The sequence below is a fragment of the Triticum urartu genome, chromosome 6 (genome assembly GCF_003073215.2).
Source record: "Triticum urartu cultivar G1812 chromosome 6, Tu2.1, whole genome shotgun sequence".
Lineage (NCBI taxonomy): Eukaryota > Viridiplantae > Streptophyta > Magnoliopsida > Poales > Poaceae > Triticum > Triticum urartu.
This window is the reverse complement of record NC_053027.1, coordinates 394,746,546-394,816,559: the sequence shown is the minus strand read 5'-3', so window position 1 is coordinate 394,816,559 and position 70,014 is coordinate 394,746,546. Positions and strand designations below refer to the sequence as shown.

At 45.4% G+C, this 70,014-nt stretch overlaps 6 protein-coding genes across 22 annotated transcripts in view; 3 read left to right on the top strand and 3 right to left on the bottom strand.

Annotated features, from left to right (window-relative positions):
- The window catches only part of LOC125513720, a 4,592-nt gene extending 1,940 nt beyond the window's left edge, over nucleotides 1-2,652 (top strand). For 5 of the 9 annotated variants that reach the window (XM_048678890.1, XM_048678894.1, XM_048678895.1 and 2 more), the window contains exons 3-5: nucleotides 1-1,189; nucleotides 1,299-1,395; nucleotides 2,332-2,652. The exon at nucleotides 1-1,189 is cut by the window's left edge and continues 363 nt beyond it. In XM_048678890.1, the coding sequence (XP_048534847.1) occupies nucleotides 1-1,189; nucleotides 1,299-1,395; nucleotides 2,332-2,464 (1,419 nt within the window). In that variant the 3' untranslated portion in view covers nucleotides 2,465-2,652. Of the gene's footprint in view, nucleotides 1,190-1,298; nucleotides 1,396-1,489; nucleotides 1,552-2,069; nucleotides 2,145-2,331 lie in introns of those variants that run through there. The other 4 variants (XR_007286100.1, XM_048678893.1, XM_048678892.1 and 1 more) reach the window with 4 other exon arrangements.
- A 30,303-nt stretch (nucleotides 2,653-32,955) lies between these two features.
- On the bottom strand, nucleotides 32,956-37,603 carry LOC125513719 (protein LUC7-like). 5 transcript variants are annotated; one of them, XM_048678887.1, is made up of 13 exons: nucleotides 37,274-37,590; nucleotides 37,120-37,172; nucleotides 36,041-36,209; nucleotides 35,876-35,939; nucleotides 35,404-35,483; nucleotides 35,143-35,290; nucleotides 34,960-35,021; nucleotides 34,772-34,831; nucleotides 34,507-34,565; nucleotides 34,131-34,212; nucleotides 33,902-33,951; nucleotides 33,567-33,809; nucleotides 32,956-33,186 (listed from the first exon to the last, which is right to left on the bottom strand). In XM_048678887.1, the coding sequence occupies exons 1-13, from the start codon at nucleotides 37,418-37,420 to the stop codon at nucleotides 33,171-33,173; spliced, it is 1,233 nt and encodes a 410-aa protein (XP_048534844.1). In that variant the 5' UTR covers nucleotides 37,421-37,590; the 3' UTR covers nucleotides 32,956-33,170. The 5 variants fall into 5 exon arrangements, 3 of the variants coding, with proteins under 3 accessions (XP_048534844.1, XP_048534845.1, XP_048534846.1); XR_007286098.1 differs by lacking the exon at nucleotides 32,956-33,186 and adding an exon at nucleotides 34,338-34,386 and having other exon boundaries at nucleotides 33,783-33,809; nucleotides 37,274-37,603; XR_007286099.1 differs by lacking the exon at nucleotides 32,956-33,186 and adding an exon at nucleotides 34,338-34,383 and having other exon boundaries at nucleotides 33,784-33,809; nucleotides 37,274-37,602.
- A 1,202-nt stretch (nucleotides 37,604-38,805) lies between these two features.
- Nucleotides 38,806-41,082, top strand: LOC125513717. Its single transcript, XM_048678886.1, has 2 exons — nucleotides 38,806-39,713; nucleotides 40,722-41,082. Exons 1-2 carry the CDS (start codon nucleotides 38,808-38,810, stop codon nucleotides 40,878-40,880), a joined length of 1,065 nt encoding a protein of 354 aa, XP_048534843.1. The 5' UTR covers nucleotides 38,806-38,807; the 3' UTR covers nucleotides 40,881-41,082.
- LOC125513715 (BAG-associated GRAM protein 1-like) lies at nucleotides 40,936-47,087 on the bottom strand. 5 transcript variants are annotated; one of them, XM_048678884.1, is made up of 18 exons: nucleotides 46,794-47,087; nucleotides 46,637-46,693; nucleotides 46,428-46,525; nucleotides 46,215-46,290; nucleotides 44,962-45,090; nucleotides 44,806-44,852; nucleotides 44,604-44,724; nucleotides 44,406-44,522; nucleotides 44,105-44,134; nucleotides 43,917-44,016; nucleotides 43,386-43,492; nucleotides 43,160-43,306; nucleotides 42,970-43,074; nucleotides 42,706-42,852; nucleotides 42,566-42,619; nucleotides 42,150-42,213; nucleotides 41,983-42,044; nucleotides 40,936-41,549 (listed from the first exon to the last, which is right to left on the bottom strand). In XM_048678884.1, exons 1-18 carry the CDS (start codon nucleotides 47,046-47,048, stop codon nucleotides 41,442-41,444), a joined length of 1,824 nt encoding a protein of 607 aa, XP_048534841.1. In that variant the 5' UTR covers nucleotides 47,049-47,087; the 3' UTR covers nucleotides 40,936-41,441. The 5 variants fall into 5 exon arrangements, with proteins under 5 accessions (XP_048534841.1, XP_048534842.1, XP_048534838.1 ...); XM_048678885.1 differs by having other exon boundaries at nucleotides 42,754-42,852; XM_048678881.1 differs by having other exon boundaries at nucleotides 42,706-43,074.
- Nucleotides 47,088-47,119: 32 nt separating this feature from the next.
- On the top strand, nucleotides 47,120-50,993 carry LOC125513714 (pre-mRNA-splicing factor ISY1 homolog). The gene is made up of 2 exons (XM_048678880.1): nucleotides 47,120-48,250; nucleotides 50,626-50,993. The coding sequence occupies exon 1, from the start codon at nucleotides 47,308-47,310 to the stop codon at nucleotides 48,241-48,243; it is 936 nt and encodes a 311-aa protein (XP_048534837.1). The 5' UTR covers nucleotides 47,120-47,307; the 3' UTR covers nucleotides 48,244-48,250; nucleotides 50,626-50,993.
- Nucleotides 50,994-51,569: 576 nt separating this feature from the next.
- On the bottom strand, nucleotides 51,570-54,236 carry LOC125513713 (transcription termination factor MTERF5, chloroplastic-like). The gene is made up of 4 exons (XM_048678879.1): nucleotides 54,025-54,236; nucleotides 53,475-53,524; nucleotides 53,156-53,377; nucleotides 51,570-53,077 (listed from the first exon to the last, which is right to left on the bottom strand). Exons 1-4 carry the CDS (start codon nucleotides 54,132-54,134, stop codon nucleotides 52,005-52,007), a joined length of 1,455 nt encoding a protein of 484 aa, XP_048534836.1. The 5' UTR covers nucleotides 54,135-54,236; the 3' UTR covers nucleotides 51,570-52,004.
- Nucleotides 54,237-70,014: the final 15,778 nt, after the last annotated feature.

The following is a 70,014-nucleotide window of genomic DNA, read 5'->3' as shown; positions in this document are numbered from 1 at the left end:
GATTCGTTGAGCCTTGTCACACCTGTGTCACCACTGCTTCTGTCATCTATCAACCAAGCTTTGGATAGACTTGATGGGATTCCTGACCAAGCTCTTGTTGCAGTGAACAGGAAGCTCATAGGAAAAACATGTATGCCGAAATTCTGGCATGTGCCTCGGTCTTCCAGTAGAGGGCATCTTATTGAAATAGTGAGGAAAAGATGCAAAATGATTATAGCGCGTATTGAGGAAGGTTACATGCCAAAGAGATTAGCAAAGGCCATGTCAGTGGTGAACCTATACTGGAAGCAGAAGTTGAGATCCATGGATATTTCTCAGTTAGAGTACTTCCCCTTTTCAAAAGAAACAGTGTCTTTGCAAAATGATATCCTGAATGCTCTTTGGTTGCTTCCAAAACTCCAGCATGATGACCTAAAATTGCTGCGTCCCATATTGGACCCAGATCCTAAATTTCGAAAGATGCAATTTAGAGTATCTTTGAGGAAGTACTTGTTAGAATGCTTGTTTGAATCTGATGAAGGTGATTTGCCAGATGAGGCCCATCAAGCCATAGCCTTTATAAATCGGATTTCTCAATGTGAAAGTGCCTGTCTGACAGAACGAAGGAAGAATGCTGAAGTAGATTCTGTATTGAATGTAAGCAGTCAACTCAGAGCTTTGGCATATTATGATACCGATGACTGTTCAGACGCGGACAAGTTGATGAGCTTAGGGAGTGTCAACTGCACTGGGGATAATGATTTCGTACTCCCTGAGACCAACTATTTCCACTATAAATTTGAGCAGCATATGGATGAGCCTTGTTCTTCGAATAGTACACCCAAAGTTGTTGATATGGACGAGTGTTGTTCGGCTGAATCTACCAGAGCTGCACATCATGTTCAAGAAGCTGAACATCTAGGTTCCAAATTAGAGGAGGTTTTCAGGAAACCATGTGAAGGAACTGAAAACTCTGGAGCCACTCCACATTACAGAGACAACCTTGCTTTGGAGGAGGCTGTTGATACCAATCATTTGAAGACGCCAGTGCACTCTAAGGATCTCTCCGAGATCTGTGATGAAACTTCAACAGCAGCCTACATGCTCATTGGACAAATTTTGGATAAATGGCTACTTGTAGAGAACGGCGAAGTGGAAGAGCTCACCAGACATTATCTTGGAGGGGGCTTGGTTTCTGAAGGTCCACAAGGTACGTTGCGGGGTATCATTGTAGCTTCTCTGTTGTCCTACTCTTCTCAGGTATATGTTGCATGTGTGAAGTCGAGAGTAAGCTGATTGGCTTCTTGTTCCTTTGCTAGACACTAGAGAATTGCTGAATGTAACAGATAATAAGAACCTGAAGGGTGACATTCTAGTGCATGCCGTGGAACGCATCTTGCCCAATTTGCCGAGAAGGTTGTCTACTTTCCTGCCCTCCCGTCCTTGCATGTACAGTATGATTCTCTTTGAGTTGCACATAATAATATATTTAATTCCTTGCATTCCGCAGTTGCATTGACCAAGTTAAGAGGCTAATGACCTAGCAGGTGCATTGCGACAACGCTCTGCAGGTGCATTACAGATAGGGACTTGGTGACTTGTTTCTGCATTTTTTTTCTACCGGGAATCCTGCCTACGCTAATCTGCGAGTTTGTGATTAGTTCGTCTCCAAATACTTGTATCTCGTGATATACTGGCCATCGTTTTTTTTTCTTTCTGAAATGTGCTGATTTAAATAGAAACTATTAATACATTGTGAAAGCGTATCTCATGAGATCTATCAGTATCAGTTTGGTGTTATCAGTATTCTTTATACATTGATAGTGAACCTAAAAATGTTTGACGGGCCTAAATTTAGAAAACACGTATTTGCCATGGGTTGCATGTCAGCCCCAGTACATATTGTTAAGATATACATTTTGGTACGGAGGGAGTAGTAAATAAGTGCAGGCCACCGGACAGGCAGCGTTGTTGTTCTTTTCAGTGCTCTCCGCTGTGTCCGTGAGTAGATTTGTGTGCATAAAGAAGTGCATTAACCTATAACATGTGTTAATCACATAAGATCATCATAACAACCTTCCTTTTGGCAGGAGAGGGGCTATTTTAGTTGCAACCTGAGGGACAACAAGCAGGAGGAATTGGTCAACTGGAGTGCTAGATTCAGGGCAAGTTTGCCGAAGCACTTTCATTAGTTCCATCGATAATACCAGGACTGGAGAACTAAAAGCCCTTGTAGATGCAAGTTGTGTGCTATTAAACCAAAAAATTTAAGTGCACAACATAGTACTGTTAAAAGTTCGCATGGTCAATTTTCACACGATTTCTAACTTCTTAAATCGGAATTTTTTGCAGGAACAAGATTGACAGCGGCCTCTTGGATTGCACTCTTAATAAAGCTTCAAACTCAAGGCCTTCGATATTTGTAAAGTTTTCCAGGAAGAAGATTGCCTGTAGCATCTTGGAGTGCACTAATATTAATAAATAAACCCTTCAATATTTGTGTCGCCCAAAGGCTACAAATTCTGTAATTTACACAAATACTTAGTATTTTCTCTACCTAAATATGAGTGTGATGTTTCAGATCATATATATTCCCAGTATTATTAAGACATCATGTATGTGAAGTTATTTGTGCCGTTCCAATACTACTTTTTGTGAATCTTTGAATCTGCCCTTCCTTTTGTGATGCACTCGTAAGTATTTGGCAGATTTGAACATGCACTCATCTAAAAGCTCACTCGTTTCATTTATGTTTTCACTATAACAATTCAGGGACCTTGATTCTGATTTGTCAAATGTAATGTTACATGAGAATAAGCATGCTTCATTAGGAAAAAATAAAGTTGATTCAAGCAATAGAACCATGTCGCCTCTGGGAGGGACACGGGGATCGGGGGAGGTTGGTGAAAAGAGGTTCCTATGTATTGCCTCTTTGGATTGATCCCAAGGGGAAAAGATGAACAAGTATTGATCCTTTGTCTTCCAGTGGTAAAGGAGTATACAAACCAATGTTGTTGGAAAAATGAGCAAATTACTATGAGATTTAATCCGAATAAATAGGAAATAGATCATGACAGCAATAGCAGAGATTAAACTAATCATGAGAACTAGCATAGTAGATGAACAGGTCACATCTAGGGTACATACTAGAAACAAGAATTCTACCACGATCTCGAACAAGAAGGATAGAATAACATACGGTGTAGCGGGTGCAGCACCGCCGGCGTTGATGTTGTCGCCCATGTCGTCGAGGATGAGGTTGCCGAGGTCGGGGAAGAAGTCGTCGTTCGCGAAGTCGTCACTGCCAGCAGTCGCGCGAGTGCGCTCCCCAAAAACCTGATCGCCCCTCTCCCGTACAGCATCCGGAGGCCTACTGTCCCTTCTCCCGGTGCACGTCGAAAGGAGGGATGGAGAAGACTTGCTTGGCTGCGTAATGATCTGGAACGGTGGTGAGAAACCATACGAAGCAGCGTCGGCTAGGGTAGACGTCTGCCTGACTATATAGTGTGGGCCGAGTAGGTCGTGGGAGTAAACCCCACGTCCGAGTCGTCACGATCCAAAAGAATCGGAAACTGTTCAGTAATTAATGCGCCCGTTAATTAAATTAATGAGTGACTCATTAATTTTTCCCGAGTAGCAAAAATATATAGACAACGTGCATAGCTCTGTCCTCGGCTCGGCTCAATCCCGCAACCCGTGGCGTGGCGCGGCGTGGCGCGTCGTGACGAGGTGAGCGAGGAGGAGGAGCGCACGTGTAGGTCTCCTCTTCTCATGCTCATACAAGTGATAGAAGAGCTCACCTTATAAAGAGGTGCAACTCTCTCTCAACTTCCGGGGTGGGACTAAACTTTAGTCTCACTCACTCCACTCACATGTGTGCATGAATGGGCCAAGAGAATTTTAAAATTTTAGTTGGGCTTTGGGCCAAATGCCTACTAGCAAAATTCCAACAATCCCCCACAAAGTCTCATTGGCACATCTCATCATTTAGTTCCAAAACATTGTTTATATACCGGTGCTTAGTGGAGACTGTGAAGTTGAACTTCCACTTAGAGATTTATGCTACACTAGATCACAACTTGAATAGTGGACTATGCCTTGAACTACAAGTTTTCTGCGAGACTAGTTTTACACAAATTCTTGACCGATACTGGGCTGCCGCAAGGCTTCCCCGTGGGTGGAGCGTATACGTCATACTCCAGGGCCTTTTCATGAATTTATTAGAGAACACCCAATTCTCACAGACTGCGACGTTAACAGTCAAATTCATATAGGTGTGTTCCTCAGAAGATGTTCTGCAGGACAACATCTCTGCTTACCCGAATAAGCCACTTGGAACACATTAAGATAAGTATCAACCTGCCATGCAGATCAGGAGAGTATTGCATCTTCATGGAGTGAGATAGGTAATATAGGGATACTCTCCTCCCAGCTGACCAACAACTTGTCTCCCACTTCTACTTCACGGGATCTCCGATCACATAGAGTGGGTTACCACTATGGACAAATCATGCGGTGGGTCTCAGACCCATCTCCATCGATGCATTATCTATCACATTACGTGATAGACCCTTTGTGAAGGGGTCTGCCAAATTTTTCGACGTTTGGATATAATCCAACGTAATAACTCCGGAGTTCCTCAATTTTCTGACAGATTTCAGTCTCCTCTTCACATGCATTGAGGACTTCATATTGTCCTTAGAACCGTTTATCTTGACGATCACAGTTTGATTATCACAGTTCATCAGGATAGGGGGGATTGGTTTTTCAACTATAGGTAAGTCCATCAAGAGCTCACGAAGCCACTCTGCTTCAACAGTGGCAGTGTCTAATGCTGTGAGTTCTGCTTCCATAGTTGACCTCGTTAAGATGGTCTGCTTGCAAGACTTCCAAGAAACAGGGCCATCACCAAGTGTAAAAACATAACCACTTGTGACCTTAATCTCATCAGCATCAGATATCCAGTTTGAGTCACTATAACCCTCCAGTACCCTTGGATACCCGGTGTAGTAAATCCCATAGCTCGCGGTGCCTTTCAAATAGCGCATAACTCTCTCAAGCGCATGCCAATGATCATCTCCCGGTTTTGACACAAACCGACTCAGCTTGCTAACAGCAAACGAGATGTCAGGCCTGGTGGCACTCGCCAAATACATAAGCGAGCCAATAATCTGAGAATACTGTTACGCCCTCGATGCGGCTATAGCTCCCACGTGTCGAGGCACGACTTAGAGACATAACCGCATTGAAAGCAATGTCGCAAGTTAGGCAATCATCACAACATCCCATGTAATGTATAATAAAAGGGGGAGATACATAGTTGGCTTACACTCGCCACGTCACATCAAAGTACATAAATAACATCCATCATTCAAACACTCATGGCCCGACTACGGCGCCAAACTAGAAAAGAACCCAACATGCGACAAGGCTCCGAATCAAACCCCAACTAGGCACCACTACTAATCCTCAGGAAAAGACACATAGTAACGCTGAGAGTCTTCGTCGAACTCCCACTTGAGCTCGTACTCGTCACCTGGAGCGGAATCACCTGGACCTGCATCTGGAGTTATAGTATCTGTGAGCCACAGGGACTCAGCAATCTCGCACCCTCGCGATCAAGACTATTTAAGCTTATAGGAAGGGTAAGGAAAATATATATGTGGAGCTCCAGCAAGCGACTAGCATATATAGTGGCTATCTTATTCGCAAAAGAGAGCGAGAAGAGGAGGCAAAGCACGAGTGAGGAACTAAAGAGCAACCTGCGCAAACATTACTCCAACACCGTGTCCACTTCCCGGACTCCGCCGAGAAGAGGCCATCACGGTAACACACTCAGTGGATTCATTTTAATTAATTAAGGTTCAAGTTATCTACAACCGGTCATTAACAAATTCCCATCTGCCCATAACCGCGGGCACGGCTTTCGAAAGTTCAATCCCTGCAGGGGAGTCCCAACTTAGCTCATGACAAGCTCTCACGGTCAACGAAGGAGTAGACCTCCACCCGAGACACACCGATCAGACTCGGTAACCTGGTACAACAAGACAATTTGACAGGTTAAAATAAGACTAGCAACACCGCCCGAATGTGCCGACAAATCCCGATAGGAGCTGCACATATCTCGTTCTCAGGGCACACTCAGATGAGACTAGCTACGAGTAAAACCAGCCCTCAAGTTTCCCCGAGGTGGCCCCGCAGGCAGCTCAGTTCGGACCAACACTCAGAGGGAGCACTGGCCCGGGGGGGGGGGTTAAAATAAGATGACCCTCGGGCTCCGGAAACCCAAGGGAAAAAGGCTAGGTGGCAAATGGTAAAACCAAGGTTGGGCATTGCTGGAAAAGCTTTAATCAAGGCGAACTATCAAGGTTCCCATTATAACCCAACCGCGTAAGGAACGCAAAATCCGGGAACATAACACCGATATGACGGAAACTAGGGCGGCAAGAGTGGAACAAAACACTAGGCGAGAGGCCGAGCCTTCCACCCTTTACCAAGTATATAGATGCATTAAGATAACAGCATATATGGATATCCCAACAAGTAAATAAATGTTCCAACAAGGAACGGCCTCCAATCTTCACCTGCAACTAGCAACGCTATAAGAGGGGCTGAGCAAAGCGGTAACATAGCCAATCAACGGTTTGCTAGGACAAGGTGGGTTAGAGGTTGACATGGCAATTGGGAGGCTGACAAGCAAAAGGTAGGCATCGTAGCATTGGCATAGCAAGAGCGAGCAAACTAGCATAACAAAGATAGTAGTGATTTCGGGGGTATGATCATCTTGCCTGCACAGTTGTCAGAGTTGACTGGATCCTCACAAGCAAACTCAACGGGCTCCTCGGTAGCAAACTCGCCTCCCGGCTCTACCCAAACAAGACAAACAAGCAACAAGGATACAATCAACCACGTGCAAGAACAAGCAATATGACCAAATGATGATATGCTATGCGGGATGCGATGCGGGATGCAAAATGCAAGATATGACAGGGAATGCATGAACCTGGCCTCAACTTGGAATTCCAAGGGTTCCACTGGAAAGATGAGATGAAATCGCTTGAAAACGATATAAAGATCATCGGAATCGGAGTTACGGTTTGGAAATGGCAAGCGTTTTAAGAATGACACCGGTCTGCAATTTACAGCAAGTAGGCATCTAAACGCAACGAAACGAACATGCTACAGCCACCAAACATGACAACAAAATATATGGCAGGTATGCACACAAGATGATTAACAAAAGACTAGCACTGAGCCACGGCCAATTCATCCATTATGAGGTTCAAACAAGCGTGTCAAAAACGCGAATGCAAAACAGATTTCAGACTTAGTGAAATTAACACTAGTCTGAAATTTCAGATCACGAAGCCCTCTTCGGAGCAGCAAAACAATATGATACATGACCTGATTATGACAAGAAAGTACATGGCATGGAGCTACTCAACAAGCTTAACAAAAGTCCCAAAGTGACCTGGGGCCAAAAGGGTTTACAAAATATACTAACGGACACACGAACATAGCTAAAACACAAACAGTTTTCAGACTTAGTGAAAACTGAGACATGCTGAAATATAACTCACGAAGGCATGTAAACAGCTCGATGCACTCACTACGGTGCAAGTCATGGCAAGGAAAGCATACATCCATTAAGAAGGCACAAAATTCTAAGCTATACATGGCAAGAACAATGGCATAGCATGCACGGATCAACTACAATAACATCGGCAAAATCGCAAACGAGTTGACGATCTGCCCAGATTCACCACGAAGCAAAAGTAGAGCTCGATTGACTCAATCTAGGGTACTCCAAAATTGCAAACAAATACATGGATGGATAGAGCATAACATGATTAACAACACTCCTTTACTGATCATCCTCAAAAGAGGCACGGATCACTAGGAAACAAGCTGAACATATGGCATCATGAACTAAATAATCCCAGACTTAGTGAAAACAACTAAGTCCCTGAAAACAGATTTCCCGGGTGCCTCACTTTGCAAGCTTGCACAAGTCACCACACACATCCTAAAAATGCATGGGTTGCACCTCTGGAAATAAGACAAAATCCTTAACAAAACATATGAAGGACTCACAGGCATAGCATGCACACAATAATCATGGCAAAAATGTCAAAAGTCTAAGATGAACTAGCAGATCTGACAATTAACTCACGAAGCCTCCTTCTAACAGAATTTTGGGCATCAAGATGAGCTCAAATGAAAATGATGCAATGGAATGAAATGATGTACTCATCGAGGCGAACATTTTGATGCTATATATGCCCAAATCGGAGCTACGATGCGGAGATACGACCGGTCAAAGTTTGCATAAAATTAGGGTTTCGGGAGGAGAAAGTCAACCGAGATGCTCAGATCTAGATCCAGATCGGGGCTGCACTGTTCATCGGGCGTTCTTCGAGGTTGGCCGGCGCCGGAGTCGAGGGAGGAGGCCGGAGCAGCGGGGAAGAGGCCGGTGAGGGGGCGGCCGGATCCGGTGGTGGCCGAGGCGGCGAGCTCCGGCTCGGGCGGCGGTGTGGCCCGCGGCGGCGGCGTGGTGGGGCGGCGTCAGAGCCAGAGAGGCGGCCCGCGGCGGTGCCGGTCGCCGGAGGTGGAGCTTCGGGCGGCGGCGGCGGAGACGAAGGCGCGGGGGCGCGCGGCGGCTACGGGCTCGCGGGGGCCCGGCTTGGGCCTCCCGGGCCTCGGCGGCGGCTGGCGGCGGGAGCGCCACATGGCGGCGCGGGATTTGGCGGCGGCGATGTCGCGGCGGACAGGTGTCCGGCCGGCGCCGGAGATCTTTTTTTTTGGCTAGGGTTTCAGAGAGGGAGAGATCCGAAATGGAGGGGGGTGTATTTATAGGCATAAGTGGAGCTAGGAGAGTCCAAATGAGGTGCGGTTTTCGGCCACGCGATCGTGATCGAACGCTCTAGGACATGGAGCAGAGTTTGGTGGGTTTTTGGGCCAAATTGGAGGGGTGTTGGGCTGCAACACACACGAGGCCTTTTCGGTCCCTCGGTTAACCGTTGGAGTATCAAACGAAGTCCAAATGACACGAAACTTGACAGGCGGTCTACCGGTAGTAAACCAAGGCCGCTTAGCAAGTCTCATTCCAATCCGAAAATGTTTAATCCCCACACACGAAAGAAAGCTAGAAAAGACTACCGGAGGAGAACGGAGCGCCGGAATGCAAAACGGACAACGGGGAAAAAGCTCGAATGCATGAGACGAACACGTATGCAAATGCAATGCACATGATGACATGATATGAGATGCAAGACAACGAAAAACAACACACGGAGACAAAGACCCGAACCCGAGAAATAAATATAACTTAACGCCGGAAACGGCAAGAGTTGGAGTACAAATTGGGAAAGTTACATCCGGGGTGTTACAAATACCTCAGTTGATCTCTAGCAATCTGTCGATTCTTTCGAAACAACACACTAGCATCATATGAAGTTGGAGAAGGTGTGCAGTCGCTATACCCAAAACGACTCAAGACCTTTTCCACATAGTGAGACTGAAGCAGTGTGATCCCACCATTCTCATCTCTCAACAGCTTGATGTTTAAGATAACATCAGCTACTCCTAGATCCTTCATCTCAAAACAGCGAGATAAGAAATCCTTAACCTCCTTGATTAAATCAAGTTTGGTTCCAAAGATCAATATGTCGTCGACATACAGACAAAGAATAACTCCTTCGCCCCCACCATAGCGATAGTACACGCACTTGTCACCATCGTTTACTACAAAGCCGGCAGCAGTTAATGTTCTTCCGAACTTCTCATGCCACTCTTTAGGAGCTTGTTTAAGGCCATATAAAGACTTTAATAGCTTGCGCACCTTTCCTTCCTGACCAGGTACTACAAAACCATCTAGCTGATCCATGTAAATTTCCTCCTTCAACTCTCCATTGAGGAAAGCTGTCTTAACGTCCATTTGATGAACGAGAAGACCATGTGAGGCAGCCAGTGATAGTAGCACCCGAATTGTGGTCAGTCTAGCCACTGGTGAGTAAGTATCAAAGAAGTCTTCACCTTCTTTCTGGGTATAACCCTTGGACACAAGTCGCGCCTTGTACTTTTCAATCATAACATCAGGTCTAAGCTTCTTCTTGAACACCCACTTACATCCTACATGTTTGTTGGGTTTCGTAGTAATTTCAAAAAAATTCCTACGCACACGTAAGATCATGGTGATGCATAGCAACGAGAGGGGGAGAGTGTGATCTACGTACCCTTGTAGATCGACAACGGAAGCGTTAACTTGGTTGATGTAGTCGTACGTCTCCACGGCTTGACCGATCAAGTACCGAAACTACGGCACCTCCGAGTTCTAGCACACGTTCAGCTCGATGACGATCCCCGGACTCCGATCCAGCAAAGTGTCGGGGAAGAGTTCCGTCAGCACGACAGCGTGGTGACGATCTTGATGTACTACCGTCGCAGGGCTTCGCCTAAGCACTGCTACAATATTATCGAGGATTATGGTGGAAGGGGGCACCGCACACGGCTAAGAATATGATCACGTGGATCAACTTGTGTCTCTAGGGGTGCCCCTTGCCTCCGTATATAAAGGCTCAAAGGGGGGGCCGGCCGGCCAAGAGGAGGTGCGCCAGGAGGAGTCCTACTCCCTCCGGGAGTAGGACTCCCCCCTTTCCTAGCTGGAATAGGATTCGCGGAGGGGGGAAAGAGGAGAGAGAGGAGGAAGGGGGGCCGGCCCCCTCTCCTTGTCCTATTCGGACCAAGGGGGGGGGAGGGGCGCGCGGCCCATCTCTGGCCACCTCTCCTATCTCCCACTAAGGCCTACTAAGGCCCATATACCTCCCGGGGGGTTCCGGTAACCTCCCGGTACTCCGGTAAAATCCCGATTTCACCCGGAACACTTCCGATATCCAAACATAGGCTTCCAATATATCAATCTTTATGTCTCGATCATTTTGAGACTCCTCGTCATGTCTGTGATCACATCCGGGACTCCGAACAAACTTCGGTACATAAAAAATGCATAAACTCATAATATAACTGTCATCGTAACCTTAAGCGTGCGGACCCTACGAGTTCGAGAACAATGTAGACATGACCGAGACACGTCTCCGGTCAATAACCAATAGCGGAACCTGGATGCTCATATTGGCTCCTACATATTCTACAAAGATCTTTTATCGGCCAGACCGCATAAAAACATATGTTGTTCCCTTTGTCATCGGTATGTTACTTGCCCGAGATTCGATCGTCGGTATCCCATACCTAGTTCAATCTCGTTACCGGCAAGTCTCTTTACTCGTTCCGTAATACATCATCCCGCAACTAACTCATTAGTTGCAATGCTTGCAAGGCTTCAGTGATGTGCATTACCGAGAGGGCCCAGAGATACCTCTCCGACAATCGGAGTGACAAATCCTAATCTCGAAATACGCCAACCCAACATGTACCTTTGGAGACACCTGTAGAGCTCCTTTATAATCACCCAGTTACGTTGTGACGTTTGGTAGCACACAAAGTGTTCCTCCAGCAAACGGGAGTTGCATAATCTCATAGTCATAGGAACATGTATAAGTCATGAAGAAAGCAATAGCAACATACTAAACGATCGGGTGCTAAGCTAACGGAATGGGTCATGTCAATCAGATCATTCAACTAATGATGTGATCCCGTTAATCAAATAACAACTCTTTGTTCATGGTTAGGAAACATAACCATCTTTGATTAACGAGCTAGTCAAGTAGAGGCATACTAGTGACACTCTATTTGTCTATGTATTCACACATGTATTATGTTTCCAGTTAATACAATTCTAGCATGAATAATAAACATTTATCATGATATAAGGAAATAAATAATAACTTTATTATTGCCTCTAGGGCATATTTCCTTCAGTCTCCCACTTGCACTAGAGTCAATAATCTAGTTCACATCACCATGTGATTTAACACCAATAGTTCACATCTTTATGTGATTGGTTCACATCTCCATGTGACTAGCACCCAAAGGGTTTACTAGATTCAATAATCTAGTTCACATCGCTATGTGATTAACACCCAAAGAATGATCATGTTTTGCTTGTGAGAGAAATTTAGTCAATGGGTCTGCCACATTCAGATCCGAATGTATTTTGCAAATTTCTATGTCAACAATGCTCTACACAGAGCTACTCACTTTCAATATGTATCCAGATTGAGACTTAGAGTCATCTGGATCAGTGTCAAAACTTGCATCGACGTAACCTTTTACGACGAACCCTTTTTGTCATGTCCATAATCGAGAAACATATCCTTATTCCACTAAGGATAATTTTGACTGCTGTCCAGTGATCTACTCCTAGATCACTATTGTACTCCCTTGCCAAAATCAGTGTAGGGTATACAATAGATCTGGTACATAGCATGGCATACTTTATAGAACCTATGGCCAAGGCATAGGGAATGACTTTCATTCTCTTTCTATCTTCTACCGTGGTCGGGCTTTGAGTCTTACTCAATTTCACACCTTGTAACACAGGCAAGAACCCTTTCTTTGCTTGATCCATTTTGAACTTCTTCAAAACTTTGTCAAGGTATGTGCTTTGTGAAAGTCCAATTAAGCGTCTTGATCTATCTCTATAGATCTTAATGCCTAATATGTAAGCAGCTTCACCGAGGTCTTTCATTGAAAAACTCTTATTCAAGTATCCCTTTATGCTATCCAGAAATTCTATATCATTTCCAATTAGTAATATGTCATCCACATATAATATCAGAAATGCTACAGAGCTCCCACTCACTTTCTTGTAAATACAGGCTTCTCCAAAAGTCTGTATAAAACCAAATGCTTTGATCACACTATCAAAGCGTTTATTCCAACTCCGAGAGGCTTGCACCAGTCCATAAATGGATCGCTGGAGCTTGCACACTTTGTTAGCTCCCTTTGGATCGACAAAACCTTCTGGTTGCATCATATACAACTCTTCTTCCAGAAATCCATTCAGGAATGCAGTTTTGACATCCATCTGCCAAATTTCATAATCATAAAATGCGGCAATTGCTAACATGATTCGGACAGACTTAAGCATCGCTACGGGTGAGAAGGTCTCATCGTAGTCAATCCCTTGAACTTGCCGAAAAACCTTTTGCGACAAGTCGAGCTTTGTAGACAGTAATACTACCATCAGCGTCAGTCTTCTTCTTGAAGATCCATTTATTCTCAATTGTTTGCCGATCATTGGGCAAGTCAACCAAAGTCCATACTTTGTTCTCATACATGGATCCCATCTCAGATTTCATGGCTTCAAGCCATTTTGCGGAATCTGGGCTCACCATCGCTTCTTCATAGTTCGTAGGTTCATCATGATCTAGTAGCATGACTTCCAGAACAGGATTACCGTACCACTCTGGCGCGGATCTCACTCTGGTTGATCTACGAGGTTCAGTAGTATCTTGTTCTGAAGTTTCATGATCATTATCATTAGCTTCCTCACTAATTGGTGCAGGAGTCACAGGAACAGATTTCTGTGATGAACTACTTTCCAATTATGGAGCAGGTACAGTTACCTCATCAAGTTCTACTTTCCTCCCACTCACTTCTTTCGAGAGAAACTCCTTCTCTAGAAAGGATCCATTCTTAGCAACAAAAGTCTTGCCTTCGGATATGTGATAGAAGGTGTACCCAACTGTCTCCTTTGGGTATCCTATGAAGACATATTTCTTCGATTTGGGTTCGAGCTTATCAAGATGAAACTTTTTCACATAAGCATCGCAACCCCAAACTTTAAGAAACGACAAATTTGGTTTCTTGCCAAACCACAGTTCATAAGGCGTCGTCTCAACGGATTTTGATGGTGCCCTATTTAACGTGAATGCAGCTGTCTCTAATGCATAACCCCAAAACGATAGTGGTAAATCGGTAAGAAACATCATAGATCGCACCATATCTAGTAAAGTACGATTACGACGTTCGGACACACCATTACGCTGTGGTGTTCCAGGTGGCGTGAGTTGCGAAACTATTCCGCATTGTTTCAAATGTACACCAAACTCGTAACTCAAATATTCTCCTCCACGATCAGATCGTAGGAATTTTATTTTCTTGTTATGATGATTTTCAACTTCGCTCTGAAATTCTTTGAACTTTTCAAACGTTTCAGACTTATGTTTCATTAAGTAGATATACCCATATCTGCTTAAGTCATCTGTGAAGGTGAGAAAATAACGATATCCGCCACGAGCCTCAACATTCATCGGACCACATACATCTGTATGTATGATTTCCAACAAATCTGCTGCTCTCTCCATAGTACCGGAGAACGGTGTTTTTGTCATCTTACCCATAAGGCATGGTTCGCAAGTACCAAGTGATTCATAATCAAGTGGTTCCAAAAGCCCATCAGTATGGAGTTTCTTCATGCGCTTTATACCGATATGACCTCAAACGGCAGTGCCACAAATAAGTTGCACTATCATTATCAACTCTGCATCTTTTGGCTTCAACACTATGAATATGTGTGTCACTACTATCGAGATTTAATAAGAATAGACCACTCCTTAAGGGTGCATGACCATAAAAGATATTACTCATGTAAATAGAACAACCATTATTCTCCGATTTAAATGAATAACCATCTCGCATCAAACAAGATCCAAATATAATGTTCATGCTTAACGCTGGCACCAAATAACAATTATTTAGGTCTAATACTAATCCCGAAGGTAGATGTAGAGGTAGCGTGCCGACTGCGATCACATCGACTTTGGAACCATTTCCCACGCGCATCGTCACCTCGTCCTTAGCCAATCTTCGCTTAATCCGTAGTCCCTGTTTCGAGTTGCAAATATTAGCAATAGAACCAGTATCAAATACCCAGGTGCTACTGCGAGCATTAGTAAAGTACACATCAATAACATGTATATCACATATACCTTTGTTCACTTTGCCATCCTTCTTATCCGCCAAATACTTGGGGAAGTTCCGCTTCCACTGACCAGTCTGCTTGCAGTAGAAGCACTCAGTTTCAGGCTTAGGTCCAGGTTTGGGTTTCTTCTCTTGAGTAGCAACTTGCTTGCTGTTCTTTCTGAAGTTCCCCTTCTTCTTCCCTTTGCCCTTTTTCTTGAAACTAGTGGTCTTGTTGACCATCAACACTTGATGCTCCTTCTTGATTTCTACCTCCGCAGCTTTCAGCATTGCAAAGAGCTCGGGAATAGTCTTATTCATCCCTTGCATATTATAGTTCATCACGAAGCTCTTGTAGCTTCGTGGCAGTGATTGGAGAATTCTGTCAATGACACAATCATCTAGAAGATTAACTCCCACTTGATTCAAGCGATTGTAGTACCCAGACAATCTGAGCACATGCTCACTGCTTGAGCGATTCTCCTCCATCTTTTAGCTATAGAACTTGTTGGAGACTTCATATCTCTCAACTCGGGTATTTGCTTGAAATATTAACTTCAACTCCTGGAACATCTCATATGGTCCATGACGTTCAAAACGTCTTTGAAGTCCCGATTCTAAGCCGTAAAGCATGGCACACTGAACTATCGAGTAGTCATCAGCTTTGCTTTGCCAGATGTTCATAACATCTGGTGTTGCTCCAGCAGCAGGCCTGGCACCCAGCGGTGCTTCCAGGACGTAATTCTTCTGTGCAGCAATGAGGATAATCCTCAAGTTACGGATCCAATCCGCATCATTGCTACTAACATCTTTCAACACAATTTTCTCTAGGAACATATCAAAATAAACACAGGGAAGCAACAACGCGAGCTATTGATCTACAACATGATTTGCAAAATACTACCAGGACTAAGTTCATGGTAAATTTAAGTTCAATTTAATCATATTACTTAAGAACTCCCACTTAGATAGACATCCCTCTAATCCTCTAAGTGATCACGTGATCCAAATCAACTAAACCATGTCCGATCATCACGTGAGATGGAGTAGTTTCATTGGTGAACATCACTATGTTGATCATATCTACTATATGATTCACGCTCGACCTTTCGGTCTCCGTGTTCCGAGGCCATATCTGTATATGCTTGGCTCGTCAAGTATAACCTGAGTATTCTGCGTGTGCAACTGTTTTGCACCCGTTGTATTTGAACGTAGAGCCTATCACACCCGATCATCACGTGGTGTCTCAGCACGAAGAACTTTCGCAACGGTGCATACTCAGGGAGAACACATCTTGATAATTAGTGAGAGATCATCTTAAAATGCTACCGTCAATCAAAGCAAGATAAGATGCATAAAAGATAAACATCACGTGCAATCAATATAAGTGATATGATATGGCCATCATCATCTTGTGCTTGTGATCTCCATCTCCGAAGCACCGTCGTGATCACCATCGTCACCGGCGCGACACCTTGATCTCCATCGTAGCATCGTTGTCGTCTCACCAATTGCTTCCACGACTATCGCTACCGCTTAGTGATAAAGTAAAGCATTACAGCGCGATTGCATTGCATACAATAAAGCGACAACCATATGGCTCCTGCCAGTTGCCGATAACTCGGTTACAAAACATGATCATCTCATACAATAAAATTTAGCATCATGTCTTAACCATATCACATCACAACATGCCCTGCAAAAACAAGTTAGACGTCCTCTACTTTGTTGTTGCAAGTTTTACGTGGCTGCTACGGGCTTAAGCAAGAACCAATCTTACCTACGCATCAAAACCACAACGATAGTTTGTCAAGTTGGTGCTGTTTTAACCTTCGCAAGGACCGGGCGTAGCCACACTCGGTTCAACTAAAGTTGGAGAAACTGTCACCCGCTAGCCACCTTTGTGCAAAGCACGTCGGGAGAACCGGTCTCGCGTAAGCGTACGCGTAATGTCGGTCCGGGCCGCTTCGTCCAACAATACCGCCGAACCAAAGTATGACATGCTGGTAAGCAGTATGACTTATATCGCCCACAACTCACTTGTGTTCTACTCGTGCATATAACATCAACACATAAAACCTAGGCTCGGATGCCACTGTTGGGGAACGTAGTAATTTCAAAAAAATTCCTACGCACACGCAAGATCATGGTGATGCATAGCAACGAGAGGGGAGAGTGTGATCTACGTACCCTTGTAGACCGACAGCGGAAGCGTTAGCACAACGCGGTTGATGTAGTCGTACGTCTTCACGGCCCGACCGATCAAGCACCGAAACTACAGCACCTCTGAGTTCTAGCACACGTTCAGCTTGATGACGATCCCCGGACTCCGATCCAGCAAAGTGTCGGGGCAGAGTTCCGTCAGCACGACGGCATGGTGACAATCTTGATGAACTACCGTCGTAGGGCTTCGCCTAAGCACCGCTATAATATTATTGAGGACTATGGTGGAAGGGGGCACCGCACACGGTTAAGAATATGATCACGTGGATCAACTTGCGTGTCTAGGGGTGCCCCCTGCCCCCGTATATAAAGGATCAAGGGGGGGTGCGGCCGGCCAGGAGGAGGGCGCGCCAGGAGGAGTCCTACTCCCACCGGGAGTAGGATTCCCCCCCTTTCCTAGTTGGAATAGGATTCGGGAGGGGGAAAGAGGAGAGAGAGAAGGAAGGGGGGCGCCGCCCCCCTCTCCATGTCCTATTCGGACTAAGGGGGGAGGGGCGCGCAGCCCAGCCCTGGCCACCTCTCCTCTCTTCCACTAAAGCCCACTAAGGCCCATATACCTCCCGGGGGGTTCCGGTAACCTCCCGGTACTCCGGTAAAATCCCGATTTCATCCGGAACACTTCCGATATCCAAATATAGCTTCCAATATATCAATCTTTATGTCTCGACCATTTCGAGACTCCTCGTCATGTCCGTGATCACATCCGGGACTCCGAACAAACTTCGGTACATCAAAATGCATAAACTCATAATATAACTGTCATCGAAACCTTAAGCGTGCGGACCCTACGGGTTCGAGAACAATGTAGACATGACCGAGACACGTCTCCGGTCAATAACCAATAGCGGAACCTGGATGCTCATATTGGCTCCTACATATTCTACAAAGATCTTTTATCGGTCAGACCGCATAACAACATACGTTGTTCCCTTTGTCATCGGTATGTTACTTGCCCGAGATTCGATCATCGGTATCTCAATACCTAGTTAAATCTTGTTACCGGCAAGTCTCTTTACTCGTTCCGTAATACATCATCTCACAACTAACTCATTAGTTGCAATGCTTGCAAGGCTTATGTGATGTGCATTACCGAGAGGGCCCAGAGATACCTCCCCGACAATCGGAGTGACAAATCCTAATCTCGAAATACGCCAACCCAACATGTACCTTTGGAGACACCTGTAGAGCACCTTTATAATCACCCAGTTACGTTGTGACGTTTGGTAGCACACAAAGTGTTCCTCCGGCAAACGGGGGTTGCATAATCTCATAGTCATAGGAACATGTATAAGTCATGAAGAAAGCAATAGCAACATACTAAACGATCGGGTGCTAAGCTAATGAAATGGGTCATGTGAATTAGATCATTCATCTAATGATGTGATCCCGTTAATCAAATAACAACTCTTTGTCCATGGTTAGGAAACATAACCATCTTTGATTAACGAGCTAGTCAAGTAGAGGCATACTAGTGACACTTTGTTTGTCTATGTATTCACACATGTATTATGTTTCCGGTTAATACAATTCTAGCATGAATAATAAACATTTATCATGATATAAGGAAATAAATAATAACTTTATTATTGCCTCTAGGGCATATTTCCTTCACCTTTATAGTCACCCGGTTACGTTGTGACGTTTGGCACACCCAAAGCACTCCTACGGTATCCGGGAGTTGCACAATCTCATGGTCTAAGGAAATGATACTTGACATTCGGAAAAGCTATAGCAAACGAACTACACGATCTTAGAGCTATGCTTAGGGTTGGGTCTTGTCCATCACATCATTCTCCTAATGATGTGATCCCGTTATCAATGACATCCAATGTCCATAGTCAGGAAACCATGACTATCTTTTGATCAACGAGCTAGTCAACTAGAGGCTCACTAGGGAGTGTTGTAGTCTATGTATTCACACATGTATTACGATTTCCAGATAACACAATTATAGCATGAACAATAGACAATTATCATGAACAAAGAAATATAATAATAACCATTTTATTATTGCCTCTAGGGCATATTTCCAACAGTCTTCCACTTGCACTAGAGTCAATAGTCTAGTTACATTGTGATGAATCGAACACCCATGCAGTTCTGGTGTTGATCATGTTTTGCTCTAGGGAGAGGTTTAGTCAACGGATCTGCCACATTCAGGTCCGTATGTACTTTACAAATATCTATGTCTCCATTTTGAACACTTTCACGAATGGAGTTGAAGCGACGCTTGATATGCCTGGTCTTCCTATGAAACCTGGGCTCCTTGGCAAGGGCAATAGCTCCAGTGTTGTCACAAAAGAGAGTCATCGGACCCGACGCATTGGGTATGACTCCTAGGTCGGTAATGAACTCCTTCACCCAGACTGCTTCTTGTGCTGCCTCCGAGGCTGCCATGTACTCCGCTTCACATGTAGATCCCGCCATAACGCTTTGCTTGCAACTGCACCAGCTTATTGCCCCACCATTCAAAATATACACATATCCGGTTTGTGACTTAGAGTCATCCAGATCTGTGTCGAAGCTAGCATCGACGTAACCCTTTACGACAAGCTCTTCGTCACCTCCATAAACGAGAAACATATCCTTAGTCCTCTTCAGGTACTTCAGGAAATTATTGACCGATGTCCAGTGTTCCATGCCGGGATTACTTTGGTACCTTCCCACCAAACTTACGGCAAGGTTTACATCAGGCCTGGTACACAACATAGCATACATGATAGACCCTATGGCCGAGGCATAGGGGACGACACTCATCTTTTCTCTATCTTCTGCCGTGGTCGGGCATTGAGCCGTGCTCAATCTCGTACCTTGCAACACAGGCAAGAACCCCTTCTTTGACTGATCCATTTTGAACTTTTTCAATATCTTGTCAAGGTACGTACTCTGTGAAAGACCAATGAGGCATCTCGATCTATCTCTATAGATCTTGATGCCTAATATATAAGCAGCTTCTCCAAGATCCTTCATTGAAAAACACTTGTTCAAGTAGGCCTTTATGCTTTCCAAGAATTCTATATCATTTCCCATCAGCAGTATGTCATCCACATAAAATATGAGAAATGATACAGAACTCCCACTCACTTTCTTGTAAATGCAGGCTTCTCCATAAGTCTGCGTAAACCCAAACGCTTTGATCATCTCATCAAAACAAATGTTCCAACTCCGAGATGCTTGCACCAGCCCATAGATCGAGCGTTGGAGCTTGCACACCTTGTCAGCATTCTTAGGATCGACAAAACCTTCCGGTTGCATCATATACAATGCTTCCTTAAGGAAACCATTAAGGAATGCTGTTTTGACGTCCATTTGCCATATCTCATAATCATAGAATGCGGCAATTGCTAACATGATTTGAACGGACTTCAGCTTCGCTACGGGTGAGAAAGTCTCATCGTAGTCAACCCCTTGAACTTGTCGATAACCCTTAGCGACAAGCCGAGCTTTATAGATAGTTACGTTACCATCCGCGTCTGTCTTCTTCTTAAAGATCCATTTATTTTCTATGGCTCGCCGATCATCGGGCAAGTCAGTCAAAGTCCATACTTCATTTTCATACATGGATCCTATCTCGGATTTCATGGCTTCCAGCCATTTGTCGGAATCTGGGCCCGCCATCGCTTCTTCATAGTTCGAAGGTTCACCGTTGTCTAACAACATGATTTCCAAGACAGGGTTGCCGTACCACTCTGGTGCGGAATGTGTCCTTGTGGACGTACGAAGTTGAGTAGCAACTTGATCTGAAGTTTCATGATCATCATCATTAACTTCCTCTCTAGTCGGTGCAGGCACCTCAGGAACAATTTCTTGAGTTGCGCCACTTACCGGTTCAAGAGGTAATACTTCATCGAGTTCTACTTTCCTCCCACTTATTTCTTTCGAGAGAAACTCTTTCTCTAGAAAGGACCCATTCTTGGCAACAAAGATCTTGCCTTCGGATCTGAGGTAGCAGGTATACCCAATAGTTTCTTTAGGGTATCCTATGAAGACGCATCTTTCTGATTTGGGTTCAAGCTTTTCAGGTTGAAGTTTCTTGACATAAGCATCGCATCCCCAAACTTTTAGAAATGACAGCTTAGGTTTCTTCCCAAACCATAATTCATACGGTGTCGTCTCAACGGATTTCGACGGAGCCCTATTTAAAGTGAATGCGGCAGTCTCTAAAGTATAGCCCCAAAATGATAGCGGTAGATCGGTAAGATACATCATAGATCGCACCATATCCAATAGAGTGCGATTACGATGTTCGGACACACCATTACGCTGAGGTGTTCCAGGCGGCGTGAGTTGTGAAACTATTCCACATTTTCTTAAGTGTGTGACAAATTTGTGACTCAAGTATTCTCCCCCACGATCTGATCGCAAGAACTTGATTTTCCTGTCACGTTGATTCTCAACCTCACTCTGAAATTCCTTGAACTTTTCAAAGGTCTCAGACTTGTGTTTCATTAAGTAGACATGCCCATATCTACTCAAGTCATCAGTGAGGGTGAGAACATAACGATAGCCACCGCGAGCCTCAACACTCATTGGACCGCACACATCAGTATGTATGATTTCCAATAAGTTGGTTGCTCGCTCCATTGTTCCTGAGAACGGAGTCTTGGTCATTTTACCCATGAGGCATGGTTCGCACGTGTCAAATGATTCATAATCAAGAGACTCCAAAAGTCCATCTGCATGGAGCTTCTTCATGCGTTTGACACCTATGTGACCAAGGCGGCAGTGCCACAAGTATGTGGGACTATCATTATCAACCTTACATATTTTGGTATTCACACTATGAATATGTGTAACATTACGCTCGAGATTCATTAAGAATAAACCATTCACCAACGGAGCATGACCATAAAACATATCTCTCATATAAATAGAACAACCATTATTCTCGGATTTAAATGAGTAGCCATCTCGAATTAAACAAGATCCTGATACAATGTTCATGCTCAAAGCTGGCACTAAGTAACAATTATTGAGGTTTAAAACTAATCCCATAGGTAAATGTAGAGGCAGCGTGCCGACGGTGATCACATCGACCTTGGAACCATTCCTGACGTGCATCGTCACCTCGTCCTTCGCCAGTCTCCGCTTATTCCGCAGCTCCTGCTTTGAGTTACAAATGTGAGAAACCGCACCGGTATCAAATACCCAGGAGCTACTACGAGTACTGGTAAGGTACACATCAATTACATGTATATCACATATACCTTTAGTGTTGCCGGCCTTCTTGTCCGCTAAGTATTTGGGGCAGTTCCGCTTCCAGTGACCACTTCCCTTGCAATAAAAACACTCAGTCTCGGGCTTGGGTCCATTCTTTGGCTTCTTCCCGGCAGCTTGCTTACCGGGCGCGGCAACTCCCTTGCCGTCCTTCTTGAAGTTCTTCTTACCCTTGCCATTATTGAACTTAGTGGTTTTATTCACCATCAACACTTGATGTTCCTTTTTGATTTCCACCTTTGCTGATTTCAGCATTGAATATACCTCAGGAATGGTCTTTTCCATTCCTTGCATATTGAAGTTCATCACAAAGCTCTTGTAGCTCGGTGGAAGCGACTGGAGGATTCTGTCAATGACCGCATCATCCGGGAGATTAACTCCCAGCTGAGTCAAGCAGTTATGCAACCCAGCCATTTTGAGTATGTGCTCACTGACAGAACTATTTTCCTCCATCTTACAACTGAAGAACTTGTCGGAGACTTCATATCTCTCGACCCGGGCATGAGCTTGGAAAACCATTTTCAGCTCTTCGAACATCTCATATGCTCCGTGTCTCTCAAAATGCTTTTGGAGCCCCGGTTCTAAGCTGTAAAGCATGCCGCACTGAACGAGGGAGTAATCATCAGCACGTGACTGCCAAGCGTTCATAACGTCTTGGTTCTCTGGGATGGGTGCATCACCTAGCGGTGCTTCTAGGACATAATCTTTCTTGGCAGCTATGAGGATAATCCTCAGGTTCCGGACCTAGTCCGTATAGTTGATGCCATCGTCTTTCAGCTTGGTTTTCTCTAGGAACGCGTTGAAGTTGAGGACAACGTGGGCCATTTGATCTACAAGACATATTGTAAAGATTTTAGACTAAGTTCATGATAATTAAGTTCATCTAATCAAATTACTCAATGAACTCCCACTCAGATAGACATCCCTCCAGTCATCTAAGTGAAACATGATCCGAGTTAACTAGGCCGTGTCCGATCATCACGTGAGACGGACTAGTCAACATCGGTGAACATCTTCATGTTGATCGTATCTTCTATACGACTCATGCTCGACCTTTTGGTCTTCCGTGTTCCGAGGCCATGTCTGTACATGCTAGGCTCGTCAAGTCAACCTAAGTGTATTGCGTGTGTAAATCTGGCTTACACCCGTTGTATTCGAACGTTAGAATCTATCACACCCGATCATCACGTGGTGCTTCGAAACAACGAACCTTCGCAACTGTGCACAGTTAGGGGGAACACTTTCTTGAAATTATTACGAGGGATCATCTTATTTAAGCTACCGTCGTTCTAAGCAAATAAGATGTAAAACATGATAAACATCACATGCAATCAAATAGTGACATGATATGGCCAATATCATTTGCTCCTTTTGATCTCCATCTTCGGGGCTCCATGATCATCGTTGTCACCGGCATGACACCATGATCTCCATCATCGTGTCTTCTTGAAGTTGTCTCGTCATCTATTTACTTCTACTACTATGGCTAACGCTTTAGCAATAAAGTAAAGTAATTACATGACGTTTATGTTGACACGCAGGTCATAAATAAATAAAGACAACTCCTATGGCTCCTGCCGGTTGTCATACTCATCGACATGCAAGTCGTGATTCCTATTACAAGAACATGATCAATCTCATACATCACATATATCATTCATCACATCCTTTTGGCCATATCACGTCACACGGCACATGCCGCAAAAACAAGTTAGACGTCCTCTAATTGTTGTTGCAAGTTTTTACGTGGCTGCTATAGGTTTCTAGCAAGAACGTTTCTTACCTACGCCAAAACCACAACGTGATATGCCAATTTCTATTTACCCTTCATAAGGACCCTTTTCATCGAATCCGATCCGACTAAAGTGGGAGAGACAGACACCCGCCAGCCACCTTATGCAACTAGTGCATGTCAATCGGTGGAACCAGTCTCACGTAAGCGTACGTGTAAGGTCGGTCCGGTCCGCTTCATCCCACGATGCCACCGAATCAAGATAAGACTAGTAACGGCAAGCAAATTGACAATATCCACGCCTACGCATCACCAAGATCAATCTATGCTTTGTGTTCTACTCATGCATAGAAACTACACATAGACCTAGCTCATGATGCCACTATTGGGGAACGTAGCAGAATTTTAAAATTTTCTACGCATCACCAAGATTAATCTATGGAGTCATCTAGCAACGAGGGAGAGGGGAGTGCATCTACATACCCTTGTAGATCATGCGCGGAAGCGTTCAAGAGAACGGGTTGATGGAGTCGTACTCGTCGTGGTCCAAATCACCGATGACCTAGCGCCGAACGGACGGCACCTCCGCGTTCAACACATGTACGGTTGGGAAGACGTCTCCTCCAACTTGATCCAGCAAGGGGAAAGGAGAGGTTGATGAAGATCCAGCAGCACGACGGCGTGGTGGTGGAAGCAACGGTTATCTCGGCAGGGCTTCGCCAAGCACAGGGAGAGGGAGGAGTGTCATGGGAGGGAGAGGGAGAGGACAGGGGCTAGGGTGCGGCTGCCCTCCCTCCCCCCCACTATTTATAGGACCCCTAGGGGGGCGGCCCTAGGAGATCCCATCTCCAAGGGGGGGCGGCGGCCAAGGGGGGTGGAGTGCCCCCCAAGCCAAGTGGGGCGCCCCCACCACTAGGGTTTCCAACCCTAGGCGCATGGGAGGCCCATGGGGGGCGCACCAGCCCACTAGGGGCTGGTTCCCCTCCCACTTCAGCCCATGGGGCCCTCCAGGATAGGTGGCCCCACCCGGTGGACCCCCGGGACCCTTCCGGTGGTCCCGATACAATACCGATTACCCCCGAAACTTTCCCGATGGCCGAAACTTGACTTCCTATATATAAATCTTCACCTCCGGACCATTCCGGAACTCCTCGTGACGTCCAGGATCTCATCCGGGACTCCGAACAACTTTCGGGTTACCGTATACTAATATCTCAACAACCCTAGCGTCACCGAACCTTAAGTGTGTAGACCCTACGGGTTCGGGAGACACGCAGACATGACCGAGACGACTCTCCAGTCAATAACCAAAAGCGGGATATGGATACCCATGTTGGCTCCCACATGCTCCTCGATGATCTCATTGGATGAACCACGATGTCGAGGATTCAATCAATCCGTATACAATTCCCTTTGTCAATCGGTACGTTACTTGCCCGAGACTCGATCGTCGGTATCCCAATACCTTGTTCAATCTCGTTACCGGCAAGTCACTTTACTCGTACCGTAATGCATGATCCCGTGATCAACCACTTGGTCACATTGAGCTCATTATGATGATGCATTACCGAGTGGGCCCAGAGATACCTCTCCGTCATACGGAGTGACAATTCCCAGTCTCGATTCGTGCTAACCCAACAGACACTTTCGGAGATACCTATAGTGTACCTTTATAGTCACCCAGTTACGTTGTGATGTTTGGCACACCCAAAGCACTCCTACGGTATCCGGGAGTTGCACAATCTCATGGTCTAAGGAAATGATACTTGACATTCGGAAAAGCTATAGCAAACGAACTACACGATCTTAGAGCTATGCTTAGGATTGGGTCTTGTCCATCACATCATTCTCCTAATGATGTGATCCCGTTATCAATGACATCCAATGTCCATAGTTAGGAAACCATGACTATCTTTTGATCAACGAGCTAGTCAACTAGAGGCTCACTAGGGATGTGTTGTGGTCTATGTATTCACACATGTATTACGATTTACGGATAACACAATTATAGCATGAATAATAGACAATTATCATGAACAAAGAAATATAATAATAACCATTTTATTATTGCCTCTAGGGCATATTTCCAACAGTTCTACCGACGCAGGGCTTCGCCTAAGCACCGCTACGATATGACCGAGGTGGAATATGGTGGAAGGGGGCACCGCACACGGCTAAGGAACGATCATGAAGATCAACTTGTGTGTCCTGGGGTGCCCCCTTGCCCCCGTATATAAAGGAGGGAGAGGGGGAGGTGCGGCCGGCCCAAGGGGTGCGCCTGGAGGAGTCCTACTCCCACCGGGAGTAGGACTCCCCCCTCTTGCCTTGTTGGAAAAGGAAGGGGGAAGGGAGAAAGAGGAAAGCCCCCCCTTTCTTGTCCTATTCGGACTAGGGGGGAGGGGCGCGCGGCCTGCCCTGCCCGGCCCTCCTCTTTCTCCCTTAGGGCCCATGTAGGCCCAATAACCCCCGGGGGGGAGGGTTCCGGTAACCCCCCGGTACTCCGGTAAAATCCTGATTTCACCCGGAACATTTCCGATATCCAAATATAGGCTTCCAATATATCAATCTTTATGACTTGACCATTTCGAGACTCCTCGTCATGTCCGTGATCACATCCGGGACACCGAACAACCTTCGGTACATCAAAACACAAAAACCCTAATTACAATCGTCACCAAACTTTAAGCATGCGGACCCTACGGGTTCGAGAACTATGTAGACATGACCGAGACATGTCTCTGGTCAATAACCAATAGCGGAACTTGGATGCTCATATTGGCTCCTACATATTGTACGAAGATCTTTATCGGTCAGACCGCATAACAATATACGTTGTTCCCTTTGTCATCGGTATGTTACTTGCCCGAGATTCGATCGTCGGTATCTCAATACCTAGTTCAATCTCGTTACCGGCAAGTCTCTTTACTCGTTCCGTAATACATCATCCCGCAACTAACTTATTAGTTGCAATGCTTGCAAGGCTTGAGTGATGTGCATTACCTAGAGGGCCCAGAGGTACCTCTCCGACAATCGGAGTGACAAATCCTAATCTTGAAATACGCCGAGACACCTGTAGAGCACCTTTATAATTACCCAGTTACGTTGTGACGTTTGGTAGCACACAAAGTGTTCCTCCAGTAAACGGGAGTTGCATAATCTCATAGTCATAGGAACATATATAAGTTATGAAGAAAGCAATAGCAACAAACTAAACGATCAAGTGCTAAGCTAATGAAATGGGTCAAGTCAATCACATCATTCTCCTAATGATGTGATCCCGTTTAACCAAATGACAACTCATGTCTATGGTTAGGAAACATAACCATCTTTGATCAACGAGCTAGTCAAGTAGAGGCATACTAGTGACACTCTGTTTGTCTATGTATTCACACATGTATTATGTTTCCGGTTTAATACAATTCTAACATGAATAATAAACATTTATCATGATACAAGGAAATAAATAATAACTTTATTATTGCCTCTAGGGCATATTTCCTTCATATACCATGTTCCGCAACAAATCGAATTCATTGGAAAAATACTCTCCACAACGATCGGACCTAATCCGTTTAATTTTTCGATCAAGTTGGTTCTCTGTCTCAGCTTTATAGTTTTTGAAGAAAGTCAAAGCCTCATCTTTTGATTTCAGAAGATACACATAACAATATCTAGTGGAGTCATCAATCAACGTCATGAAGTATCTCTTTCCATCTTTTGTCAACACGCCATTCATCTCACAAAGATCAGAATGTATAAGTTCTACTAGCGCCAAGTCTCTTGCCTCTGCAGTCTTATGGGACTTGCGAGGTTGCTTAGCTTGCACACATACTTGGCACTTAGAGCCTTTGACAGTAGAGATTTTCAGAATTAAATTCATATTGGCTAGCCGCCTCATGCAACCAAAGTTAATGTGACAAAGTCGTGAATGCTAAATATCAGACTCATTGTTGTGGCAAACATTATTAATAACTTTAGTGCAAATGTCTGACAAAGACAGACGGAACAAGCCTCCGCTCTCATAGCCTTTTCCAACAAATTTTCCATACTTAGAAATTACAACTTTATTTGATTCGAAAACCAACTTAAAACCATCTCGACATAAATGGGAACCGCTAACGAGATTTTTATTGATGGACAACACATGATGAACGTTCTTCAAACGCACGGTCTTCCTCGAAGTAAACTTCAGATCGACCGTACCAACACCTCGAACGATGGCATGTGACCCGTTCCCCATCAGCACGGGAGAAGTCCCAGTGGCCTGGTAAGAAGAAAACATGGAGGCGTCAGCACAAACATGTACATTGGCATCGGTGTCAATTAACCAATCAGGGGTTTGGAATACTGAAAGGATGGTAGGAAAAATACCGTACCCTGATTCCTTCATATCAGTATCACCGATGCCAACATTAGCGGACTTGCCGCTCTTCTCATTTTCGCGCTCCTCAAAGCGGTTAGGACACTTCGGAGCCCAGTGATTAGGATCACCGCAGACATGGCAAAGTCCCTTCCCCTTCTTATGAGAATTCTTCTTGAAGTTGGTAGAATGTGATGGCTTGTTCTTTGTATCAAACTTGCCTTTGCCCTGAGTTTTGTTCTTATTGTTTTTGAACTTGTTGGGCTAAAAGTTCTTCTGTACCATGTGGGCACTAGAACCTCCCTCAGCAACTCGAGCACGTGTGTCCTTTGCTCTCGCCTTCTCTTCAACATCAAGAGTACCAATGAGATCCGCAACGGAAAACTCCTGTCTCTTATGTTTCAGGGAAGTAACAAAATTGTTCCACGAAGGTGGAAGCTTGGCATTGATGCCTCCGGCAACAAATTTGTCCGGCAACACACACTTAAAGTACTCAAATTCTTTTGCGAGCGATTGTATCTCATGAGCCTGCTGTACAATAGGGCGCTCATCAGTCATCTTGTGGTCATAGAATTGCTCCATGACATACAACTCGCTGCCGGCGTCCGAGGCACCAAACTTGGCCTCGAGCGCAGCCCACATGTCCTTGCCGTTGTCAAACGACATATACGAATTCACAATGGAGTCATCAAAAACACTCAGAAGAGCACCTTTAAAGAGGTTATCAATCTTCTCAAAAGCTTCCAGCTGTGCTGGATTAAGATCGCCCTCAGGCTTGCCCTTGGTGGCGTCATAGCAGCCCATGGTCTGAAACCAGTAGACTGCTCTCGTGCGCCACCTCTTATATTGCACCCCCTTAAAGGCAGGCGGCTTCAGATGCGCAGCAAAACCACTCGGAGTAAATTGCCTATAATCAGGTTTTTGGATTGTTGGAAAAATGAGCAAATTACTACGAGATTTAATCCGAATAAATAGGAAATAGATCATAACAGCAATAGCAGAGATTAAACTAATCATGAGAACTAGCATAGTAGATGAACAGGTCACATCTAGGGCACATACTAGAAACATGAATTCTACCACGATCTCGAACAAGAAGGATGGAATAACATACGGTGCAGCGGGTGCAGCACCGCCGGCGTTGACGTTGTCGCCCATGTCATCGAGGATGAGGTTGCTGAGGTCGGGGAAGAAGTCGTCGTTCGCGAAGTCGTCGCTGCCAGCAGTCGCGCAAATGCGCTCCCCAAAAACCTGATCGCCCCTCTTCAGTACAGGATCATGAGAGGCGGGGTTCCGGAGGCCTGCTGTCCCTTCTCCCGGTGCATGCCGAAAGAAGGGATGGAGAGACTTGCTTGGCGGCGCAATGATCTGGAACGGTGATGAGAAACCATACGAAGCGGCGGCGGCGACTAAGGTAGACGTCTTCCTGACTATATAGTGCGGGCCGGGTAGGTCGTAGGAGTAAACCCCACGTCTGAGTCGTCATGATCCAAAAGAATCAGAAACGGTTCAGTAATTAACGCATCCGTTAATTATTAATTAATAACTCATTAATTTTTCCCGAACAGCAAAAATATAGACAACGTGCATAGCTCTGTCCTCAGCTCGGCTCAATCTCGCAACCCGCAACCCGCGGCGCGGCGCGGTGCGGCGGGACGAGGAGCGCGCGTGTAGGTCTCCTCTTCTCATGCTCATACAAGTGGTAGAAGAGCTCACCTTATAAAGAGATACAACTCTCTCTCAACTTCCGGAGTGAGACTAAACTTTAGTCTCATTCACTCTACTTACATGTGTGCATGAATGGGCTAAGAAAATTTCAGAATTTTAGTTGGGCTTTGAACCAAAGGCCTACTAGCAAAATTCCAACAAATGTTGCATCTTTGTTCCCAAATCTGCAGGACACGGCCACTGCGAAGGGAGAAACCTGGAGTTGTTCTAGTTGGAGAAATATGTTGCGCCATTGGAGGACAGGAAGATGTTGTTTGTTTCAGGGTGAAGATTATAAAGCGCATGTCTAGCCTTGTCGGTGGGCGGCGGCATGAATCCAGTGATGCGCCTCGGCAAGGTCCACAAGGATGCCGATGGAATGCGCGCTCGTACACCTCTATAGCTGTTCTGCTGCATCATCACAAATGCTATCTATCATGCTGCTGCTAAGAGCATCTCCAGCCGCGCACTCAACAGCCCCTTCCTTCTTCCTTCTCAGGTGATTTTTCCGCGTCGGCGCCCAAAAATCGGCCCAGTCGCGCCTCTAGAATCCCGTTTTTTGCCGGTTTGGGCCGAAACTAGCGCCGGCGGACCCAGACCGAACCCGGCGCGCTGGGGGGCGTCCGGGGGCATCGGGACGAACGAGGATGGGCCCGCCGAGTCAGCGAGATGCCGCTTCGTCGTTCTCATCGCCTCGGTTCCCGCGGGAATCAATGCGAAGGCTGCCGCGCCGGTCAACCTTCAATGCCTCACGGGCGGCGCAGTGAAGGCGCCGCGACGCGCGTCCCGCCCTCTCCCGCCACGCGTCGCTCGGCATGCGGCCTCCTGCCGCCCCGCAGCGGCTATAAAAGGCGACCTCCCCGCCGGTGGACGCCACAGTTCACATCCCCCCTCTATGGCGCACAAAGCAACCCTCTCCCCCCTTCCCGCCGACGAGCAAATGGTCGAGCTGTTTCCAGGCGACGGTGCGGCGGCTAACGGCTTCGGCCGCTGCCACCTCCAAGAGCCGGAGGCGCGCCTCCTCTACGAGGCCGAGTATCAGGCGCCCCCGGACATGCGTGTGCCGGGGGCGTGGGGGCTCAGTGCAGGCGGCGTCCTGGTGCCGCCTGTGCCCGAGAGGGCGGCTCGGCGGGCCGAGATCGCCCGCATCCGCTCGTCCCCGACGGAGGAGCAGCGGAACGAGCTGAGGTACGCCGCCGACAGCGAAACGATGTGGACGATGTACTTCGAGCGCCGCCGGGAAGAGCAGATCGCCTTCGTCAACGGCGTCATCCCTCGCGGCCGCCTCAACGCCGACGGCCGGCGCGAGTGGTGGGGCGTGTCAGGCCGCACCCTCGAGGCCATTCTCGACCACATCGAGACCGGGAACGTGTCGCGCCTTGAGTACCCGGCGTGGCCGTCCTTCTCTCGCCGGCTCTCCGCCCCATCAAGCCAGAGCCGGAGGAGACGCCGCGACGGCGCCCTCGTCATCAACGAGGGTTCCCGACCCTTGCTGCGCTCCCTCCGCCTGGTCCGACCGAAAACCGAGTCGGGGCTGCTCCCGGTGAAGCCGGAGCACGCGGACATGGTGGCTCCCGATGACGAGGCCGCTCTCAAGTGGGTGAAGGAGGACTACGTCCACGAGCAGGTGCTCCGCCAGCGCTGGGCATACACGGAGCTCTAGGCCCGGCGCAGCGGGCGCGAGGTGGGCGCCGTCATCATCCTCGATAGCGACGAGAAGGACGCGGCGGGGCCGTCCAGCGCCCCACCGCGCGTCGGCAACCCTGGCCAGGGATGTAGCAGGGACGGCGGCGGCTCCGGCGGGGCGCGCGACAACAACGGTGACTACACCCGCTTCTACAGGCTTCTCGGCATGTAGATGGCGGGCGGTGGACACGGGCGCAGTTCCTAGGCGTAGTTTGCATGTGTTTTGTTTTTTGTACAAATTTCAATGAAATTTCGCCGAGTTCGTGAAAGTTCGCTGAGTTTGCAACTAATTGTATGAAATAGCGCCAAGCCCGCAACGTCCTGTAGGCCGACGCCTGGGAGCAGAGTCACCCCCACGCGCCAATCTAGCGCCGGTTCGCCTTCAGGCGACTCTTTTTCGGCGCCCTGGAAGACCGAACGGATGGAGATGCTCTAAGTCTTTGGCTAGACCTGGTTTGAAAAATCGAGGGTATTACGATGGTAATCACAGACAAATGCTTTGGGGAAAGAAGCGGTTTAATAAAAGAGTATGTTCTAATCTCAACCCTTCATTTACATCAAAATTTGTCAACTTTTTAAAAGGGGGTGTATCCAAGCACGGCTCCTTTTTCTGGTAATTGCTCTACGATAGAGTCGGACAACGGGAACCTATTGAACAGAAAATCAGTACCTTGAGAGTTCTTTATGACGACAAGGTGGAAGAAACTTCAATGCACTTATTCTAGGACTACCCATTTGCCCTCAGGTGCTAGGAAATATATCATGCACACCAAAAATAGAGGTACTTCTTGCTTTGATGCGATCAGCCTAGCCATGCAGGTCCTCCCAAGAGGATATTGTGAATTTGTGATCATGGGATGCTGGGGTATTTGATCCATCATCAGAAATTATAAAATCTTCAGGCAGGCAGTACACCACTTTCAAGGATGGATATACCACCTCAAGGTGGTCTTTCTGTCGCAGAGAAAAGAGCCAAGCCATCCAAAGCAGCAATCATCAAGTTCTGGACTGACCACCTCTTCTAAAGCACATCATGTTTCCAAAAAAGGGCATTGGTTGAATGTTGATACACTACTTCCTTTCTTTTCTGTTACTAATATGTATATAAATTTTATTTAATGAAAATTTATTGTAGAACTATTATTCTACGGTTTCAGGGTCAACAGGGACGTTTTGGCAAGGGATACCATGAAGTACATAAGGTTCACAACTGGTTAAAGTCATAACAGATAAATGGTTCAACATATCACGTTCATGAGTTATGGGGTAAAGGAAGATGCACATATATGTACATATACTAATAGAAACATGTGCCTTCCTCCAGTTGCAAGCCGGCCATTCTTGTCATCCTAGGCAGAACCCTCAGAAAATCTAATGCAAGCCTGCCTGCATCTAGTGCCCATCTCAACGGTCACGACGCCTGCAGAGACACCGAAATAAGTCGGTTGCATTTCATGAGTGCTGCACTATGTCGCACGCTATTGACATAATTAAGTCATATTACACAGTAAGAATAATAATGAACTACTCCCTCTGTAGTGACCTAAACGATCTTATATTTCTTTACAGAGGGAGTATATAATAATGAACTGTATATAGGAATCTGATCTACAAATTTATATGCACCAAGTGAGCTGAAGATTTATATCTTGCAAGTAATTTCAAGTTTCATTCACACATAACCTGGTGGGGTTTCAGTTGACTTGTTTTTGTCTAGTACTAATAGCAAGAGATAGCAACAGGGGAAGGAATATGCACAATTCAAACATTATGCGGTAACTAGAATAGATGTAAGCATACCCGTGTCGGTCATAGTCCCTAGAACTATCCCTTGGGGAACGTGACCTTCGGCGGCTCCTCGAATCATAGCTACGAGATCTCCCTGATTCTTTATCATGGTCATATCTACTTTCTCTGTCATGGTAGCGATCATGGCTACTTCTACGGTCATAATCCCTGTGCCTGTCACGACTGCTGCTTCGATCTCCTCTATGACGGTCCCTGCTTGATGCTCTATCATGTTCTGTGCTCCTTTCCTTGGATCTAGTTGTTTGTACAAGGCAGCTTTTAGCACAATAATTAACAAATTTTTTTGCTCTGTTAGGAGACTTTAAAGCTAGGAAGCCTAAGAGTACCTTCTGTCATGTTCAGTTCGGTCTACCTTGCGCCTTTTGTTTTTCTCTTCCTGTACACGCAAAAAAGACAGAAGCAACACCAGTCTTATATAATCCCAAATAAACAAGTACAGAACAATTCAGGTACTAACAAAGGAAGAAAATAAGCCAGCCATGTTAGCAAAATCTGGTACTAACATGTAACTCTGCAGGACTACGCTTCACTCAAAAGATTATTCTGAAAACTAACCTGCAGTTCAGACAACTTCTCACGTATTAGCATATAACCCATATGGAGTTTCCCTCCAAAATGATCTGCTAAACGCCGGTCACTGTTTGGAAGAAAAAAAATTAGCCAAGAGCATAGCTATAAACAACAAGTTTGCAAGTTACATTAAACCCTTGACAAGACATCTATGATCCACAAGGATAAAAACATGTATAAATAAACACGCACATTCTTTAGCTGCAAAAGTAATCCTCGTAAAACTGGACCCAAAAGCCTGCTGGTGAAAAAGGAGGCACAGGCGTCTGTCAAAAGCTGAAGCACTTTGGAACCCCATACACTACTATACTCATGACCCCATGGTGGAAATTCCTGGTTAAGCCAAAGGAAATGAATTTACCTGTCATACACGCTCAAGAATGCTCCACATATGTCACACAGGCGCAACTTTTGATCAGTCTGAAGATTACAAATGCACAAAATCAATATATAAACAAATGGAGACAAACTAAATATGTTATTATTGCTATACAACTTTTCTGCCTGAAACTTCACGACAAGAGTAGTCCTACCACATAGCGAATCCAATAACTAGGTCTCCATGCAGTTAGCAAAAGGATTGAATTTTTGTTGTGGATTGCACAAGGAAAATTTGAGTTACTTACAATTTGAACGTGAGTGGACATTTTTGCAGAGTCAGGAACAGGCTGTGGCCGCGCACCCAGCTGGTTAGAGATCAAAACAAAATGCATCAGAAAGAGAAATGTTACTTTGGCAACTAAAGCAGACGAGAGCTGCCATAACATCTAGCCAGCTGCTCCAATAGATTTAAATGCTAAAGATAGATATTAACCTTCTTCAGAGCTTCTGCTTCATCCAACAGTTTTTGTGCTTCATCAATCATCCCACTCTCACCTGTTCAGAACAAATGTTGTTTGTACATTATTATGCGTTAATACAACACCAGATAAACAATGATTTGTGCTCTAGTACTCGAGCAAAGGAGGCTGCAGGAAGTATGGTTAATGAAACACACCTAATTCCTCTGCTTTTTTGAGCTTTTCATTAATCATTTCTTGTGTACGAGCATCTGGAGCAGCATGTGCTGTTGATTGCGTAGCAGTTTGGAGAGAATTCACTAACAAAACACGGTCCTTATTAAAGGCTTCAAGGAGCAGCTTTGCCTTCAAATGAGAATAAAATCGTTACAGAAGGCACATGGTGGAAATAAATTCAGCTATATACTTAAGCCAGACAACTCCAGTGTGGTAAAATTTGATAGCGGCCCCAGAAATACCTGCTCTTCAGCTCTCTGTTCCTTGAGTTTATCAACCTCTTCAGTAGCCCGAATTTTGCCCTCAGTGTTTCCATCAAAGTCTACAGGAGCAACAAGCGCAAAGAATCAAATGCTAAGTTGCAAACACATATACTTTAAGTTATATGCCACAAAAATTATATTGTGAGATTCATATTCAAAAGAAATTTTCAATGATACTATTTTTGTGGCAAGTAACTTATATTTTGCTAATTAAATCTATGGTCCAAATTTGACACAGAATCCGAGAAGGACTAATAAACCCGAACGGAGGAAGTAATTTCATAGTAGAAGAATTTTCAGAGGTTTCACAAAGACAAATAATTGGAAGAATGGCATTCCAGAGGAAACTGAGCACAGAACCGTTGGGCATAAATAAAAGAATATAGTAAGTTAGTAACAAAGAGAAATATTGAACAACAATATAGTTGTGGGAGAAAGAAAAAGGACTTACCAAAAGTGTCTATCTCCTTCATCTTCTCCTTAATTTGTTTGGAGAACTCGAGTACCTCTCTACTCTGGATTTGCAAGTAAACATTATCATTCACCATTCAGTTTCCACAATGAAATAATCAAACATGGTATTAATGGGATCAGAAGAGCAATTAACATGAGGTACCTGTGTAACCTCAGTGATAGAAATTGCAATAGCTGCCTTGGCGTCTTCCTCCTCCAAACGCTTAAGGGCTCTTTGAATCTTTCTCTCGCACTCAACTATCAGTCTTTCTATAGTTTCTTCCAATTCACGATCATAGTTGTCCATACCTTTGGCTTTGGCCTCCTCGTATCTATTACTTAGTTCAGGAAGCAACAGAACAGATCCTTCATACCCAACTGCAAACATGCTACCATAGAGATATGCATGGGAATGTAACCAAAAGAAACGTGTATGTGCTGCACTGTTACTTATCAGAACAACAGTGTACAACTAAACAACTATCACTAATTCCTCAGGAATTCCTTGTTAAGTCAAGACTGCAATGATGCACGAGTAAAGCGTTTAAAAAAAAGATAAAGCATTCAAACCTCATTTTCTCACCATGACATTAAAGGTGACCTAATAAGAGAAGGCACCTAGATTTGGTTGATTATTAGGAAAGGTTGCAGTACTAACATGATTAGACCATTATCAAATATCATGGTTGGATTCAGAAGGGAAGCTCAATATATCACAAACCTAATGCTTCACAGTTCATTGTTGTCTTTTGCCTCTGAACTTGCACCATAACAATACTATAATTTATATTTGAATTGTCGATCAACAGCAATCTCAAATCTCATACAATGAAACAACGCACGCCCTACTTTTGCAAACCTAAAGCTTAACACACATTGTTCTTAGCAGTCAATCAACATCTGAATAAATTTCAAAGGTTCATTTTAATCAATATGGAGGTCATAATAATCTTGACAAGCAAAATGTAGCTAAGTTGTGTCGTTCAAACTGCATGATCCATGACTCCATACAATCATCCAAGCCCAGTATTAAATAAAAAAGGCAGGTAGCCCAGACAATCAGAAGTCCCTCCAATCTATTCTACCCTGACCTCACACGAGCACTCAAAACTTCTTCGATTCAAACCACACTATGAGAAGGGGAAATAAACTGAACCAATGTGGTCATCTCCACAAATCCGTCCATATATTGCCCTAAAATTACACGCACAAAATTGAGATGGAACTCAAGTGGTAGGATACTCCTTGCGGAGCTGCAACGAGTGCAGCTTAGGACACGGACCCATGTCCATCTTCTGCAAAACACGAACAAAACAAAAACATATCAGCGAGCCGCACCGCGCCTAATCCCGATCGAAATTATAGCAGCAGTTTGGCTGGAGAAGAGGAAACGCACGGTGAGCTGGAAGAGGTCGTGGGGGCATAGGCCGGCGAGGAAGAGGCGGCAGACGTCGCGGTCGTAGTACTTGCGGCTGACCTCCCGGACGTCGCCATTGCGGTTGGCGCCCATGAGCTGGTCAAGCTGCTTCCGGATGGCGTCCATGGCACCGCGCGGCGGGGCCCTCCCTTTGCTAGGGTTTTTGGTTCCGGGAGAAGGGGGTGGAGACTGTTTCGGTGGCGTGATAGCGATTAGCAAGTAGGAGGACGAAGGAAGCTGGAACCTGGGGTTCTGGAAGGTCCTGGATGCCGCCGGAAAAAGGAAACAACGGTGGCCGGTGGGTACCTTCCCCGCCGTCCGATCCGATCGACAGATTGTCCCCACGGTCCAATTTTTTTTAGAAGAGTCCACATGGTCCAAATAGACGCGGCCAGCGGCCCGCGGCCCAGAACGGAGGGTCGTCACGGGCTCACGGGACAGAGTCCCGGGTCCCCAATTGCTCCCGGCTCCTGCTTCCCGGCGCTGGCGCCGCCGGCTCTCCGCTCACTCAGGTGGTCTCTTCAGCGCTCCATCGGATCGCTGCAGTCTTCCTGCCGATCGTTTTCCTATCTCCGTCGACGGTGAGCCCTCCCGGCGGCGAGCGGACTTTTGCCTCTGATTTTCGGTGGATCCTTCTCATCGGCGCCTCCACACGAGGTTAGTTCGTTGTCACGGAGACTTCTGTGGGAGTTGATGGCGACTAACCCGTCGGCTGATGTAGTGTTAAGAGCATCGAATGCCACATTATTTTATCTACTTTGCGGGATATTAACTCAGTTGCTGATTGAGTGATGATCATTGACTCAACATTTTGTCCATTCGGTTTGATTTTGCCGTAGTACTATAGTTGGAATTTCGTCAAAAAAAAGAGAGAAAGGATTCACACCTATACCCAAAATCTCAGCATAAAATAAAACGGTGTGGGAGTTAGATGAGACCTCAGTTAACTCTCATTTAGATGAGACCTAGCCACTCCCAAGAAAAAACATTCTGTTGTTTCAATATACTCCCTCCGTTCCTAAATATAAGTCTTTGGAGAGATTCCACTATACCGACATACGGAGCAAAATAAGTGAAACTATACTCTAAAATGCATCTAGATATATCCGTATGTTGTCCATAGTGAAATCTCTACAAAGACTTACATTTAGGAACGGAGGGAGTAGTTACTCATGGCAAGACTGGTAGAGATGTCCCTTCCAGGTGGGGATACATCCACGACCATGTGACTGGAAATAAGCTAATCGATATTAAATCGTGCAAAAACAAAAATGACTTCATAGGTTCTGTGCTGCACTCTTCAAAGATAATTTGAATCCGCCATAGTGGGTCGTGTTGATTTTAGGATCTTAGATTGCATTAGGGTCGATTTTTTTGTGAAATTCAAAGCTACAGAATACATCTAATAGATCGCTTCACAACATAAAAGCCTAACTCTTTGTTCATTCATCTCACCTTTTTCTTTCTTTCAGGATGCCGTTGTACTGATTCAACCATACTGCTTGGAGTTTCAATGGACAACCTCGAGAACACGTTAGAGGACAAAGGCTTAAATTTTCAGTGCAATCTATCTGACATAGAGGTCTTACATAGCATGACACAGCTCTTACTTCATGCATTGGCCACAGCTTCAGTGGACAGCACCACTGGTGATATGTTCAAGAGCCCAGCATCTGTAGCTATTGGCATGAAGACTGAACTATCAGGGTACATGATTCAGAGATCTGAAACACTTGTTCGCGAATCTATGGATGGAGGCAAGGATCATTCAGATCAATTAACAAAAGCATCCTCCAGGCCGACGGAGTTCCTGTCAGACTTGATCGATAATTTTGTGACCTCAAAAAAGGGCATGCTGAGCCATGTCTCTGGGCTTTTTTCTAGCGAAAGCCGCCTGAACAAGATTAAAGACTTCATGCAAAAGTTAGAGACGGATAACTCGTGGGCCCAGGATGAAAGGAAGGCAACTGCATGGGCTATTCTGGAGAACATAGACAGTAAAGGCAATTTCCATTGCCCAGAGAGATTTGACATGCCAGATAAGCTAGCGGAGCACACAAGTCAATGCAAATTTAGGATACTGAACTGCACAAATGATGGATGTGTAGCTTCTTTCTGCGCTATTCATATGGAAAAGCATGACACTGTCTGCCCATTCAAGCTCCTACCATGCGAGCAGCTGTGTGAACAACATGTTATGCGGTCTGAGATGGACAAACATTGTGGAACAGTTTGCCTTATGAAGCTTACCAACTGCCCGTTTTTTAGAATTGGCTGTGAAACAGCCTTTCCACAGTGTTCTCTTGATAACCATTGTTTGCGGTTTCTACAAACCCATTTGATGTATGTCGTCAAGGGGATTACAAGACAGGGTGATTCTGTTAATGATATGGATCAACGGCTGCAACTCCTTGAGAAGGTGGGTACTTATTAGAATGATATAACCTGTTATTGGCCCTTCCAAGCGTTGTTTGAATGGAGGTGATCATTAGTAGTTTGAAGATATAACGCGAAGTCATTTCTCAATTCAGCTTGCTATTTTTTTTCCGATCTGATATCTAACGTACAAACTCAGCTGAAGATAATTCAGCTCAATAGCTTTGAACTGGTGAAAGAGTACACATGATTTATTATAATTCAGTTCTATGCCCCTGCTCAAGTACCGCACTCTGGAGTAGCTTAGACGAGATTATCAAATTGGGGTATGTGACATCCCGGCTTAATAGGAATGATAAACCACTCATAACAACAAGGTGCACCTTCTTTTCCGGGAGCCCATCCGGAAGGACCCTCAAAATTATGTGTGCTTGGCTTGGAGCAATTTGAGGATGGGTGACCGACTGGGAAGTTGATCCCACGTGCGCACGAGTGAGGACAAAGTGCGCAATAAAGACTAGTGTTGGTCTGTGGGGCCAGTCTAGATCCCAGGCGCAACGGCCAGGACTTCTACGAAATTCACTATGTCATGAGCTCCACCCAAGTTTGGTTCAGTTTCTTGAGCACCCAACTGCTGCTAAATTCGAACTGCAACTAATTTCATTAAGACCCCAGAGAGAAAGCAAGATCACAAGTGGCCTGATTGCAGAGTCCTTGCACCATAATATCCAATGTTTTTCCCCTTGGTTTTGTCTTAAAGCGACCAACTAGTTTATACTTGTATATTATATAATACATTCACTGTTTAAAATAAACGCACTATCCAAAATAAACCTGGTATATTTTTCTGTTTCACTGTTATCTACTACTACATTACAAAGAGGGTAATATTTTCTGCACCAAGTTGTAATTGTTGAATCCTACTTATAGTTTTGATTATTATTTGATTCTGAATAGAAGTTATGGTTAATTTTGAATGGGAAATGTGTATCGTTCATAAACCATTCCAGAAAATAAACCTGGATTAATTCTTTTGTCAATCTTATTACAGGTGCAATCACTGAACGAACTCGCTGGGGTTTTAGATGTCAAGGCCCTCACTTTGATTACAAAGGAACAAGAATCAAAGATAAATAAACTCGAACGGGATCTCAAAGCCCAGGAAACAAGGATGAAGAAACTTGAGAACGATCTTAGGTCACGGAAATAATGATTGCTGTCATGTGCTCATCATTGCAGCCTTACTGGAAACCAGGTGGCATACATTGTGGTATATGTAAATAATCGGTAGCATTACCATAAGGTTTACCATCCTGTTGTCCGTTGTCCATGTACAAATATAGGTTGTAGAAAAGTCAGCTTGTTTTCAGATCAGTTGATAATTTGATGTAAGTTATGTTTTGTCACTTCTATAATAGAGCAAGTACATGGATTTTACAGGGATGCGGTGGATTAGGATCATCTGCCATTTCCTTTTTGTTCATTTCTACCCAGGTTGGGCTATTCACAGTAATATGCTACTTTGCAGGAATATCTTTTTTCCTTCTCAACAGTCAACACTTAGTCGGAAGCATTTTGTGTGCGAGGGTGGACCTTTGTAGGTCGTTTTAACAGCAAGATTTCATGGAGGACATGTTGCAACAGTATCATCATTGGCTTGGCTCTTCGACGAAGCTTTCAGGTTACAGCGCAAGCAGCCTCCAAATTTTGCAAATATGTCCTGTATGCATGCGTATACAGAAATATGCAGGTGGTTTTCTTCTGCAGTTCGTTATGCTGAAGATGTCACCACAATATCTTCCCTATTTGGCCCATTTGACTCAGCTTTGACGGCATAATCACTGGCAGCCTCCAAAATCTTGCAAACTTCTCTCCTGTACTGTACCAGAAGGTCCAGATCATGTTAGGAAGACATTGTCAAATGCTGTTTGTGGAACATCAAAGTACAGTTTCCATTTACCTATATCGTTCCTATTGTTTACATTAATTGAGGGTTGTGTGGTGCAGATCAACTTGGAGTCATTTTATCATCTTCTTGTCATATTCCTAATCAGTGATGTCTAACAACCAAGAGGTTGCCTGAAGCCCGGACATTTTGTTCTTTCATCAATTGTTATCAGATTGATCCCTTTAATCTGAATTACGGTGAAATAACTTCTGAATGCTGGATATTTCAATACAGTTATTATTTAAAGTGGGCGAATGGTTAGAATCCTAAACTATGCCATTTATTTCATGTTACAGATGTGAATTATCAGTACTCCATCTTGCCAGCATGGAGACCTTAAAATGAACAAGATGGTATGGCATACCTCCTCAGTTGCTCCAGATTTTATTTTTGATTGCAAAATGCACCACTTCTTCATGTTCACACCTATTAGGTGCACAAAGTTAAATGTAGTATTTACCCGCAACATCTTGTGCTGGATAAACATAGTAGGAATTTTCTAAAGGAAAACTTGATAGGAATTGAACTTACCAATCTTTATATCCACTTGACATGTTGAACTAGAGGTTGTCCTTAGAGACCACCTGCAGTGGATCTGTAACAGTGAAACCAAGGCATCAGCTGCAGTTGGCCTGCGGGGAAAAATATTTACGTATCTACTAGCCAAAGCAAGTATTTTGTGGTCTAACCTCGAGAAAAAAGTGGTTATAAATGGGAATTTTGTTTGTTGTTCACTAGCATTTATATCTTAGTAGGGTATGTTAAGAAAAAACTCCAGGTTTAGGTTCTAAATACTGTGCACAATTAACTGAAAGGGGGCTAACGTTATTAAATCGTGTCCAGAAGGGCACAAGTTTAATTTTTAACCACTTTAAAAGGTACTATTCTGCTTTTACTACATGTCAGAATCATGGATGTAGAATATGCCATAAGATGTATCCAAATACCTCAAAGTAAGAACCAAATGGGACATCGTGTGCTTGCTGCTTTGTTTCATAGATCTGAAATCAAATAAGAACAGATGCTTGCATTAAAGGCTGAAATAACACCATAAATTTAATTTGTAGTGATCTTTTTTTTTTGTTACCAGGTTTCTTTTGTCGTTTGAGAAAAAAACATGCTGCAATTCAGTTACCGCAGTGTCTGGAGGACACAAAGGACTGTGGCATAGTGACCTGAAAGTTACTTCGCGAACATTTCCACCGTACTCATCTGAGACATGCCACTTACTCAGCTGGAGAAAATAAAAACATTTGACTGTTACGTCGTCTAATGCTGGCAGCAACCAACTTGGTAAAAAAAATTGAGACCATGAAAATGATATGCCAATAGCGCAATTGACAAAATACACCTTTAAATCTGTATCTTTTCGTGCATTTCGGTACTGCTGGAAAAACATTGCATCGTCACCTAGTATCACAGTGAAAAACTTCTCAGGTGTACCAGGGAAGGTATTCTGAAAAATCATACCATGTTGAAAATTAGGGAGACGAAAAGTAAATATGCATATTCAAAAATAGAAAATTATCTGGGATGCTCACACTGGTTATGTCTACAAGAACATGTTCATTGACGAAAGGTTGAAATGTGATAGTCAGTCCAATTCTTCTGTTTTCTGTCTTTATGTTGTCTGTTCTGCTGCTAATAACATTCATACTCTCTCCTTTAAGAAGCAAATGTGCACCCACCTGCTTGTACAAGTACAGGTTGTCAGGTGGTTTCCCCAGAAGCAAATGAAAAGACCAAACAAGATTACTTTCTGAATACCTGCTTTTCGGCTTCCAATGTTGCTCGGTAACACTGCAGCGCTGTCTCTAGAGCTCGAAATGTACGGTTTCTGTTCCAGAAGGATGTGAACTTGTACCTTACGCTTCCTGAACCATTAAGGCAAGGATGCTCAATAGAAAAATCTGTAAATAGTAGTTTTGCAACATGGAAGATGAAAACAACAACAGCAGATCTATATTTCTAGGACTCGTTTTGCTGTTGGTGCCTTCGATAGTAAAGTTTTACCCGTGAAGGAGTATCAAATTGGAAATGGTCTAGTCCAAGCTCTCTGAAGTTAAAATTTCAGAAATCAGACATATAATCCATAATAACACCTAGTTTTCCAATTAGGCATGTGACTGAAATCTTCTAAGTTTTCAGAAAGCGTACACATCGAATCCATGATAGTATCTAGTTTTCCAACTAGGGGTGTGATTTATCTAACTTTGTAAAAAGATTCCATCGAAAAATAATTCATAATCTTGGTTCCAAGGAGGATGCCCAAGATTACACCAACAGAAAATAGTTTACCATTTTGGCAGCACAATGGAGATACTCCATGACCACCTGCGTCGGTATGAAGAAATATAGTAATAGCTGGGTTTATAAGGGAGTGCTGGCTCCTCCTTATCTGTGGGTGAAATCATGCATGTGTCAACCATCTCAACCATTTAAAATCAAATACTAAGGTCATAATAAGAGCTTCATAGGTTGCATACCTCATATATGTCTTGTAACGGAATGATCACCTAAAAATAATTGGATAATAAGAAAATTATATAAGGATGAATTTGTGAACAGAGAAAAGAATCTGAACTTGCTTGTCAATATATCCATACCGTACCGATTTTCTGCAGCAATGGCCTGATTACTGTGTGTTAGTTAGCAAGATTTATATTATTGAGTGACAATTTATTACCTCATGGATTTTCAGACGTGGCTGATATTATTTACCTTGCTCATAAGTTAAAACCATGCAAAGATCAGTTTGGGGTTTGCACTTTTAGAACATGTACTTACATTTAATTGCTTGGAGAATACGTGTGACTGGAAGCACAGATGCCATGAGGAGATGCACATACGCCCATACCGCAAGAAAGACCTCTCCAGAGCACAAGAATAACTGTGGTGAACAATCTGAAAGTAGGAAGGCAATCATTCGGTTCAGTTGAGTATGCAATACTGTATGTGCAATTATCATTTGCCGAGAATTAGTACTTCGTCATGAGGAAACTCGATTGTAGAGTGCAGAGGACCACTGTCTTCAGTCATCGCCAACCGTTGCCTAGTGAGTATCATCTTTCTCTGGGACTTGGCTCCGGTATACTGCTTAAAGAAGCTGGAAACATTTGGTGAAATAAGAAGGATGTTTGCCTACCTTCACAAATAATGCTGTTCATACTTCTCAAATCAATGTTACCTGTCAGAAGTCGACGACACTTTCTTTGAGCTAATACGCAAGCAGATCTGCAACCAGATACTTTGTGTTGTAAGCGGGATTGTACATGCGGTGCCTACTGTGATGAGGCACTGAGATGAGGAAGGCTGATTTATTATTCATAAATGCATATCCTACCTGACCAGATCTGCTGTCCAGGTCGTACCAAACGGCTCCTGTTTCGTCTTCGGCGAGGATAGCTATAGTGACAGATCCGATGACTTTGCGTTTGCATACATTGTCCCAGTCATAAACTGTTATGGTTACCTATCCAGAAAGTAAAAAATACATCACACATTTGAGCAAGCACGTCTCTGGCATCAAATGCGTGCGTTGGCATATCTTGTTTTCGCTGAAAACGTCTCAGTTTCAGCTTCTGCGTAAGAAACTTGCTGAGCAGATAAATCTAGCTAGTCAGGTTTTGTTTACCACTTGGTTCCCATAAAGTTGATATGATGTTTGTGCCAGGTAGGTAACACCTTTGCTTTTGAATCATTGACAGGAGCAGTGCGACGGTCGTTGCTTGAGAGAAGCTGGCTATGATGCTGCACGGCCCCTGCATGCAAACATATGCACGCACTGCACTCTCCCATAGCTACTTTTGACAGCCTGCAGGCCATTGCTCAGTTCACTATTCAAAGCCTGAATCGACGATGGATGGCGTCAGGTGCACTCTAATTTACCCTATATTATCTGGACCACTGTCTTTCTGGGAAAGTGCCTTTCAAAATTTTATGATGCTTCTACTTTCTGCCACGGTTCCGAAAGATCGTCGGCAAGGCAAAGCCGGCCAGTACTACTATATGTATGCCGTGCTCTCTGAAGATTCTCAGAGAGAACGAAATAGAACTAAAAATAATGCAGCAGCACTGCATGGCGCAAAAGCATTGCTTTGTACTAACACGGCTGGCATACACCCTGTGCTTTTCTTTGCGGAGCATTTGTCTAATCTACTCCATCATGCCGTATTGCTCTTCTTTCACGCTCATAAGATATTCAAACTGGAATCGCACTTCTTATCAAAATGTAAGATCTTTTTTTAGGCTAGTTTAGCCGACAAAAACGTCTTATATTTTGGTACGGATGTGGTAGTATATACTGAGACATTCTTGTTCCTTTTTGAACCGAGGCATCCATGATTAGAGTCTCGGCGGCAGTGGGCCCGCAGGGACGGCGGGTGGACTATTTGTGAGTGTGTGACGATGATTAAAAGCGACTTGTAGAGCGAATGGGTTCTAAACTATATTTCCAAAAGAACACCTTCCAGATTCTCAAGAGAGAAAAAAAAACACATTTTCTATGTTCTAGGAGAAGAAAAAGCTAATCATCGTGTTTGCTGTGGATAGAGATGATCAAAGAATGTGTAGGAAGCTGTTCGTTCATAATCATACCTCAGCTGGAAGTTCTCTGGCCAGGAAGCTGAACGCCTCCCCCCACACGGGATTTCTTTGGCTAGGCACCATGGGACTGCACGCACAAACACAGTATGAACTCTATGAACACCTCGCTTGAATTGCAAAGCAACATTGTACTCACTCCGTCCGAAAATAAGTGTCTCAACTAGGAATAAAAATGTAAGAAGAGGAGGGATTGTTATTACGCACCTGAAGCGCTTCTGCCCGCCGAGGGAGATGACGGCGTAGGGTTCGGCGGTCCCGTTCAGGTTGGCGCCGATCAGGTACTTGGCAGACACCAGCTCCAGCTGACGCAGCAACACATAAGCGGAGTAAGAACAGGCGCCGTTTCTCTCTTCTCTGCTAGCCAGGTGCTAGCTGTGTAGTAGCAGTACGTTGGAACTTGGATAAAAGCGTACCTCGATCACGTACGCGGTGGTGCTCCGAGAGCGAGAGCTGTCAGCCACAAGAGTGATCTGCAGGGTTCATCAGGGAAAATAAGCTGTGTTACCATTTGAGGGGGGAATGCAGATCTTGGTATGCACACGCCGTGTACACATGATCGATTGATCTCACCTCGTCGCCGGCGCATCCTGGTTCAGCGGCCGCCCTGCTTCCCTTTGCGCTGCCCCGCCTCCGCCCCCCTCGGTCTCGGTCATAGCTCTTAGTCGTGGGAGAGGAGGGGGAGGTGGCGGACGCGGTCTCCTCGAGGATGAGGAGCAGCGCGACGGTGGCGGCGAGAAGTGCCACGGCGGAGATGGCCACCTCCGCCTCCCACAGCGACGGCAGGAGGGATCTCAGCAACCACGAGCAGTGCGCGCCCATGGCCATGCTCACCGTCTCTTTGCTGTGACCTGTGAGGGAAGCAAAGATCGGCACAAGAGTTTTCCTAACCGAAAAGAGAAAATTGGTCCAGCGAACGCAGAGCGGATACCAACCAGGTGAGCCATCAAAGCCGCCTCTCTTCCCCTAAAACCTAGCCCGCAAATCCTAATCCAGCCCACGCGCCTCCCCCCAAACCCTCGTCCCCAAGCTCGCGAACCTCACCGCCGCCCGCACCGCCACCGGCCGCTCCGCGCGACCGCCCACCATGGCTCGTAACGAGGAGAAGGCGCAGTCCATGCTGAACCGCTTCATCACGATGAAGCAGGAGGAGAAGCGCAAGCCCCGCGAGCGCCGGCCGTACCTCGCCTCCGAGTGCCGGGACCTCGCCGACGCCGACCGCTGGCGTGGAGAGATCCTGCGCGAGATCGGCGTCAAGGTCGCCGAGATCCAGAACGAGGGCCTCGGGGAGCACCGCCTCCGAGACCTCAACGACGAGATCAACAAGCTCCTCCGCGAGCGCAGCCACTGGGAGCGCCGCATCCTCGAGCTCGGAGGCCGCGACTACTCTCGCAGCTCCAACGCCGCCCTCATGACCGACCTCGACGGTAACATCGTCGCCATCCCCAACCCCTCCGGCCGGGGCCCAGGCTACCGCTACTTTGGCGCTGCCAAGAAGCTCCCCGGCGTCCGTGAGCTATTTGATAAGCCACCTGAGGTCCGCAAGCGCCGCACCCGCTACGAGATCCACAAGCGCATCAATGCCGGGTACTATGGATACTATGACGACGAGGACGGTGTGCTTGAGCCCCTTGAGGCTGCTGCCGAGAAGCGCATGCGGGACGAGGTTGTCACGGAGTGGCACCGGGTGGAGCGTGTGCGGCGGGAGGCCATGAAGAATGTGGTGAGTGGCGAGGTGGCTGCAGCAGGTGGGCGTGGTGGGGAAGCTGCTACGGAGGTGCTGTTCGAGGAGGTGGAGGAGGAGGTTGAGGAGGAGAGGAGGCTGGAGGAAGAGAGAATGGAAAGAGAGAAGGGGGAAGAGGCTGGGAGGGAGTTTGTGGCACATGTGCCGCTCCCTGACGAGAAGGAGATTGAGCGGATGGTGCTAGAGCAGAAGAAGAAAGAGCTGCTCAGCAAGTACACAAGTGATACCCTGCAAGGCGAGCAGAAGGAGGCTAAGGAGATGCTCAATGTCCAACGCTAGGAGAGATGTATGCTCTTGTTTATCTTGGCTCTAGTAGATTACTTAACTGGTGTAGACTAGGCATGCATCCAAAATACCACACCATAAAGACTGCTCTACTGATTTTTTGTTGCCCTGTAATTTGTGTGTGCCATTTACTCTTTAGTACCTTCATGCTGCGAATGATTTAATTTTATGATGCAGAGTCTGTGTTCAGTCTTGCAATATGTGAATTATCATTTGCATTGTACCATTGATTGTGTGCTTTGTTTGAATTTTGAAAGTTGTGCTCATAGTCATGGTATCAACAGTGAAATACTCTGCTCGAGCCTGAGTTAAATATGTATACGGTCAGGTGTTTTGGCCTTAGGTTCGTATACTGCTCATGCGATTCACTGCCTCTGATTAGTTTTGTTCACAAATCTTATTTGAACCTGATGCTCCAAATAAGCAATTTATATGCTGAAATACTGAGTTTAGGCAATAAATTGATACGTCAAATTCATATATGTTGACCATATAAGCGCTGAGTGGCGCAGTATCTTATTTCATTACTTTGCCGTAGTTCATTTAGTTAACGTCGCTGCAGCTGTTTTGTATTTTCTGCTGATGAGTTGGTATACACATTGAGTAAGCATCTTGTGCTTCTTGGAAAACCTTTTAAAATCGACAAGAGTATTGTTTGAGTTGATGATTCTTTCAAATGTCCTTTTGACCTACCAAGTTAGATACAGAGGCATAATGCCTTATTGGTGCTGACAACAAGGTGCCTTCTTTTGGGTTACAGTTCAACTGTATATCCGTAGTTCTGTACCAATGATGGGGTTTTAGTTAGTTATTTGATAGAAAACATCTTGCAAGTAGGAAATCATGCTGGTCGGGTGAGTTAACTGACAAGCAGATACTTAGTTTCTTTTTCAGAAACTAATGTGTCTGCTTTGTTCATTTCTTCATCAAACATTTGGTAAAGCAAGTCAGATTTGGTTACACATTCAAAAAATATGCGATTTAGTTCAGAGTTTTTTTGCGCTTATGTCTGATTAGTGATTCCGTTTCTAGAATATTCCTTGTCAACCGAAGCACCTCATTCGCTGTGGGGTGTGTTATGTGTAGGCTGGAACGTGGTCTTGTATATTCGGTTCGTGTTTATTTAATGATGTGGTTTAATTTTATGAGGCAAAGCTGTGTTCTGTCTTGCAATATATAAATTATCATTTGCATTGTATTGTATCATTTTTTTGCGGGTATTGTATTGTATTGTATTGTATCATTGATTGTGTGCCCATTTACTCTTAGAACCTTCATGCTGCGAATGGTTTAATTTTATGAGGCAAAGCCTGTGTTCTGTCTTGCAATATGCGAATTATTATCATTTACATTGTATTGTATCATTGATTGTGTGTTTTGTTTGAATTTTGAAAGTTGTGCTCCTAGGCATTGTATCAACAGCGAAATACTCTACTGGAGCCTGAGTTAAATATGTATATGGTCGGGTGTTTTGGCCTTAGGCGTGTCTATTGCTCATGCAATTCACTGCATCTGATTAGTTTTGTTCATAAATCTTGTTTGAACCTGATGCTCCAAATAAGCAATTTATATGCTGAAATGTTGACTTTAGGCAATAAATTGATACATGGAATTCCCATACGTTGACCATATCGCTGCTAAATAGTTAACATATAAATTGATACACGGAATTCCCATACGTTTGACCATATCATTAGTTGCCGTAGTTCATTTAGTTAAAGTCGCTGCAGCTATTTTGTATTTTCTGGAGATGATCTGTCATACACATCGAGTGAGCATTTTGTGCTTCTTTGAATACCTTTTAAAATCTGGAAGAGTATTGTTTGAAGTTGATGATTCTTTTGAATGTCCTTTCTACCTACCAAGTTAGATACAGAGGGATAACGCCTTATTGGTGCTGACCACAAGATGCTTTCTTCGGGGTTACAGTTGAACTGCATATCTGTAGTTCTGTACTAATGACGGATTTTAGTTATTTATTTGATATGGAAAACATTTTGCAAGCAGGAAATCATGCTGGTCGGGTGAGTTAACTGAGCAGCAGATATACCTAGTTTCTTTTTCAGCAACTAATGTGTCTGCTTCGTTCATTTCCTCATCAAACATCTTGTAAAGCAAGTCAGATTTGGGGATACATGAAAAAAAATTACAACCTCTGTTTCAAAATATAAGACGTTTTTGTACGCTAAACTAGTCTAAAAAACATCTTATATTTTAATACGGAAGGAGTATGTGATTCAGTTTAGAATTTTTGCGCTTATGGTGTCTGATTAGTGATTCCATTTCTAGAATATTCGTTGCCAACTGAAGCACCTCATTTGCTGTGGCAACACCTCATTTCATCATATCTTAACCTATTTCCCCCCTTCCTGTTAGGTTGGTCATTGCTGAATCCTTCACGGTATTGAGATGAGTGAAGTGCGAGGAGCAATATGTGCAGTGCTGGACAAGCGTTGACGCAACCCTAGAAGATCTGATGCTAAAAACACTGAAGGGCTTCGCTGCAATCATGTTGATCGATGTGATGTTTATTACCCTAGAATGATTGATGCCAAATGGGTAAACCTGAGATAGTGGTGGTGAACCGTCACTGTGCATGGATGTGCTGTATTCACTGGCACTCTACAAGTACATCCATTGGCTACGCATATATCTAAAAAACTACTAGACCATAATGAAAGCAATTCTGAACACTCGAAGGATGTTAACCATCTATCTTACTACAGCAGAGATTTTAAGGTCAATGCCCCTTTTATCTGGTTAACATGGTCGGTACAAATTTGGCTGAGAATTGCTACCGAAACGAATAGGCAGATACGTAAGGGTGCGTTGGCTGGGAACTATGTGGAGTGGAATGCCATGGTTGATTGCATCATGGCTGGGAACAATGTGGAGTGGAATGCCATGGTTGATTGCATCATTCGAAGATCTACAATACATGGAAGTAACAAATCTGCATCATATTGCCGGGACTTTCCCTTTCCCTGGGAGAGCTGGCTACAACATTTAACTTCAAACTTTAACCTTTTTTTTTGCATTGAACTTTAACCTCACACACAACAAAGAAAGAGAGCGAGTATTCCCTCCATTCATAAATATAAGATGTTTTGAATATTTCAATATGAACTACATACATACTGAAGTGAGTGAACAAACACACTAGAACATGTCTATATACATTTGATTCGGAAAAAAAGTTACTCCTGCCGACCCATATTAATTGACGTACACTTAGTATAAAGTTGTACAAAGTGTGCGTCAATTAATATGGATAGGAAGGAGTAGAGCATTTTATATTTGTGAATGGAGAGAGTAGAATATATGATGGAAGAAATAACGTTCATAAAAAATAAATCAGTAGCAGATAAAAAACATAAACGGGCCAACAAGAACTTGTAGTATCGAACAACCGCATTTGACATTGCCAACTTACGGCATCTACCCTCGCAAAAAGAGAAGAAGAGGGAAGTCACCTAAACTAGCCACCAACAGTAAACAGTTATATATCAAAGCTGTTCCTCTCCAAATGCTGCGAGTCCATCAACTGCCGTGCAAGTACAAAAGAGCATGACGAAGTAGTTATATATCAAAACCGTTCCTCTCAAATGCGGCACGTCCATCAACTGCCATGCAACTACAAAAGAGCATTCCAACATAGTTCTTGTGTGCCGAAAACTATCCATCTACCAGGCTATTAACGCTTGTGCTACAAGCGAACTTGTCAAAACTTGTGCTTTTCTGAGATTGTGATCATATCAAAATCCACCTGATTTCTTTTGTAGAATTTCCTCAAATCTGGTTTCTGAGACTGACAACATCTGGTTCAGAATCAACCTCACCCCACAACCAGTCATCTGAGCATACCGAGGTTTTATCCTCTGCTCTAAACTGTACCCAAAGTACTGCGGAAATTTCACGAGTTCATACCTTGGGTACCCCATCGTCAGAAAATATTCATATTTGGGAATCAAATTTTCTTGCAAGCTGAGAGTGTGAATAATCCCAAATCTATTTACCATAATGCCAATTTCCTCGATGCTGAACTCTCTCTCCAGGAAAAACTCTGTGATTGGCTTCAGCTTTGACTCTATGTTCAAACCAAAAGCCTGGGGACATTTCTGAATAAGAGATGCAGCATCTGCGCCGATCGACCGGAAGTAGTCAGCAGTTGGTCTGAGGTTGTCATTGACACTGTAGCTCATGAGATGAGGACATCGTGTGAGAATCTTGCCGATGTTTTCCTTAGAAACTCCTAGTTCAGTAAGGTAGCTCACAGTTATCTCCACCTTCTGCCTGCTATATGTGAGAAATGCAGGGAACCGGCATATCACCTTGCTCCACTGAGTTTTGTTGACACCAATATTCTCCATATAGGCCATCATAGGTTTCAGATTATCTGTCAAGCTGATTCCACATAGCTGAGGCCTCTTCCTGATGATTCCAGGTATGCCTGACCTCGGCACACCAAGCTCAAGCAGTAGCTCCACCAGGGGCTTTATCTTGCGATCCACGTTGTAGTACGCAAATGCTGGGAACTTGCGCACGACATTCTTGATCTCCTCATGATCCATGCCATAGTCCAGCAGGTAGAGCACTAACTCCGGGAGGGCTCCCCCTGAGGTTGGTGTGCTTACTCGAGCAATTGCCTTCTGCTTATTTGAGCTCGTTGGTGTAAGTATCATTGAGTAAGACAAGGACTCCCTTTCCGCGGAAAAAGGATCAGGGAAATTCTCCACCACTTCAACCAAACTATCCCCATGTTCTTTAGAAAGAGCTTCTAGATAGGGAAGGAGAGCATCTCTGATCTCAGGTGTACTTAGCTCCCTTCCTGAAAAATAAATATGCTGTGAAATGTTCAGAACCTATAAGGTACGAAGTTTATAGATAGTAACTTCAAGATGCGAACCTTCAGCATATCGAGATCTGTAAGCACTTTGGAGCTTTGAACTCAGGTGCTCAATGAATCCATCTGATTTGTTGGCGATCCGTGCAGCTACCGCACTTCTCAAACCTTTCTGCCTTAAGAACAGCGATAGCACAGCTTTCGCTTCCTCTCTTTCTGCAGCAAGCAACCTTGAGAGAGCAGTTGTGGAGCTTTGGGCACTGGCCACCAGTAAATCATCAGCATCTGCAACATAGTTGATGTGGACCATAAATATAACTTGCGTATGCGACATACTCCCATGGAGGAGATTTTTTAAGAAGAGATAAACAGATAACCTCACATGATTGTGCATTGCAAATGGGATGTTGTCTGGAAATGAGAGTGTAAAGCCTGTATAAACAGAAGACCGCTATTAGTAATGTTGGAGCCAGTAACCAATGAAATACGGTATGGAAATCTTAAGTAGATGTTTGGTGGATTATCCTTTCAACGTCTCTGGTTCTTACTTCTGTTAAATCAAAAAGAAGCAGTACAGTGCCCAGTTACCAATGATTGAGCTCCTTCCCAGGTAGTACACGAGTTTACATACAAATCCATGTTTTGAAAAAGTTTACATATACTATTATAGACGATGCCGCACAATTATCTTTTTCGCATTTATTGAGGCAATTCAAATCGGAGACCAGTAAACTGAATCTATTACTAATATTCTTATACAAATCTCGACTAAGATTTGCACCGATCCTCTCAAATTGCAGGGCATCCATCATACCGTATAATCACGAGGAAACATCGGACAAGCTCCAATCCCTACTGAATTAATACTACGATACTAGTACAGGCAGTAATGGAACCAATGCCATTAAGAGCGAGCGAGGAAGCGCGCCTACCTGCAGGAGGAGGGGGAGAGGACGAGCCTCCACGGCGGAAGCAGCCGGCCACGGTGTTCGGACGGGGTCAGGTGGAGGCTGAGGCGCGGGGCCGCCTGCAGGCTCGTCATCGCCGCCGGCCGGCCGGGGAGTGGAGCGCCCGCGGAGAGGGGTGGAGGGGATGAAGGAAGAGTAACAGGAGGTGAGGGGCTGAAGCTGTTTGGGACTTTGGAGCTGGGTTTTATCTTGTTCCACAAACAAACACCCGAAACTGAAATATCTCCAATTTCGTAGACCCCGTTAAAAAATGAGATAAATTTAAGGGTGTTTCTAGGAAGTGGCTCTCGGAAACCCAATTGTACATTACGAAAGTGAAAATTTGAAATTACTTTGCCAACAACCGCACTATTAATATTTTTTTTAGAAACTTCTAGTCTAATCGTCGTATGTCATGACAGTACAAAGAATATCGGAAATAACAAAAAATACAATCAGGTTCGTGGACAAGCTAGCGACAACTACAAGTACTGAGCGAGCCAACGGCGTGCCGCCGTCACCGCCCTCCCTCGTCGGAGTCGGGCAAAACTTGTTAGTAGAAAGTCGAGGAATCATCATGTTAAAGCCTTAATAGGTCAGCGCACCAGAATAACAACCGTCACCGATCAAGAAAAGAGTAGGTTGAAATACTCAAACATGTAGACATATGACCGAAGACGAATAAAGACCGGATCCTAACAGATCCATCGAACCGAATCCCGCGAGATTCGACGAAGACACGCCATCACACATTCTCTGACGACGCTAGATGCACCATCAGAAAGGGGATCGAAAGTGGGAGACATTGTTCCTACTAGGGGACTTTGCCAAAGCCACACAACCCTACCCGAGACGCCGAAACAAACAAGAATGATAGCAGGGTCCCTCCCGTTGGTGAGGGGCGATGACGGTGTAATACACTGAGGGTGTCCTCTCGGTGGGAAGCATGGCAGCAGGCCCGTCTCGCAGAGGTCCAATGTAAAGGGCAGCCCGGAGGCCCGAATGGATATTAGGAGATGCCAAGATGGAGACGGCATAAGATCGATCGAACCCCATGTAAACCCTAGCCCTCATCGTCTATATAAATTGGGGCTCAGGGTAGCCATTCCCATCTACAACATAGACTATACACTCGGTAGCCATATACTTCCTCACCACTGTAACCCCCTCGCATAAGGTGCTCCACCATTACTCATATAAAGGATGTTGTAGTACCCGCCTCCTAGGGGCCTTCGCGGGCGAGAGTGCCCTTTGAACCATCTGTTTCCAGGTGGCGTGCCACGGGGGGCTGTCGGTGTCAAAACCGGTGGATCTCGGGTAGGAGGTCCCGAACTGTGCATCTAGGCGGATGGTAACAGGAGGCAGGGGACACGATGTTTTACCCAGGTTCGGGCCCTCTTGATGGAGGTAAAACCCTACGTCCTGCTTGATTTATTCTTGATGATATGAGTATTACAAGAGTTGATCTACCACGAGATCGGAGAGGCTAAACCCTAGAAGCCAGCCTATGGTATGATTGTATGTTATTGTGTCCTATGGACTAAAACCCTCCGGTTTATATAGACACCAGAGGGGGCTAGGGTTACACAAGGTCGGTTACAAAGGAGGAGATATACACATCCGTATTGCCTAGCTTGCCTTCCACGCCAAGTAGAGTCCCATCCGGACACGAGACGAAGTCTTTAATCTTGTATCTTCATAGTCCAACAGTCTGGTCAAAGGATATAATCCGGCTGTCCGGATACCCCCTAATCCAGGACTCCCTCAGTAGCCCCCGAACCAGGCTTCAATGACGATGAGTCTGGCACGCAGTATTGTCTTCGGCATTGCAAGGCGAGTTCTTCTCCATCTTTCGAACATTTGTAAAGCAGTGTCCGGTCCCATAAATGTTTGGACCTCTTGGCTTCTGTGCCCAATAAGGGCTTTCTCCCACGCGTCGAATGAATGCGAGGCGCTAGGGCGTTTTTATATTCGCCCCCCTAGCCAGATAAATAAATTGTCTATTAAAGGGATGGGGATCCTTAGATCCGATCCATACCATCCTCCCCCAGCGAGAGTCCATCAGAGCGCGTTCCGGAAAGATCCATTCCAGCATGGCCGACCTCCGCAGCTCCTCCTCCTGCCCCCGAAGCCCTAAGCTCGGTTATTGGGAGAGGTGTTCAGTCCCACACAGTCGTTTAGTCGAACTGCAGACTAAGGGGTTTCTCCCTCCGGCGTACATGGTGCCCGTTCGAGCCGGGCTTGCCACCTATAATGGCGGGGAGCAAGCGGAGAGCTTTCCCGGTCCCTCTATGGGGGAACGGGTCTGCCTTGTTCCCTATCTATTAAGGGGACTCAGATTTCCAATTCATCCATTCCTCCACGGGCTCCTGGAGTTCTACGGCCTCCAATTACACAATTTCACCCCCGCCTCCATCCTACATATCGCCGGCTATGTGGCTCTCTGCGAGTTGTTCCTGGGCTGCGAGGCTCACTTCGAGCTGTGGAAAAGGCTATTTTGCCTCGTCCCTCGCACACAGAGGGGATTACTTTATCAAGTGGGTGGAGCCGAAATATGGCACATCGCCGATACCAGATACCTGTCTGGTACCCCGAAGAAGTCGTCCGAAGACTGGCCTTCAGAATGGTTTTATATGGAGGATGTTCCCCTTCCGGACCCTGTTCGGCGGGGTCTTCGTGAGTTCAACAATGCTCCTCTGAAGAAACGCCGAAGTTGGCGCCCACGGAGCCCCCAGGTGGAAGACAATGGAGAAGTCCTCTATCTGATGAACCGAATTAAAGCACTGGCTCGATCAGGATTGACAGTAATCGAAGTTATGTCGATTTGCATAATGCGGGGAGTGCAACCACTTCAATATCGTGGGCACCCCTTGTGGTGTTATAATGGGGCGGATGACGCCACCCGCTGCGGGCGTAAGGGTCCGGACAATGCTGCCGCTTTAGAGAAAATTCTATCCGAATTGTTCAAGGGTGAGGAAGAGGAGTTCACCCGCATCAAGCCACGGGATGGATTCTCCATGTACAATCCTCCAAGCTGGGTAAGTTATATCTCCCTGCTCCCATTTTCCCGCATTCTTTGTCGTAAGTGTTCACCTTGCCACTTTGCGGTAGGAACTTTGAAAAGCCATAAAGGAGGTCAGCAGCCCTTCCCCACAACCAGAGGACCCTGACCAGGCCCTCGACTCCGGACTTGAAGAAGATTCGGTTATATTCGTGGAGCTGATGTTGGGGAACGTAGTAATTTCAAAAAAATTCCTACGCACACGCAAGATCATGGTGATGCATAGCAACGAGAGGAGAGCGTGATCTACGTACCCTTGTAGACCGACAGCGGAAGCGTTATGACAACGCGGTTGATGTAGTCGTACGTCTTCACGGCCCGACCGATCAAGCACCGAAACTACGGCACCTCCGAGTTCTAGCACACGTTCAGCTCGATGACGATCCCCGGACTCCGATCCAGCAAAGTGTCGGGGAAGAGTTACGTCAGCACGACGGCGTGGTGACGATCTTGATGTTCAACTGTCGCAGGGCTTCGCCTAAGCACCACTACAATATTATCGAGGTATATGATGGAAGGGGGCACCGCACACGGCTAAGAATATGATCACGTGGATCAACTTGTGTGTCTATGGGGTGCCCCCTGCCCCCGTATATAAAGGAGTGGAGGAGGGGAGGGCCGACCCTCTCTATGGCGCGCCCTAGGGGAGTCCTACTCCCACCGGGAGTAGGATTCCCCCTTTCCTAGTCCAACTAGGAGTCCTTCCATGTAGTAGGAGTAGGAGACAAGGAAGGGGAAGAGGGAAGAGAAGGAAGGAGGGGGCGCAGCTCCTTCCCCTAGTCCAATTCGGACTAGGCCTTGGGGGGGCGCGCGGCCTGCCTCTCCCTCTCCCCTAAAGCCCAATAAGGCCCATATACATCTTCTCCCGTATTCCCGTAACTCCCCGGTACTCCGAAAAATACCCGAACCACTCGGAACCTTTCCGATGTCCGAATATAGTCGTCCAATATATCGATCTTTACGTCTCGACCATTTCGAGACTCCTCGTCATGTCCCCGATCTCATCCGGGACTCCGAACTCCTTCGGTAACTTCCAAACTCATAAACTCATAATATAACTGTCATCGAAACCTTAGGCGTGCGGACCCTACGGGTTCGAGAACAATGTAGACATGACCGGTCAATAACCAATAGCGGAACCTAGATGCTCATATTGGCTCCTACATATTCTATGAAGATCTTTATCGGTCAGACCGCATAACAACATACGTTGTTCCCTTTGTCATCGGTATGTTACTTGCCCGAGATTCGATCGTCAGTATCTCAATACCTAGTTCAATCTCGTTACCGGCAAGTCTCTTTACTCGTTTCGTAATACATCATCTCGCAACTAACTCATTAGTTGCAATGCTTGCAAGGCTTATGTGATGTGCATTACCGAGAGGGCCCAGAGATACCTCTCCGACAATCGGAGTGACAAATCCTAATCTCGAAATACGCCAACCCAACATGTACCTTTGGAGACACCTGTAGAGCTCCTTTATAATCACCCAGTTATGTTGTGACATTTGGTAGCACACAAAGTGTTCCTCCGGCAAACGGGAGTTGCATAATCTCATAGTCATAGGAACATGTATAAGTCATGAAGAAAGCAATAGCAACATACTAAACGATCGGGTGCTAAGCTAATGGAATAGGTCATGTCAATCACATCATTCTTCTAATGATGTGATCCCGTTAATCAAATAACAACTCTTTTGTTCATGGTTAGGAAACATAACCATCTTTGATTAACGAGCTAGTCAAGTAGAGGCATACTAGTGACACTCTGTTTGTCTATGTATTCACACATGCATTATGTTTCCGGTTAATACAATTCTAGCATGAATAATAAACATTTATCATGATATAAGGAAATAAATAATAACTTTATTATTGCCTCTAGGGCATATTTCCTTCAGCTGATAGACCGACAGTTCTATCAGTTAAGCTGCGACGATGCCATGGTGGCCATTACGGCCGACTATCCCGGACTGCTCCTTGCATCGCACGTAAGAAAAGCCAAAAATCCCAACTCCAAAACTAGGATCCCCTTTTAGACACTTCACCCACCATATACACATGACATTTTTACAGGGAAGGCATTCAGGACGCCCTGCCGAACCCGCAGCAACGCGCCAACAGGAGGCACCGAGGTCGGGTAGGCCAAAAAGGAAGGCAGTCAGGACAGAGACGCCGGCGCAAAGGTATAAAAAACCCCGCTCCGTGGTTGTCGTCTTTCTCGAAATATAATGACGCCCGTGTTTCTTTAACAGAAAAAACGCTCGCCGGAATATGTCCGGCGATGTTACTAATCACGCTTCCACCAGTGTCACATCCCTAGTTCTGGTATGCACTAGGCTAGCCCTTCATGTGAGCATCATGTTTAAATTCAAATGAAATTTGAATTGAGGAATTTTCAAAAGCCTCAGAAGACCTCTAAAAATAACCAACATTTAAATCTCATCAAATGAGTCGAAGAAAATGTTCCTGTTAATCTCTGGAAATATTGGCAAGGGATAAAATTCAAACCAATATTTCTAGAATCTTAGAAACAATTATTTTGGGCCTTTCAATTAATCCAATAAATATTTGAATTGGATCTATATTTGTTATATAATAAATATATGTTCAATAATTCTGGAAATTGTTGTGTAGCTTTGGATAAGTCCATTTAGTTCACACAATTATTTCCATGAATTTTGAAAATGGTTTGGTCTTTGAACTAAATCAAAACATAATAGCAAAAATAGGAAAACAGAACAATTAATAAGGGAGGGAGAGAGAAGGACTCACCTGGCCTTCTCACCTGCAGCAGAGCCGGCCCAACTCCTGATCTGGCCCAGCCCACCAGGGGCTCCCCGGTCTTCTTCCTCCTTTGACAGAAGGACAGAGGCGCGTGGCCATCGCGCGCCGGCACGCGCCCAAGCCACCTCCTGCTTCCGCCGCTTCTGGAGCCAGCCCCGAGTGCCACGCACTCCCTCTCGACCCCTTCGCTCTCTCCCTGGACCTCCTCCCCCTCCTCTGCTCTCTTCCGCAGCACCACCGAGCGCGTTCGCCGCCGCCGCTCGCCGTAGCCATGGCCACCACCTCTCCTACGCCCCCTGAAGCTGCTCACAAGCTCCGCATCGTTCCTCTCTTCCTCCTCACCGCACCAAGTGAGTCGGGAAGCCCTGCAACGTCCTCACCAACCTCGTCTCCGTCCTCGGCCGCCGTGGACCGTCGCCGTCGATTTGCTCGCTCCAAGCCTTCACCGAGCACGCTGACCATCCCCTCGTATCATCTGTGAGCTCCACTACATTACCCCTCTCTCTGTTTGCTCTCCTCCATGCCGTAGCACCGTTCCACGCCGTGACCGAAGCTCGCCGCCGCGTGGCCTTGTCGCCGCCGCGGCCTGAGATCGAACGGGTCGCGCCCGTGCACCGAATCAAGCTCCTGGTGAACCCAGGAGGCTGCCCAGGCCTTTACTTTGCTCGCCCGCATCCTGCAACGCCGGTTCCGTCGAGGTGCGACTCCGGCCGCCGCCTGCCGTTGTTGTAGTCAATGTTCCGGGCCACCCTAGCTCCTCCCGCTTGCTCCATTGGATGCGCGTAGACGCTAGCTCGCAGTAGAGCCAAACCCAGCAGCGAACCACCTTCTGTAGCGCCGTCCCGAGCGACTCCAGCGAGTCCCCGCCGTTGCTGTGGTCGCCGGCGTCAACTGCTGACGTGGCGCCAGTTTAATTAGCGCTAATGATCCTTCTAAACACCCATAGAGCCACTGCCATGTGGGCCCCTGTGCCTGTTTAGGTTAGACTAATTTTATGTTTAGATTAGTGATAACCACGTGGCCCCACATGTCGGCTTTGACTTTGACCTAGTCATCGCTGACCCGACCCCAACTGTCAGCGACACTAACCAGCACCGTGTCACTGACGTGTGGACCCCACACGTCAGGTTTGACCCGGAATAGCCCCTGTTGACCTGTTGACATCACAGTGACGCAATGCTGATGCAGTTAATAATTTTCTGGTTTTAAAATAATTCAGAAAATTCTAGAAAATAGTATAAACTTCAAAAAATCATAGAAATTAATGTATAGCTCAGAATGAAATAAATTATATATGAAAAATGATCAGAAAAATCCAAAGAATCTGTATATGGCGTTTTCATGCATGTTTAAACAACTTAACCCCACTGTTTAGTCCAAAACATGATAATGCACTATCTGAATTCATAGTTTAAATTTGAACCTTGAGTTCAAATCAACCCAAACCTTCTGTTACTAGTTGCATTAGCTCAAAACACATCATATTGACATGTTATGATCATGCATCATATTGTGCATTGCATTGATTGTGCTCTCCTTCTCTGTTGCCGGTATTTGTCCCCTCTCGATAGACGTGCTTCCGACGATGAGTTCGATGACACCGATGAAGAGCTATAATATCTTCAGAAGTGCCAGGCAAGCAAAACCCCCTTGTTCATTCCGATACAATCCCACTCTCTCGCTCCTACTCTCTTTTACTGCATTAGGACAACAATGATTCAACTGTTACATGTTGCGGTAGTTGAACCCCTTTTCTCTGCATGACCCGTCATTGCCACAGTAAATAGATGAAACCCACTAGCATGAGTAGGAATTGTTTGAGACCTGATGTGACTACTCATTCATGCTTGTTTGTCATGCCTGCTATTGCTTAGATTTGAGTCAGGTCTGATTCATCGGGAATGAATTGGAACGTGGTGAACATGTCCTACCATTGAGAGCTAAGTGTGTGAACACGATTTGGTAAAGGTAGCGGTGAGAGGCCATGTAGGAGTACATGGTGGGTTGTCTCATTGCAGCCATCCTCAGGAACTGAGTTCTGTGTTTGTGATCCATGAATAGTTACTACCACACATTGGGTTCCGGTAACTTGGCCCCTCTCGGCTTACTAATCAACTCGATCTCTGTCCAGGAGTTGCAACTAGTTTCCGGTGTTTGTAGGTAGTGTTAGTAGTCTACCAAGTGGCACCCGGTACAGGTGGGCTTGGGACAGATTAGGCACAGTGGCACGGTGTACCAAGTGGAACTCGGATGGTGGGCTTGGGAACCCTACACACATCGTTTGGGGCCATGAGCGACACCCCGGCCGGATCTCCTTGCGGATGGAACCCAAATAGGCGATAAACCTGGATGAGAGTCTTGTGTGGTTAGTCAGGTCGTGGCCGACTCCCTCGCCAGGCTTCCGCTTGAAGGTTGCCGAGATACACGATGTGTACATGGTGGTAAGTGGCGAGAGCGTGTGTGAAGAAGTACACCCATGCAGGGTTATCATTATCTATTCGAATAGCCGGATTCCTCGGATATGGAAACTTGGACCCCTTGCATAGTTCATAGACAAGTGAAAGTGGATACTCTAAAATGCGCAAGATAAGCGTGAGTGCTATGGATGGCGTTCTCGTAGGGAGACGGGAGCGAATCCATAGTGGTGTATTGATATGGTGAATATGTGGACTCGTGTGCGCCACCTCAAAAGAGTTACTGGCAGTTGTAGTTCAGGATAGCCACCGAGTCAAAGCTGGGTTACTGCAGTTAAACTCCACCACCCCTTTATTGATACTGATGCATATGTAGCTAGTTCTGATGTAAGTCTTGCTGAGTACATTTGTACTCATGTTTGCTTAATTTATGTTTTTGCAGAGAGACTTCAGTCTCAGCCTTCTTCATTTGTAGTTGTCTGTACTCAGACAAGTTAAGCTTCCGCATGTGCTTGTTGCTTGTATGCTCTGTATGTTGGGTCATGAGATCCATGTTTGTAATACTTGGCTCCTCGGAGCCTAATGAATAAATACTTGAGTCATAGAGTTATGTTGTGATGCCATGTTGTATTTACACATATCGAGCATATTGTGTGTATGATTGAAATGCTTGGTATGTGTGGGATCCGACAACCTAGTTGTTTATCCTTGGTAGCCTCTCTTATGGGGAAATGTAGTCTTGTGCTTCCATGAGTGATAGTAGTACGCTACAGCCCGGTTCACCGGAGTCCTGCTAGCCCAGCACTACTGCTCCGGAACACTTGACTGGCCGGCATGTGATTCACTTCGTTCCTGTGTCTGTCCCTTCGGGGAAATGTCACGCGGTGACATCCGGAGTCCTACCTAGCCTGCTACAGCCCGGGTTCCCAGAGTCCTGTTAGCCCAGTGCTAGAGCCCGGATTCACACGCTGCTGACCGACATGCTCGATGTTGATTCATGTATGCCTGTCCCCGTAAGTTAGTGCCACTTTGGGTTCACGACTAGTCATGTAGGCCCAGGTTCTCTGTCATATGGATGCTAGCAACACTATCATATACGTGAGCCAAAAGGCGCAAACGGTCCCGGGCTAGGGTAAGGCGACACCCGTGGGAATACCGTGCGTGAGGCCGCAAAGTGATATGAGGTGTTACAGGCTAGATCGGTGTGACTTAGAATCGGGGTCCTGACAGCTTTGGTATCAGAGCCTGACTGCCTGTAGGATTACCAAGCCAAACTGGTCGAGGTCGAGTCTAGAAATGCTTTAGTTATATAAGGGAATTGATTGTGGAAGGGAACGTAAGGCTCTTTTTACTCCTTTACCCTATGGCCTTCTGATCCGAGTCATCCTCTTCCTTTCTACAGGGATTAATAACTAGGCCTTCTCATCTATCTATCAGGATGATGAGTTACTATGATAGAGACTTATAGGATTGATGGATTTAAGCCTCAGTTCAGTTCCTACTACTTCCATATGTTCATAGCTGGCCTCAGAACCTTGATATTGTGATGTTGAGTAGTTATGCCACCATTTTGCAGGATGTCTCAAATCATTTTGAGCATTTACAGCCGTTATGCTGTCCGAGTCATCCCAGGTTTCTAAATAGTCTGATGCATTTGCAAATCCCTTCTTTTCATTCCCGATGTTCCTTTGGGCCAGATTAGCCACACTAACGAGTGTGATGAGGTACTTCATTGCCTCGATATATATGTTGGAACTATTTTTGTGACGCTAGGGTATCTTAGAGTACCACCCAGTAATCTAGCAATGCTTTATATTCCCAGTGTGATGATTCTGGCCACCATTCTCAAGAGCATCCCGCGATGCTACTTAGTAGTAGGTATTCTACTCTTGGGTTATTGACCCAAGATTCACTCTACTTACCTCGTGTTGGTAGTGTTGCTCGTACCTTTAGGATATTAGTAACCTTTGCGATAGTCTTTGAGGTCCGTGATCTGTCATTCTTCCTAATACCACGAATCATTATGGCAGAAACTCGTTAAGCCAATGATCACAACAAGAGTGCTCTTGATGAGTTCTCCATTAAAAATTGTGAATCTGCCAGTCCTTCCTCTTCTGCATGGGTTATCCAGAAGAAAAATGTTGAGCATTGCTCGACATACTAACCTATGCATCCATAACTCAGAGAACCATATGTTCCTTTGCGTTGTCTCTCTTTAGCTGTATTCTGACCTCTGTCTATCAATTGATAGTCAAGACTAGCTGTGCATTCGTGTTATCAATGCCTATTATTCTTGTGGTTCGTCAAGCCATTCTATTCTGGAATGACTAGGAGAAACAAACTCCAGCACCTCATCCATTTCTTGGACTGGTCAAAGTAGTTGTAATTCGTAGATCAAAATGCCAATCCAGCTTTTGTTCTGTTCTACCTTGGAGTATTACCCCTTTATGTCAGGATTATCATGAGAATTGCATCACCTCTTATGAATTCTTGACGCAGTGATACTTCTCGCCATCATTATTGATTCCTCGGTTCCGTGTCGTTGTAACCGGAATGCCGACAAGTGATCTGTGATGTGTGAAATCAATACTCCTAGCAACCTTGTTGCTTGGTAGTTAATGGACAATACTCTCACTCTTAGCGTGTTGGTTATTGAATCACCAACCTAGGACTGATCGTGCTACCTAGTCCATTTCTGTTGGTGCACCCTTCGATCAGCGAGTTATGATTGTATCAATCCCTCACTCTTTTGATCATGTCATCTTTCCTTGAAAAGCAAGATTGTTCTCGAGCTTAGTAACATATCGGTGGTTCATGATTTTCCAGATATCTTCTCAGAAGTGTTACCAGGTTGTCACCTGACCGCTATGTTGAGTTCGTGATCAAGTTGGTTTCTTGTAAACCACTCCTTCTCCAAGAATCCGTGTTGGATACCCCTGAGCTAGTTGGTTAAGCTAAACAACAACTTGGAGAGTTGGAAGACAAAAGCTTACCAAATTTAGTTCGTTTCTAAGGGATATCTTTGTGTTGTGTGTTAGTTGAAGAAAGATGATATCTTCATCGATTGGTCCCTGTGATCAGTTGTTGGACCTATTGTCTTATCAAAACTTGATTTGAGTATGGGCTATCGTCAAATCAAATCAGAACCAACGATATTCGTACTGTTGTCTTACTCGTGGTTGTTTCCTCGAGCATACACCATTATATTCTTTGGGTTTGACCAATGCTATCACATTGTTCACATAATGGTGGAAGTCCAGTGATATGGAAATTCCGATGAGTTGCTATTGAGCCCATCAACAGCATCTTGTCTCCCCCCATGATTCGTGTTAAACATTAAGCTAGTCTTGGAAACTTTGTAAGCATTTCCTTGGTGTTCCATTCATGAGGTATATGTTTGGATGAAAGAAGTGACTTCCTCTAGTTCATGTGCATTTGAAGCAAGTTGCCGCTGTGAATTTGAGAAAGTTTTTTTTGCCTCCTCTTGAATCGTCCCAAGTCAGCCACGCATGTGTGAAGTATTCTGTGGTTTGATAGACTGATCATCTCCATTCCATATGTATTCCCTAGCACACCAAGCCACTGATTGATTTGTTCAAGGAAAAGAAGTTCCTTCTTAAGACCCGAGGCTTATACATGGACTTCAATATCCTCGATGATGGTTGCTTGTCTGGGACATCATGTTCACATGTTTGTAGCAGAACCGGCTCATGTTTTGGAGCTTACTATCGTAGTTCATCTCCTGAGAATCTCGCAATATCATCTTGTCGATTTGTGTTGCAAACTTTCCTTCCAGACATGCTGAGTCTGGAATATCCTGACACCAACCAGATCTGAACCTCAGGCAGATATGATGGTTGGGACGTTCCCAAGAATTATAATATTGGTCTTTTGAACCGTTATGTGGATGTCATGGCCAACACACTTATCCGAGAGATCTCTTATTGTAGTATCTTGAGTCAGCAATTTGGCCATTCTTCCATGAGGAGTTGGTATGACTTTGAACATAAGTTGTTCCTTATGGGTTCCTTGAGCTCCCGAAGTCATACCTTTACTTGATGTTCCAGATACCGAATGGCATTGGGTTAAGCTAGGACATCAAGGAGAACATTAGAAGCGGAGTGCTAAATATCTCTCGGTCGAACATCCAGATTTCGTTTCCTTGGCATCGCTAAGGTGAAATCTGAGAAAGTGATGTCTTCCTTTGCATCTGCATCGTCCATCACTATTCATCATGGTAGTATGATGTGGTTCTAGGATCCTCGGCACGGATGTTGGTAACACCCTGATGAATATGGAAATGCTCAAGTTCTTGGGAGCATGCTCAGACACTAGGTTATATCCTCGGTATCAATTGGAATGTGCCTTCCGTTTGCCGAGTTGTCTTATAACTCTAGTTTCCTTTCCAAACTGAGTATGCCATTCTTTCGAATTCCTTCAAACGATCAATTGTGATTTTCCTTAGGCTGGTATAAAGAGTTTCAATGATCTATGTACCAAAAGTAATTCTTTTCGCCACTTAAGGGAATAATTCCACGAGTCACCTTTCCTGAGGTGCCCCGTTATGGAATCATGGCAATTTTTCCTCACTACTTTGAAACTCTCGTCAAATTGTTTCCTCCGTCCCTCCTGATGCATGTTCTGCCTCTCAGCTCCAGAGATGTTTCTACGTCTCATTCCGTGAGTTGATCTTGTGATCATTGAGATGATCCTAAGTTGCTCGAACCTCAAGGAGATCAATTCTTCTAAATTCTCCCTTCTCTCTCGTTGTCATGTTGGATGAAGTTCTCAACGCAAGACATCGAGATCAAGGTGATGCAATGAATCAACATCATCTGGATCGTGAAGATTGTGTTAGCTAGCTTGTGTCCCTTTGTCTTCTTACCTCTTAACTTGAATCTCGGGACGAGATTCTTGTTTAGTAGGGGTAAGCTGTCACATCCCTAGTTCTGGTATGCACTAGGCTAGCCCTTCATGTGAGCATCATGTTTAAATTCAAATGAAATTTGAATTGAGGAATTTTCAAAAGCCTCAGAAGACCTCTAAAAATAACCAACATTTAAATCTCATCAAATGAGTCGAAGAAAATGTTCCTGTTAATCTCTGGAAATATTGGCAAGGGATAAAATTCAAACCAATATTTCTAGAATCTCAGAAACAATTATTTTGGGCCTTTCAATTAATCCAATAAATATTTGAATTGGATCTATATTTGTTATATAATAAATATATGTTCAATAATTCTGGAAATTGTTGTGTAGCTTTGGATAAGTCCATTTAGTTCACACAATTATTTCCATGAATTTTGAAAATGGTTTGGTCTTTGAACTAAATCAAAACATAATAGCAAAAATAGGAAAACAGAACAATTAATAAGGGAGGGAGAGAGAAGGACTCACCTGGGCTTCTCACCTGCAGCAGAGCCGGCCCAGCTCCTGATCTGGCCCAACCCACCAGGGGCTCCCCGGTCTTCTTCCTCCTTTGACAGAAGGACAGAGGCGCGTGGCCACCGCGCGCCGGCACGCGCCCAAGCCACCTCCTGCTCCCGCCGCTTCTGGAGCCAGCCCCGAGTGCCACGCACTCCCTCTCGACCCCTCGCTCTCTCCCTGGACCTCCTCCCCCTCCTCTGCTCTCTCCCACAGCACCACCGAGCGCGTTCGTCGCCGCCGCTCGCCGTAGCCATGGCCACCACCTCTCCTACGCCCCCTGAAGCTGCCCACAAGCTCTGCCTCATTTCCTCTCTTCCTCCTCACCGCACCAAGTGAGCCGAGAAGCCCTGCAACGTCCTCACCACCCTCGTCTCTGTCCTCGGTCGCTGTGGACCGTCGCCGTCGATTTGCTCCGTCCAAGCCTTCACCGAGCACGCTGACCATCCCCTCGTATCCTCTGTGAGCTCCACTGCATTTCCCCTCTCTCCGTTTGCTCTCCTCCATGCCGTAGTACTGTTCCACGCCGTGATCGAAGCTCGCGACCGCATGGCCTTGTCGCCGCCGCTGCCTGAGATCGAACGGGTCACACCCGTGCACCGAATCGAGCTCCTGGTGAACCCAGGAGGCTGCCCAGACCTTTACTTTGCTCGCCCGTGTCCTGCAACACCGGTTCCGTCGAGGTGCGATTCCGGCCGCCGCCTGCCGTTGTTGCAGTCAACGTTCCGGGCCACCCCAGCTCCTCCCGCTTGCTCCATTGGATGCGTGTAGACGCTAGCTCGCAGTAGAGCCAAACCCCGCCGTGAACCACCTTCTGTAGCGCCGTCCCGAGCGACTCCAGCGAGTCCCCGCCGTTGTTATGGTCGCCGGCGTCAACTACTGACGTGGCGCCGGTTTAATTAGCACTAATGATCCTTCTAAACACCCATAGAGCTACTGCCATGTGGGCCCCTGTGCCTGTTTAGGTTAGACTAATTTTATGTTTAGATTAGTGATAACCACGTGGCCCCACGTGTAGGCTTTGACTTTGACCTAGTCAGCGCTGACCCGACCCCACCTGTCAGCGACACTAACTAGCACCGTGTCACTGACGTGTGGACCCCACACGTCAGGTTTGACCCGGAATAGCCCCTGTTGACCTGCTGACATCACAGTGATGCAATGCTGACGCAGTTAATAATTTTTTGGTTTTAAAATAATTCAGAAAATTCTAGAAAATAGTATAAACTTCAAAAAATCATAGAAATTAATCTATAGCTCAGAATGAAATAAATTATATATGAAAAATGATCAGAAAAATCCAAAGAATCTGTATATGGCATTTTCATGCATGTTTGAACAACTTAACCCCACTATTTAGTCCAAAACATGATAATGCACTATCTGAATTCATAGTTTGAATTTGAATTTGAACCTTGAGTTCAAATCAACCCAAACCTTCTGTTACTAGTTGCATTAGCTCAAAACACAGCATATTGACATGTCATGATCATGCATCATATTGTGCATTGCATTGATTGTGCTCTCCTTCTCTGTTGCCGGTATTTGTCCCCTCACGATAGACGTGCTTCCGACGATGAGTTCCATGACACCGATGAAGAGCTATAATATCTTCAGAAGTGCCAGGCAAGCAAAACCCCCTTGTTCATTCCGATACAATCCCACTCTCTCGCTCCTGCTCTCTTTTACTTCATTAGGACAACAACGATTCAGCTGTTACATGTTGCGGTAGTTGAACCCCTTTCCTCTGCATGACCTGTCATTGCCACAGTAAATAGATGAAACCCACTAGCATGAGTAGGAATTGTTTGAGCCCTGATGTGCCTACTCATTCATGCTCGTTTGTCATGCCTGCTATTTCTTAGAGTTGAGTCATGTCTGATTCATCGGGAATGAATTGGAACATGGTGAACATGTCCTACCATTGAGAGCTAAGTGTGTGAACACGATTTGGTAAAGGTAGCGGTGAGAGGCCATGTAGGAGTACATGGTGGGTTGTCTCATTGCAGCCGTCCTTAGGAACTAAGTTCTGTGTTTGTGATCCATGAATAGTTACTACCACACATTGGGTTCCGGTAACTCGGCCCCTCTCGGCTTATTAATCAACTCGACCTCTGTCCAGGAGTTGCAACTAGTTTCCGGTGTTTGTAGGTAGTGTTAGTAGTCTACCAAGTGGCACCCGATACAGGTGGGCTTGGGACAGACTAGGCACAGTGGCATGGTGTACCAAGTGGCACCCGAATGGTGGGCTTGGGAACCCTGCACACATCGTTTGGGGCCGTGAGCG

Bases quoted from the DNA above. Each gene is read 5' to 3' on its own strand.
- LOC125513719 (XM_048678887.1), bottom strand. From the start codon at position 37,420: ATGGACGCCATCCGGAAGCAGCTTGACCAGCTCATGGGCGCCAACCGC. The intron at 37,173-37,273 runs GTGCGTTTCCTC...CGTGTTTTGCAG, and splicing joins ACGACCTCTTCCAGCTCACC to AAGATGGACATGGGTCCGTG. The intron at 35,940-36,040 runs GTACCTCATGTT...TTGCAAATCCAG, and splicing joins CTATCACTGAGGTTACACAG to AGTAGAGAGGTACTCGAGTT.
- LOC125513717 (XM_048678886.1), top strand. From the start codon at position 38,808: ATGGACAACCTCGAGAACACGTTAGAGGACAAAGGCTTAAATTTTCAG. The intron at 39,714-40,721 runs GTGGGTACTTAT...ATCTTATTACAG, and splicing joins GGCTGCAACTCCTTGAGAAG to GTGCAATCACTGAACGAACT.
- LOC125513715 (XM_048678881.1), bottom strand. From the start codon at position 47,048: ATGGCCATGGGCGCGCACTGCTCGTGGTTGCTGAGATCCCTCCTGCCG. The intron at 44,725-44,805 runs GTAACATTGATT...AAATGTTTCCAG, and splicing joins GTGTCGTCGACTTCTGACAG to CTTCTTTAAGCAGTATACCG. The intron at 43,493-43,916 runs GTAAACTATTTT...TTAATGGTTCAG, and splicing joins TCCATTGTGCTGCCAAAATG to GAAGCGTAAGGTACAAGTTC.
- LOC125513714 (XM_048678880.1), top strand. From the start codon at position 47,308: ATGGCTCGTAACGAGGAGAAGGCGCAGTCCATGCTGAACCGCTTCATC.
- LOC125513713 (XM_048678879.1), bottom strand. From the start codon at position 54,134: ATGACGAGCCTGCAGGCGGCCCCGCGCCTCAGCCTCCACCTGACCCCG. The intron at 53,378-53,474 runs GTGAGGTTATCT...ACTATGTTGCAG, and splicing joins CATTTGCAATGCACAATCAT to ATGCTGATGATTTACTGGTG. The intron at 53,078-53,155 runs GTTCGCATCTTG...TTTATTTTTCAG, and splicing joins CAGATCTCGATATGCTGAAG to GAAGGGAGCTAAGTACACCT.